Consider the following 60948-nt stretch of genomic DNA (forward strand, 5'->3'; position numbering starts at 1 on the left):
TTGCATGGACCACATCATTTGTATATGCTACAACACAAAAATGAAACTATCAGAAACCTTTGCAGTCAACTCACATACACACATGTGCATGCACACACAAAGACTTGATCCTCTGACCTTCTCCAGGAACCATGTCTCTCTCCAGCAGACAGAGCCGATACCCCCACTGGTCCTCTAACACTTGGCGGAGCAGCACCTCTGGTGCCCTCTGGGTGTTCCCCTCTTCCATGTTCAGCGGCTCCAGGCTGGACAGACATGCTGCCAGCATAAGGTATTGTTAATTTTCTTTACCAGTGCAGTGACATGAAAATAAAAAAAGGTAAAGTTATGACACTGAACACATTGACCTACATTTCACTTCGGTGTCTGGTCTTGATGTGGAGGAAAGGGTCAAACATCCCTCCACCTCTGCTGATGGAGGACTCCACACATATGACAGAAGCACATCAAACTCTTTCTCATCTGATTGGTTGTATTGGAGGGGAAAGACAATTTTGACACCAAAACATTTTAAATTTAAATCTGTATTCTTAAATGTGTTTGTTGTTCTATATGCCGCCATTGAACTAGTCATAAGGTTAATCAGTGATACTTGTAACCTTGTGTTTTTTAACTTCTACAGACTAGATTACATTTTATTGTCATTCACTATAGCATCCAAGATGCAAAGAGAACAAAATTACGAGCAAAGCTCTGTCAAAAACACATAACATAAATTGAATTAAATATATAACAAATAAATGATGAAAACAAATGAATTGCTGGACAGGTATGAAGTGTGGAGAATGTAAAACATGCACATCAATAAATAATGAATAATATTGCACATTTTCATGACAGCTGCCTGATTACGGATGAGAGAACAAAGCAGTCACCACAAATTAAAGGTAATATAATGTTTTCATTGTGTTTAATAATGTAATGCTTTGAAGGATGAAATTGAGAACAATTCTTAAGTAATTGTTTCCTTTCTAAGAAAAACCTCCCTGCTGTGGTAAAACTTTATCTTGAAATCTAAGCCACATCCTGTGAAGATGGCTGTAGTCAGGATGCCAGAATCTTTGTGCCTGCATGCAAGCTAACCTTGCCTTTGGGTGTCTGTATTGTGAGTTTCTGTGCCCATGTGTCTGTGTTTGCATTCTCACCTCCATTAAGTTTTCCACGTTGGAAACGGGTTCTGTAGATTAGTTGTAGTTCCAGCCATTTCGCATGCAAGACAATTCCCAGCCCAACCACCAGCAGGAAAGACGCAATAGGATAGCCAACCAGTGATGGCCAATTTACTGAAATCCAGTCCAAAATATACTCATTAGATTGTATTATGTCTTTAAAGCAGCAATAATTGAACTTTTGACCAGTCAGCAGCAACAGAAACAAGCTGTAAACACTAAACTGAAATATTATCGCCTTATGAACCACCAAACCCTGCGGGAAAAATCTTGCCTTTTAGCTGCTAAACGCCATGTTCACAATCTATTCGCTATCTTTGTCTGTCTGCTGTTAACAGCTGCTTACAGTAGCTGAAAACGCTGCCGATATGGGCAGTGAGAGTGAACACAAACAAAAATGTTGTCAATCAATCAATCAATCAATCAATCAATCAATCAATCAATCAATCAAAAAGAACAAGGCTGGTAATTTTCTTATTGTGAACACATCTAATTTTCACAGCCAAACCCACAATGAATTCATCCTACTTAAATTAGTCAGTAGTAGTTGTGTAGTCATATTGTAGTATTATTATCTGAGGGCGTCGGAAGCATTGAAAATGTGGTTGGCACAATCTTGATGAAAAAACGATTAAAACAGGTCAATGAGTCAAACTGGTGCACTGGGTGACGTTTTCCTTCACCTAGGAAAGACAGTCACTACAGCGAATTTGTTTGGAAACAGTTCCAAAGACTAATAAAAGCATCAGGTTTTTTAATGTTAGGAGAAGTTCTGTGTAAGGCAGAGGCCACTGTACATGTTCAAGAACATGGTTCTGTTTATAGTGGACATGACTGTGTGAACATGGCTGTAAAATACTTTTTAATATTGTTTTGAAAATGGCTATAGAAATAAGTTGCCTTAAAGGTTGGTCACATCATTTTTGGCCTTGTTGGATGAACTTTTTTCAGTTCGACCAACTGGTTCAATTAGACGGTCTCTGGGCTGAGGTGACTTGCCTGCAGCCACCCACCAGCAGTAAAGGCTTCGATTGTCTCACCTTATACCTGTGATCCTGTGGTGTGTTGGCAGATTTTACTGTAGTTATTAAATATTATACAATAATTCAATGTGGTATAATCATTTAAACTGGAATGTAATATTATGACAAAATACAGACTACAGTTTGAATAAATGCAGGTAACAATAAAAATAATGGTACCTTCAATTTTCTCCTTGAGCATGACAGTGGCACTTTTGTTTCCGAAAGTGTTCCTGGCAATACAGGTATATGTGTGGTTCAAGTTTAGTGAAGTCACCTCCGTTATGATGGCTTTCTGTATCATCGTGACTGTTCCATATTTATGTTTGTCTGTCTGTCTGAATCAGGGAAAAAAATGTCAACTCTATCCTAATGAAAACTTCATGCAAACCAATCATCACATTACCGTCTTGTAGTTTACAAAATCCAAACTGCATGATGAAAGACAGTTATTTTCTGGGAAAAACAAACATTGCACACGATTGCAGTGACTCACTCTGGGCTCTCCATGAGTAGCTCAGTCATATTCTTCATGTTGCCTTTGTAATTCATGTACCATTGCACCTTCGGCAAAAAGTCTTTCTCATAAGGAAAATCTACTTCACATCTCAGAGTGTGATTCTGACCTAGAAGGAGTAAAAAACACGGCCATTAAAATCTAACCCTTAATATCATACCAGTTTGAAAGATGCACACAACTCATTCAAACAAAGATGAGATAATCATATAGTGTTCAAAGCTGTTTCAGGTATGGTGGTATAAGCTATAGCAACATATTGAGCATTAGGATGGGTTCACATGTTTAAAGTCTGTCTTGTAACAATAGTCTGTTGTCTAAACGAATATTGAAATATGTTTTTCTTGCTGTAATCATTCCCCCTGTTCTTACTGGCCATTAAAAGACCCCTCCATAATGCACTTACTATGTAAGTGATGGGTGCCAAAATCTGCTAATGTGAGGCTTCAGCTGTCCAAATTAGTCAAAACAAGTAAATATCTTTCAGCGTTCCAGTCCTCTCAGTGCGAAAGTTCCTCTTCTTGTTACTATACCTCCACTGCAGCTCAACAGAGAAACACTGTCCGAGGAAACACAAAGAAGGAATTTGATGCTAAAACGACTGTAAATGTTGATATGATTAACTCAGACTGCTGAAGCCTTATAAGCTTCAGATAAACTTTCAAATGCATGTTTTGCCCAAAATGACTGTGTCGATTTTGGGCACAAGCACTTTAGAAGGGGATCTTTTAATAGCCAGTATAAACAAGAGGAATTATTAGCAAAACCTCTTTCAATGTTCATATAGATACCTGACTGTTGTTTTGAGGTATTTTTGAAAAATTGTGAACCTATCCTTTGGGAGCAGACAGGAACCCACCTCCAGACTGAAGGATATTTTCTTATAACAGTCCATCAGACTACTGAACTGTTAAACTGAACACTTGAAATATGCAACACACACTCATAACTTCTAATGACCATACTGCTAACTCTTCATTAACTGCTTACAGTCATTACACATCTCATCACTTAATTTTGCACTATTTATGTTGCTGCTTAAATATACTCTATACTCCATACTCAGAGCATATTTACTCTAAGGCCATCTATTTTTTTATTTATATACTGGCTCTTTTATGTACTGAAATTTCCATATGTGCAGTAGTTTTTCTTGTCTTTTGTTTGGCCATATATCTTTATTGTTTAAAATATTGTTACTGTGTGTAAATACTTTTGCCTGCCGTATTCTCCTGAGCCTCATCTCAATCATTTCATTGTACACACGTGTTATTCTGCACAAATTAATAATTTAAAAAACTTTGAATAGGCAAACAACTCTCCAATCACTTGTTAGTTATCAACAAGTGTCAATAAATAACCAGAATTCATGAACCCTGAGATGTCTGCTGTGTACAATATTTTCTGGTTGATTATGACCTTAATTTGACATTTGACCTTAATCTGACCGGTGATAAGCACAAGGAATTCACAAGTGGGTTTTTTTTCCACTCACATGGCTGACAATAATTGGCATCACAAACGGGATGGAAAGAGTTAAAAAGGTCGACTGCACCCTGGCTTGGGTGATACTCACAACTCTGCGGCCGCAAAAAAGGTAAAGAGATCTCTTTTTGATCTAATGTACAGTATGGTCTCGCCAAAGCCTGGTGTGTTGGGTAGACTTGTGGGATTGAACTAAATTGATCAAATCAAATTGTATTCATTTGCATGCATTAATTGTGTTTGAAAAATCAGTAAAGCTGCACAAGAAACACAGTAAAGAAGTACAGAATTACATGCAGAAGAGACTTGATAAAAATAAATAAATGAACAAAAGAGAAAGCTAAGCTGTAGTGTTGGTGTAAAGGGGTGTGTGCTGGGTTGCTGCCAGGAGAGCGAATTAAGGAAAAAATAAATAAAAAAGAGAAAATATTTTCACATTTTCAACCAATACGCAGGGATGCCCGGAGAGCAAGGACATATTTGCGTCTAATAGATAAAACTGATATGTGGTATTGCCAGGAGTGCGTACATAAGCCAGAAGAACAAGAAAGGGGCTACGAGTGTATAAAAGCATTTGAGGAGGAGACTTTGGGTAACATTTGGCTCTTGGACATACTAAGGCTTAGTGGGCCTGAATAATGGGCATCCCAGTAATGGAAAATCTTTTGCGTGCAAGTGGAGGCGCCATGGATGATTGATCCTTTAGCAGATGGAACTAAATTCAATCTATTTCAAGCCACCTTGAAGATGGCCTTGTGAAAGGAGCATCCTGTCAAAATGACCCCAAAGCTTTAAAAGGGAGCCTCTTTCTGACACAGAGGTGCAGCTGCATATATTAGCCGCAAACTGACAAGGTGGAAACAAGATACTGAGATGATTTCCATCAAAATTTGATAAAACTGCTCCAGAGATTAGCAGAGGGGGGCATAAGGCCTCTTGTGGTCTCCCAACAAGGGGGGAGAGCCATGAGTAAAGAGGGCCTTGAGGGGCTTTCCCAGCAAGTTAACAAGCAGAATATTGCTGAATGCTAATTGATGATGACTTGACTGGGGTTTCACCCTCATGTGCAATGATATAATAGAATAATTGTGGGATTATATGGTATTGTAAAGTAATTTTAGGTAGAGTGTTAAAAACAGGATGGTTCGTGCAAAGTCATTTTGGGTGAGGCACTAGGAAACAGGAAGCCAGCCTGACTTTTGGCAGGCTTCCTGAACCATCGAACCATCCTGTGAAAGATAGGCAAAAAAGATGTACCATAGATTTCTTGGGTTCCTTGCAATAAACCACTTAAATTCTACAAGTCCATGCATACGTGTGATTTTTAACCCTCAGGGACACGACAATATGGATCTCAAAAAGTCATTAAAAACCACTTAAATGTGTTATTAACTCTGACTGATGTAGGATCAGTGTACATTAACTCTGTGATTCCCAACCGGAGAAGGCGCCAAAGATCCACTGGGGGTCACGAAGCCCTCTTGATTTTTAAGGTGTGTAATCATTTTAATGTGTTAAATATATTGCAAGGATAAGGGCTTATGTAACGTGAACATCCTTCCTGCAGTAAGGAGGTTAGCTAGCAACGTAAACAGGGAGCTGCTGATGGAGAAACGGGAAGCGACAGGGAGAAGAGACTACAGGTGTGCGCAGTAGAGCAGCAGAGAGACACACAGCGGTGGAGAGTTGACACAACATGTAAACTCGTTATGTTGCTGTAAGTGCAATAAGAGCTTTGTGAGTAAAAAGCCAAGAAGAGTCATTTATTAATTTATCAGTGCTATCTGCGCAAAATATGACTCATAATGACAAAAATGATTGCGCTTAAGAGTGTGATTTTTGCAACAACGAAATTAATGATAGATCATAATAGCAAACAGAAAAATGAGAATGAGACTGGCCACTGATCTCAGAGCTGCTGTTGAAATTCAAGAGCCAGTAACTGAGAAAACTTCCACTGCCTTTGATGTTTAATTCTGTCACAAATATAACATCATATATACTCAACTAAAATGTATTTATAAACTACCTTTAAAATGGGGGTTTAAAAATAGGCAGTAAATCCAATATCACTCTGCTGTTGATAGCGGGGGTCATCAAAGTTTCCAATGGTAAAAATATGGGTCCCTCAAGAAAAAGGTTGGGAACCACTGCATTAACTTACCAAGCTCCACTATTTCCGTCATGTTGTCAACAGGATACACAATCCTTGGAACGTCTGTTGTTCTTTGTGCTGATAGGGCATGGGAAATACAGTCACAATTATGTTTCTATATTATGTATATGGTGTGTCTGAAAAAACATGTATAAATCAGTCCTGAACTCTGACTTGACTCTTGGCCATACCAACATGTAAGTAAAGCCATTTTAGATGATGAAAGGAATCAAAATACCCAACTTGGAGTGAAAAAGAATAGCTTTATGTCATTGGCCATTGCTAGATTAAGAGATGAACCTTGTTTAACCAGTAACCAGTGACCTGTTCAACTGTAATGAAGCAAAAAAAAGACGTATCTAACTCTTTGTCTATTTTTCCTCCAAGGAAACATAAGTCAGTTATTAATATAAATAAATAAATCATTCGAAATAGGAAGACACCAAGGCACTCATCTTGCAAAAAGTTAAAATGCCTTTATTTTAAGGGCAGGACATGTTAAAAACTGACTTCTACGTGTTTCGGCTAAGGAGGCTTCATCAGGAAGTGAGCCTTAAAATAAAGGCATTTTAACTTTTTCCAAGATGACTGCCTTGGTGTCTTCCTATTTTCAATGTTGTTTCAGCCCTTAGCCAAAGAGCACCATCTTTACAATTTATTCAATAGTTCCAGGTAGCACTCCTACTCTTCTGTTTTTTAAATAAATAAATCATTGTAAATATCTTCTTATCTTCTTCTTCTTCTTCCTCTTTTTCTTCTAATCGTTATTATTATCACTATCATTAGGAGTAGTAGTAGTATGTAGCAGTCGATAACATAATACATTTACCCATTTTTTAATGTAATAAGCCAATAATGTAATAACTTGCCAATAATGTAATAACTTTTTGCCAATCACCTAAAAAGTTATGTTATTGGCCTGGTAAAAAATAATCCTTTACAAATGTAATAACTGGAGCTGATAACGTAATAATATACTAATATTGCTTTATTTAACTTTTATTTATTGGATATATTGGGGGGGGTCTGTCTTTCTCTCTCTCTGGGAATTAAGACTATTTGTCTGTTTGATGGAACTTGATGGTTAGAATTATTCAAGAAAAAGCAACACAGTTCACAAGAGGGCCCCTCGTAATCTTCTAGATTTAAAGACAATCTTTTTAAAAGAATGGGCCAAAATCACACCCGAGCACTACAGTCTTGAGTCTTGAAGTTGTCATTACAAATAAAGGCTTCTCCACTAAATATTCAATACATTTCAGTTAGTGTGTTCAATGCTTTTTTCCCTGTTTCATTCCACTTTTTTTACACACGACTTTATTCGTGGACTTTAATGTTTTGATTTCTTTATATGTGTGGATTTTTTGAGTTAATACCAAAGTCTGGTGAAAACGTCATGTGAATAGCCTCATTGGTAATATATTTACTGAAAGAATATATACGATTGTATGTGCAAGAATTTCAACAAAATGAACTCTTTGCTAAAGAATATTATATCACTGATTACCTTTAAACATGTTGTGCTAGGAAGTAAGGAAGTTTAGACAATTGAAGAAAGTATAATATCAGTCACGAGTAGCTAATTTGTGAAATGTATTAACTTATTACATCATTGGCAAAAATTTATTACATTATTGGTTCAGGACTTTTATTATGTTATTGGCAAGTTATTACATTATCAGCTTATTACATTAAAAAATGGGCAAATTTATTACGTTATTGGCCATTATTATGTATCAGCTGCTACAGTAGTAGTAGTAGCAGCAGCAGTAGTAGTAGTAGTGGTAGTAATAGTAGTAGTAGTAGTAATAGTAGTAGTAATAGTAGTAGTAGTAGTAGTAGCAGCAGTAATAGTAGTAGTAATAGTAGTTGTAGTAGTACTGTAATAGTAGTAGTAGTAATAGTAGTTGTAGTAGTAATAGTAGTAGTAGTTGTAGCAGCAGTAATAGTAGTAGTAGTAATAGTAGTAGTAGTAATAGTAGTGGTAGTACTAGTAGTAGTAGTAGTAATAGTAGTAGTAGTAGCAGTAATAGTAGTAGTAGTAATAGTAGTAGTAGTAGTAGTAGTAGTAGTAGTAGTTGTAGCAGCAGTAATAGTAGTGGTAGTAATAGTAGTAGTAGTAGTAATAGTAGTGGTAGTAATAGTAGTAGTAGTAATAGTAGTAGTAGTAGTAATAGTAGTAGTAGTAGTAGTAGTAGTAGTTGTTGTAGTGGTACTGTAATGGTAGTAGTAGTAGTAGTAATAGTAGTAGTAGTAATAGTAGTTGTAGTAGTACTGTAATAGTAGTAGTAGTAGTAATAGTAGTAGCAGCAGCAGTAATAGTAGTAGTAGTAATAGTAGTTGTAGTAGTACTGTAATAGTAGTAGTAGTAATACTAGTAGTAGTAGTAGTAATAGTAGTAGTAGTAGTACTGTAATAGTAGTAGTAGTAATAGTAGTAGTAGTAGTAGTAATAGTAGTAGTAGTAATAATAGTAGTAGTAGTAATAGTAGTAGTAGTAATAGTAGTTGTAGTAGTACTGTAATAGTAGTAGTAGTAGTAATAGTAGTAGCAGCAGTAATAGTAGTAGTAGTAATAGTAGTTGTAGTAGTAATAGTAGTAGTAGTAGTTTACTACAAATTACACACATAGACAAAGTGGGACAGTAACAACATGTTTTTCTGACACTGCCAAAACAGGAAGTATTATGATTTTTTTTTTTACCCCAGTGAAAAGGGTGAAGAGGCCAGGGTGGTGAATTGAGAAATAATCTATTTTAATGGTAGGGTGACTTGTAGGTTTTTTCTATGGTTTTCCTGCCATTGGTAGACACTTTTCTGTATAAGTTACTATTGTGCAGAAATACAACATTTTCTTGTTTAAAAGTGGTGAGCAGTTATACCTTGGTGCTTGAGAAACAAGATGTGTGTGCAAGATCACTACAGAGGAAGTACTCTTGCAAAATTATTATCGGCATTTTGTTAGTGCTCTTGAAAAAAAGTATTTTCCAAGATTTAAGCAAGAGCAGTACAGTGTGTTCAGTACTCTTTAGGTTTATGAAACATCTAGCTTGAAGGTATGATCTGATGTGATCTTGATGATCATGCATTCTTGTATCAGAGTGAAAATAACTCCAAATAGATGACTAACCACCAACTGTTAAGGAAGCTCGGTGGTTTGGGGGGTCTGACGACAGATAGCTATGAACCAACGTGTGAAGACATGTGAGAGTTGTGAGATTAGCCTCTATACTAAATTTTCAATGATACAAAAATACATGATGTAGTATTCTTTGCAAAGGCTTATTCTTATTTTTTGGTACTTCATGCAGCCTTTTGAAGCTCTTACAATCTGTTTTTTGTGTAAAACCTGACACTGAAGTAGTTAGTTTCTGAATGATGATTTAATTTTATTGAATGACTTGGGTCCCGTTATCCTTTAAGTCAAACCATGGCAGAGAAAAATACACCTTTCTATTCTATCTTAGTTAAGCATGGTATTTGGTTATGAACTAAAGTATTGAAAAATTAACAATTTGACCTAATGGTGGGGCTAAATGAACACTTCACCTACGTAAGTTATTAAAATCATTCTGTGAGGAATGTCGCTATACAGAATGTCATATCACTCCATCTAATATTTGTAGAAACATTACACTTAAAACCACAAATCTAAACCTCTCGATCCCAAAAGAGGTAAAGTCAGAATCTACAAAGTACACGGTCGCCCATAAAGTTGGAATAAAATATTTTTTACTTCTTCTCATGAAATGATTGTGACAATGTGATTTATTCTTGATAGATAAAGTGTATATATTCTCAAAATTGTATTGATCAATCTCATTGCACCTGGTCAAAGGTGATTACTGATGTATATAAATAGAAAATAAAAAGAGGAATGTGTCTGAAAACAAAATTATAAAATTATTCCAACTTTATGTAATTAGGATTCCATCTTCTGGTTACCATGAATATTTGTAAAAAATATTGTGGAAAACTATTCAACAGCTGTTTATATTTCTTGAACAATGGGCCTCAGGCAAGAATGTTTTTGTATTTTTAGCTTAAATTTCTCTTACTTTTTTGTGAGGTGGACCTGTGGGAGTGTGCCACATCAGATTCAGCAAACGTTCATATGGCCAGGAAACAGTCATGATGAATTCCACCTGTTCTAAATTAACTTGCATCCCGAGAATGGTAAATTAACATAACTGACACCCTCAAAATACTATAAGGTCAGGTGTCCGGCAACTTGCGGAGAAACTCCATTCATGAATATGTCACCATAGACTAAGAAGAACTTCACAAGCTCTGAGAATGCGTGTTGCTCTCAGAAATAGATCAATAGAAATGCATATTATTTAGTAGTGGTGGTGGAATTAAAAGACTGGAGAAAGCCAAAGAATGCAGAAAAAATGTACTCGTGCTGTGAATGCTGTCATCAGCCAGGGAGCCAAACCATAGCCTCGATCACCTACATTTCAATTGAATGAATAAAAGTAACGAACAAATAGTCAGTTTGCATTGTGGAAAATTAACAGTAGACAAGTTGCTTTGTAGTTTCAGCCATTATTTATATTGTAAGCTGGCAATATATCTTAGTTTCAATTGTCAATTTAAATGACTGATAATATAATGCCTAAATGATCAAATACTACTTTACTGCTAAAGTAATTCTTATACAGAGTAATGCCACCATGATAATGGATTCTGAAGTGTGAGGAACTGCAGGATGGTTGTATATGACTAGTGTGACAGGATTGCATCACTCGTAAATTTAGTTCTTGGCGAAGAGAAAATCCTAAATTCGAGAAAATTGGCGAATGAAGCAAATTCTTGTAAATCTCTTATACACGTAATTAAGAACAAATCTGTGCATACTAGTGTTTCTTGCATGAGGCCCAATGTGTTGGGACAGACAAATTAACCGACTAATCATTAGACCAACGCTGCCATCCCTAAAATAAATGGTGCTGTGGCTTCTCTTTTTGCCAGTGGAATGACAAATTTTGTTCCATTATTTTTGTATATCAGGACTCTTTAGTCGTGTATTATTAATTTCTTAAACATTCCCAATATGTACACACACACACACACACACACACACACACACACACACACACACACACACACACACAGCACTTACGTATGCTTTGTACATGAACAGCCCTCCTGAAGGTCCACATGACTCCTTGCTCAGTTATCTGTCTATCACAGAAATAGACACCACTATCATGTTCATGGACTGTGAGGAGCGTTAATACACCATTCGTGTTATCGCAGGCTCTTCTCTCACACGGATCTTTGTTATTCTGTAAGAAAGCACACTTTGAATTTTGCTCTGGTTTGTGAAAAAGAAAATCTTGTTCATGTGTGTACCTCACCTTGTACCAGAGGACGTCTGTGCTGTAACAGCTGAGACCCGGGCAGGGAATCTTCCCACCTTTTGCCACCTCCAGGGTTAACTGACTTTCCTCCTCAGGCTCGGAGCATAGCAGACTGGTTTTCTCCACTACCTGTAGATGGAACTTGCTGTCACTGGACAGCAGAGAAGCAGAGACCTGAAAACTTAATAGAAGTCTACGCACATCAAAAAACTTTACAATTTGGCATTTTGCAAGTGAAGCCAAAACAGCTCCTTTCTGGAGCTTCTTCTTCATCTTGCTTGTCTGATGTTATTTGGAGCCAGAAACTGTGCTGTAAAATCTGGCGTTGGGATGATGGCCCGTGGGACATGCCCCATCAGCTCTTCCACTGTCTGGCAAATTACTACTTAAGAACAAATTTATTAGAAGAAATATCACTCGAATAAGCATCAGCATGATAAGGACTACCAAATATAACAGAAACCATCTTTGGGAAAAATATATTTGATGTGTATTTTGATTGTTTTAGTTTTGGCTCATGTCCCATCTGCTTACATGGAGGGATTTATGACCTGTACTGCAGCCAGCAACCAGGGGATGGTGAAGATATTTTGGCTTCACTTTAGGGGCGCTTTCATGACATCCATATTTATATACAGTCATGAGGAATACGTTATATCAGGCTTTGGATCAGACAATAGGAACAATTCATTGTTGGTTTGGCTCTGTATGTGAGATTTGTTAACAATAATAAAATACAGAAAGTCACCAGCCTTATCCTTAAATCAATATACCATATTATAAAGTAATACTGTTTTACCTCAGCAAATCTGCATTATTTTCTCCACTGGAACATTACAATCTAAAATTTACAAATTTAATCAGACGCAAGGTAAGTAATAACATGTATTATTATTTACCTTAAAAGGCATGTATAATTTCCAGAATGCTTTTCTGCAGTTGAGGGCTGCCTCCCACAGTCAAAGGACAGGCTTTCATTTCCCTCTCCTTCAATCTTGGAGCACACTACCTTGTGTGTGTTGCATGGTATCACAAAGCTTTCCCCCTTCACCACTCTGAAATGCGTTTGTGCAATATTCTGCTGAAGACCTACAGTAGAGACAGTTGATGAGTTTTCTCTTTTATTTTAAGACACCATTAATAGTGACATACATGTTTCCTTTCAAACACACACATTCAGTTTGTGTATAAATGAAATACCTGTTTTCTTTGGATGATTTCCCACACAGCATCCCTCCATGAAAGTGTTAATGATTAAAAAAAGTAGAATGTATCCAGTTTGCATCCTTCGCCTCAAAATTTGTCGGCATAGCTTGTCGATTTCAGTCATGAGGATAACGAAATTTGTCTTCTTCCCTTTAAAAAAAAATTATTTCCTGTGCATGTGTTACCCATGCAGAAACATGGCTGGGGTTCTTGGTATTTCCTCTGTATTTTTTGTGTGGTTACTCTTCAGATCCACCTTTTTCACACAAATGTATCATAGCGAACAGCAATACATGGTTTCCTGTTTTGTTGTGTACGAACATTATTTCACTGGAACCTGCCCAATTACTGTGTTCCGGTTAGTTGTTAGCCACTTCCTGTGTAAGAAGAGCATAGTTGTGTTGTGTAACATTTTACTATGTAAAAAAAGGGAATTGAAAAAGGCAACATTAAGCTTTAAAAAACAGTTTCAGTTACGTAAAGCATAAAAAGAACAACAACAAAACGGGGGCCATTATGAAAATGGACAACATGCAATAATCTGTATTTTGGTACTTCATATTGACTGTATTACAAAGCTGTTATGTTGTTGAAAAATGCAAAAATAAAATCTTATTAAAAAAAGCCTGCCGGCTACACTGACAGTAGAAGTCACTGAATATAGGCTAATAAAGATCAACACACATTTAGGTTGGGGACATTTGCAAGGCATGATTTGTAATATAATACAATTCAGATGAAAAGATGACAAACTCAGTTTTGAAGAGTAGAGACCACAAACCCACCTACTTTTAGCTCTGGTGTGTATAGACCATAACCTTCATGTGGTGGTTAAGAGCCCCATTTCTGGGACACACCTTTACTTTCACTGACCTGGTTTCAAGTAGCAGCGTACATTCTGGTCTACATCTCCCTTGTACTGTCTCCCCTCTGGTGTGTCTTTTTTCTACTTGCTAAAAATTATTCAAAATGCAGATATTCACTACACAAAGTTCTATACATTGCTATTCAGACTTTTAAATATTTAATCATCTGTCGCATGATTTGATTGGAAGGATCAGAAGTGTCAGCCTAGTAACCATGACAACTGCATTGGAAATGAAAAGCACCGGATTGTTTGCACAATTCATTCTGATGTTGATATGAATGTTTGTACCATATTTCATAATGCAGCAGACGTTTGACTCAACACTTCAAACGTCAACCTCATGGTGAACCACGGGAAAGGTCATGGGTCATTAGAAAAGAGGACAAAGAGGTTAAAAAGTCAAAGGATCGCCCAAATCGATTCATCCTCTCACTGTAAAATGTTACCAGGATTTTACAATATTTAACTGTAATATTTCACAATAAATTACTGTATTATTACTTTACAGACTTTAACTGTAATAATCACAATATAATACTGTAATTTAGTATTTACAGTAAATTACAGTGAAAAAACTGATACCATATTTCACAACATTTTGCTGTATTATTTCACAGTAAAATACTGTATTCAAACCGTCCTGTGTGATAACAAAACACTTTACTGTAAAACTTGAATTGCGCTTGAACCGCGCTGCATTGTGGGATCAAGAAGAGACACCAGGTGGATAAGGGTGGATACCGAAGAGCTCAAAGGTAAGGTTAACATCATTAGCCTAAAATATTAGACAGTTTGTCACAAATTAGTTGTGTGTGAGTTAGTAAATGAACGAACTTTTGGATCAAGGTAATGTCATTTTATGCTCAACTTTTTTGGCTGTTAAGTCATTTCAAAGCCGTTTTTCTCCGCGAAGCTTTGCCTCACAGATAAGTAACTTATATCTTTAGAAAACTCAAAGTATGTTTTTTCATTTAATGTTCTCCACATGTCATTTGGAGGGATAGTGTGTGAGTTATTCGACCGAGAATATGCGGTGTTTTCGCCGCGAATAGCGGCATTTATCGGACACTGCAATAAGTAGATACACGTTACACACACTCTCTCTCTCTCTGTCTGTGTAGACATTTAGACTGAGCAACTGAAATGAACTGCCACTTTGATGAGTCAAACAGGAGAGGAACTTATTTCCAGTGAAACCTGTAGATATGTTTGTAGTTCATGCTCATGTAATTCGTGTTTGATTTAGACTTTGACAGCGATGTCAGTGAAATAGTTGACAGACTGCACAGATATCTAAAATCATAATAATACAGTCAATAAACTTGAACTAGAATCAAAAAACTTCCTTATCAGGTATCATGACAAGTTTTCTCAACTGGGTGGCACACTAAGACCACAAATGAACCTGGCTCAGCCAACACACAGTCGTTGCCATGGTAGTTAACGACTGCAGAGCATTGGCAGACTGGAGATGTGGGATTGAATGGGAGAGGAACAGGGTGCACATGTGTATCCGCAGATCAAAAAGTGTAAAACATAGCCGGACCAAATTACACACATCTATAGATGAGACTTGTGGCTACATTTCGACGTTTGAATGAAGTCTATAGCTGAAAGTATGCAGGAATAATATATATATTTTGAAAAAGCCTGAAAAATCGTCCAAAATCATACATTTAAAAGGCAAACTGTGCACTAGGTGTCGTTTCTAGGTGGCGCTAGAGAGTTCGACGTTGTTTGTTTTTCCATTTTATTGAACTTATGGCCAGACCTGATGTGCATTCCACATTTGGTGAGTTTTGGAGCAGGTTTAGGGGGTCAAATTAAGGCGCAAAGAGGCGGTTGAAGAAACATAATAATAAATGGCACACTAACCTGGCTGAGCCAGCTGCATATACACACACACACAGTCGTTGCCATGGTAGTTAACGACTCGAGCACATGAGGAGAGAGCATGGGCAGACAGCAGGCAGAGTGCAGATTGAATGGGAGAGGAACAGTGTGCGCATGTGGGTCCACAGATCAAAAAGTATAAAACTTAGCCAGACCAAATTACACACATCTATAGATGAGACTTGTGGCTACATTTTGACGTTTGAATGGAGTCTGTAATTGAAAGTATGCAGGAATAATATATATTGCAGGCAATATATATTTTGAAAAGCCTGAAAAATCGTCGAAGATCCCACATGTAACGGCAAACTGTGCACTTCCTGTTGGATTTAGGTCAGGGGTGTCAGCGCGTGATTTGTAGGTCTTGATACAGGGGCGTTCAGACCAAAAGCGTCTGACGCGAATTGAGCAGCAAGTCCACATAGACAATGAATGTAAATGATATCAGGCGGCGCGAATGAAGCGTCTGGAGCGAAGCAAATGAAGCGTCTGGAGCGTCTAAAAGCGGCGCGAATAAAGTTGGAAAAATTGAACTTTTCAGGCGGCATCGCGCCGCGACATCCAATCAGCGGCGAGTATCTCCCGACGTCACATTCGTGACGGCGGGCACATCTATTGCACACAAACATGGAGGAGAAATTGATCGTGGCGGTTTGTGGGCACCCGGTCCTTTATGACACAACAGCGGTATTTTACCGGGACCGGTACAAGAAGGAGGAGGCATGGGCCAAAGTGGGAGCAGAGGTGGGACTCACTGGTAAGTTCTGAGACTATACGTGGCTTGTTTTACCACGTTACTGACTGTGTTTCTCAATGAATGAAACATTAGCATTGGTTAGCACTAGCACAGCAGACTGTCCCGCTTGGCAGGATACCAGTTTCAGTTTATGTGTGGTTAGATGCTAATTATACAAAGTGTATGTCTCTGTGTGTGCGTGTGTGCGCGTGTTTGCAGTGGAGGTGTGCAGAAAGAAGTGGAAGGGGCTGAGGGACACGTACCTCAAGAAAAAGAGGGAAGGTGAAAGGAAGAGCGGGTCGGCAGGAGGAGAGCTGAAAAAGTGGCGTTTCTCTGCGGTCCTGTCCTTCCTCGAACCCTTCACCACGCCAAGAGAAACCAGTGGCAACATGGGTGGAGGGTCGAGGAAGACGGGGCCGCAGAGAACACACTGAGTTTAGATGGTGAGGGAGAAGCAGGGCCGTCAGGAGAAGGAGTTTATGACGGTTGGTTAAGTGAAGACAGACACATATGCAGTATCAATGTCACAGTACATGTAAAAACTGTTTCAATTTCAGTAGGCAATAGACCCATTTCTTTATGTATTGTTTCTGTTACATTTTTTCCCATTACATTTCAAATTATATGTACCCCTATTGTAGAATAATCATTTCTCTTTTATAGATCAATCCTTGAGTGAGAGCGAGGGCACAGCTCCTGCTGCTGCTTCTCCTGCTGCTGCTTCTCCTGCTGCTGCTGCTCCTGCCAGTGGTATGTACTGTACAAAAGTTGAAATCCAAATAGAAAATTAACCTATATAAACTAAATCACTGAATGAATGTTGTGATTTTGATTTCATACAGGTGCACGGACAAGGAAGAGGAAGAGAGGGACGGAGATGGATTTCGGGGAGAAAGACACCTGCCCCCCTGCCGCCGCCACCACCACCACCACCACCATCACCACCACCTGCCTGGAGAGAAGAGGAACGTTTCTTAAGCAGTCTGGCTCCTTCCCTCCATAGGCTGCCACCCCAGCAAAGGGAACATATCAAATTTCAAATTCATAAATTAATTTATGAAGCAACCCCATTTAATTTAAATTTGGATGCGTCCAGGGAATGGCCTCATGAGGTTTCTCCTGAGTGGAAAGGCCTCATCAGCAACAAAACGGTGAGGCTGAGGTCCCCCGTAGCCCCCAACATCAATTACCCTGAAACAGTAATTGGCATCGACAACTGCCAAGAGAACAATTGAGAAAGTTCCCTTGTAATTGAAGAACTGTGATCCAGAGTTGTGGGGGGCCTTCAACACCACATGCTTCCCATCCAGAGCACCACAGCAGAGAGGGAAATTCCACCTCTCCTGAAACTGCTCTGCAATGGACCTCCACTTCTCTGTGGTGGGCACGGCCATAAACTCCTCGACCAGGCAGTCCCAAATAGCAGTGACCACATCAGGAACAATTGCAGACACCGTAGAAATGCCCACACGAAAGCTGTTCGCGATGCTCCTATAGGAGTCTCCTGTAGCTAGGAACCTGCAACATAGGATAGATGAAGGGTCAGGCTTAAGCTTTCTTGAAAACCTTAAAAAAAACCCAGCCTATAGCATTTCAATAAAATAAAAAAACCAAACATTTATCTATTCTGCATTTAAACTTAAATTAGAAAATTGCAAGTGTTGTGGTAAAAATATGTCCATGTATGTTATGTTAAAAATTCTCTGCAATCACATTATGAAATAAGAACCATATTCAAATCTTAAAAAGGAAAGTGTTGATATCTGGCAAGAAAGGTGAATAATATTTTTTCTCTCCCCTTTCTGAAAACCATTGACTTACAGACTGAATACTTTTATTTGACTGAAGAAAAAAAAAAGTTTATAGCTTGATATGCATAATGTATGTTTCAGTATCTGTACAGTCAGTTAAATTAGCAGTATGAGGTTACCTATGCTATATATTTTTTTACATATTCATTTTGCAGTAGGTTAATTAGTAGACGAATTATGAAACCGCAACTCACCTCAGACAGATGGACAGGCGCTCCGCAGCTGGGATGGAGCGCCTGTAGTTGGTGTCCAGGCGGGAGATCCTGGCACCGACCCGAGATAACAGGTCATCGAACTGGGCTTCAGTCAGCCTGAGGTACCGCTGGAAACGGTTGTCATCCAGGCGGAGCTCCTGGAGGAGACGGTGAAATTCACCCAGCTCAGTGCATCTCCGGAGGATGTCGTGAACCCAGACACGACGGCGGGTGGTTTTCCGGCGCTTCTCGATCTTGTACAGCAGGTGCAGTGCAGCAATGGTGGTTATTTCAGCCATGGTTGACGTGAAAAGAGAGCGGGTTGAGAAATGAGCGGGCAAACGTTTGCCCATGCGCCATTTTTTTTTTTTTCGAGCGACAAGCGCGAATGAAGCGATGATCCAAAAAAGTGACATTTTTGATCAAGCGGCGCGATAGAAGCGTTTCAAGCGATTTTTTCGCGTCAGACGCTTTTGGTCTGAACGCTGCTTAAGACAAACAATTGAGTTTTGGTTCGATCTTTCTAAGACATTCCTATCAGGCGTAGTGGCCGTTTTACTGTATCTAGGTGGTGCTAGAGCCGTTTTACTGTTTCTAGGTGGCGCTAGAGAGCCCATTTTGGCACTTTTGGGGTTAATTTTTCCATTTTATCAAATTCATGGCCAGGCCTGATGTGCGTGTTGAATTTGGTCTGTCCTGGAGCATGTTTAGGTGGTCAAATTTAGGGTCAAAGTGGCATGAGACTCTCCTCCCATTCATTGTCTATGGGAGCGTTTTGGCGAGGGTTTTTGGGCACTTGACCTTTGAGGGCTTCTAAAATCCAAACCGGACGAGTAATGAAAAAGTTGTTCAGATCGTTTGTGCAGAAGGGTGTGCTCAGTCAGCTATTTAAGTTTGAAGCCGCCACGATGAATGCCCTCGGACAAGATAGCGTTTGTAGCAGGCCAAGAATCGTCGAAAATTCCACATGTAACAGCAAATTGTGCACTTCCTGTTGGATTTAGGTCAGGGGTGTCAGCGCGTGATTTGTAGGTATTGATAAGACAAACAATTGAGTTTTGGTTTGATCTTTCTACGATATTCCTATCAGGCGTAGTAGCTGTTTTAGTGTTTCTAGGTGGCGCTAGAGAGTTCGACGTTGTTTGTTTTTCCATTTTATCAAATTTTTCACCAGACCTGATGTGCGTTCCAAATTTGGTGAGTTTTGGAGCAGGTTTAGGGGGTCAAATTAAGGCGTAAAGAGGCGGTAGAATAATAATAAAAAACGATACAAATTCAATAGGGTCCTTGCCTCCAGGCAAGGGCAGGACTCGTTTGAAGCCGCCACGATGAACGCCCTCGGACAAGATAGCGTTTGTAGCAGGCCAAGAATCGTCGAAAATTCCACATGTAACAGCAAATTGTGCACTTCCTGTTGGATTTAGGTCAGGGGTGTCACCGCGTGATTTGTAGGTATTGATAAGACAAACAATTGAGTTTTGGTTTGATCTTTCTACGATATTCCTATCAGGCGTAGTAGCTGTTTTAGTGTTTCTAGGTGGCGTTAGAGAGTTCGACGTTGTTTGTTTTTCCATTTTATCAAATTTTTCGCCAGACCTGATGTGCGTTCCAAATTTGGTGAGTTTTGGAGCAGGTTTAGGGGGTCAAATTAAGGCGCAAAGAGGCGGTAGAATAATAATAAAAAACGATACAAATTCAATAGGGTCCTTGCCTCCAGGCAAGGGCAGGACTCGTTTGAAGCCGCCACGATGAACGCCCTCGGACAAGATAGCGTTTGTAGCAGGCCAAGAATCGTCGAAAATTCCACATGTAACAGCAAATTGTGCACTTCCTGTTGGATTTAGGTCAGGGGTGTCAGCGCGTGATTTGTAGGTATTGATAAGACAAACAATTGAGTTTTGGTTTGATCTTTCTACGATATTCCTATCAGGCGTAGTAGCTGTTTTAGTGTTTCTAGGTGGCGCTAGAGAGTTCGATGTTGTTTGTTTTTCCATTTTATCAAATTTTTCGCCAGACCTGATGTGCGTTCCAAATTTGGTGTGTTTTGGAGCAGGTTTAGGGGGTCAAATTAAGGCGCAAAGAGGCGGTAGAATAATAATAAAAAACGATACAAATTCAATAGGGTCCTTGCCTCCAGGCAAGGGCAGGACTCGTTTGAAGCCGCCACGATGAACGCCCTCGGACAAGATAGCGTTTGTAGCAGGCCAAGAATCGTCGAAAATTCCACATGTAACAGCAAATTGTGCACTTCCTGTTGGATTTAGGTCAGGGGTGTCAGCGCGTGATTTGTAGGTATTGATAAGACAAACAATTGAGTTTTGGTTTGATCTTTCTACGATATTCCTATCAGGCGTAGTAGCTGTTTTAGTGTTTCTAGGTGGCGCTAGAGAGTTCGACGTTGTTTGTTTTTCCATTTTATCAAATTTTTCTCCAGACCTGATGTGCGTTCCAAATTTGGTGAGTTTTGGAGCAGGTTTAGGGGGTCAAATTAAGGCGCAAAGAGGCGGTAGAATAATAATAAAAAACGATACAAATTCAATAGGGTCCTTGCCTCCAGGCAAGGGCAGGACTCCTCTGGAGTAAAATGGAACGCATTTTACAGTCAGTGAAGGAAATGATGAGGACATTCAAAAGCCAATTTGGGTAAGGAATGTTTATCACACAAAAGGACAGTGGTCTGACGGGACATGTATAACACTATAATGCAAGAAAATATAAAACAACTTGAATGAACATCAACACCTCTTGTATGCAGAAAATAATGTACAGTTGGACAATTCTGTGTCAGGCAACAGTGTAACATACATAGATAATTTTACATTTTTGCATTATATTGATTCACTTAACATTAAATATCTTTACAGCAGTGTCAGCCTTCATACTAAAGCAGAGAAAACAAATGTTAAATATTAATTAAGTTAAATATTAATTTTCTTTAATACATACAGAATAAAAGCTGTTGGTGACCATCTTTGAATGTGACACTTAAGTCTATTTTTCATATTTTTCATTTGCAGTATGTCACATACTGAAACACAAATAAGATATGTTAACTCTGACATAGCTAAACACTTCACATATCACATTAACATATCATATTAACATCATGGATTGTCTGAGGTAAAAGCCACAGTTTTGGTGGATGGTGTGTGGCAGGGAGGTAATAACGTAGCTGCTTCCAGAAAGAGGAGGATGGTGGCTTGGAGTTTATGCCATTCCAGGTGACACAGTGCCCGGCCTCTCCAAGATGTTGTAAGATCTCCGGTAATGATCCTGATCTTGACACTTTTTTTGTCTCTGTTTTGATGAAAACCAAGTGTGTCTGCCGCTCCACAAGAGCTTCATGGATGGCACTCAACAAGCCAGACCCTGAATCGAGATCTGCAGAAGTGGGGACCAAAACCACCATCCGGCTTTCCTTTATGCAGTCCAACACTGCCTCTGCTACAGCTACAACAGACCAGTGTTCAGACTATGCATTATTTCATTGAGATTTGTAGGTAGATTTTCTTCAAAGTACATCATAAAAATAATTACTATACCTTTCCCTGGTAAGACATCACGATCGTAGAGACAGAGGCTGTAACCAAACTTCTCTTCCAAAACATTCTCCAGCCATTTTCTGTCATGTGCATCTAGTCCTGCATCTGTGTCGCTCGTATAACACATCAGAAAGGCATCATAGCTTTTTCCATCTAAGAAAACGCCAACAAACAACAGTTAAGGATACTAGTATGGCCAGCTGCTCCAAAACAAGAACAGACATATCTCTTAAACATGAGTTATTAGTTAAAATTCTCCTACCTGAGGTGCTGCTATGGCAGCCAAGAGTGTCTCGCAGGAAAAGAGTGATGTCAATTTTAAACTTAACATAGCTTACTACTGTTATAACCATCACCACCAAAATGCCCACAATGCTGACAGATAAGGGAACATAGGAACGGTGTTCTGTAAGATAATAATGCAGAGAATAAAAATATTAAATCATTCAAACATGATTAGATTTGCATGTCACTTGGATATATGTGGATGTAAGTTTGATTCAAACCATTGACCCAAAACATATATATTAACTGACAATGAAAACAATTGTTAGATGCAGCCCTACATTAAAAGTAAATGCATTCATTTTGCACACCTTTTTGAACCAAATTTATGCTGACTAATGCTGGGTTTTGGGAAGCAGATTCCAATTTGCAGGTGTAACGTTTTGATAGATCCTCCTCTGACACCTTTGTGAAGACTAGAGAAGCTGTCATCTCTTCACTATCATTGTCCCTGTGAAGAAAAGAAAAGGAGATAAAATAATGAGAAAGAAAAGCTGTTTTATGTATGTGTTGATTGTTTGTGGCCATTTATCACATTTGCATTCTCAAACCTCGTCATAAGAGCTGTGCAAAGTGTTTACCGTGTAGAGTTGTAGAATACTGATAAGTTGTTGTTCGTTTCCGCGAATGAGTTCCCAACCATCCAGGACACAACATCAAAGTCTGAATAAAGATCAGCTGTGCAGTTAATCACCTTCGTTGAGCCTAGAAAAAACAGTTTACAAGGTTTAAAAGTAGTAGTTTATAAAGGTAAAGTGTTTGTGTCTGTATGACAAGAATGAAGCTCACCCAAATCTACTTCAAATATTTCATTTTCGTGAGGTGACTTGATCACTGCACGTTTGTCTGTTTCTGTGCAAACAAAAAGAAAACATTTGATTTTTTTTTCTTAATATGAATTTCTTCAAATATAAGAATATCTAAATATAAGTGTTTATCTTACTTCTTGGTTGGACATCTAGCACCACTGTAAAGCTCATGTTGTATATTTGGTCAAGATACAGGTAGGACCTGGTACACGTGTAGACACCACGGTCTTTCTTTTCCGTGCTCGATAAGTAGTAAACTGTTCCTTCATTAAGGAACCTGTCTTCTGGCAATGACTTGCCGTCCTACAAGGAAATAAAGTTGGTAAAACTTTAAGCATGAAATGAATAAAAACAATTGTAAAGTGTAAAAAAAAAAATTCATAAAAACTACAATAATTTTTTACAGAAATGTAAAACTTCATAGAGATTTGTAAATCCAGTGGGCTAAAAAAATGTTGTATCACCCGACAAGTTTCCTATTACACAATAAGATCTTACACAATAAAATCTACAGTGTTTAAATACCTTGTGCCATGTAATGCTGTTCCTGGTAATATTTGGGGTATTTTTAGAAGGGGAATTGGCATCTGGACAATGCAACTTGCAGGATTCCTGTGTGTAACATGTCTCACTGTACTGGATCATCTCTTCATACTCTCTGGACAGCGTTATGTATACTGTCAGCATGAACCAGCTCTGGCTACTGACACTCCTGTTGTGTCATTAAAAAAAATGAGAGTTTTAGTTTACATTTGAATCACAACCACTGGCTATGCACATTTTCCTCTAAGCCAGTGTCAAAGTTTTACAGCCAGATAGTTTTGGTATCATTTGACAAGATCTGTAAATGATCTCCACAATACCACAGACTTAAGTGGTACTGTGTTTGATGATGCACTGAATTATTTGCATTAACTTCATTTGTATAGAGCCATCAATAATCTCACAGCAACAAACTGACGGACAGTTGGGTGATTCAGGCTACTGCTGTTTTTACACATTCATTTTTCATCAAACAAAAAGCTGTTAATTTCTATTATACTGGGGATAGTAGATGTCTACTGGCACTGCAGACACCTGAAAGCACCAAAAGTGCAATAAGAGCATATCTGGATGACTGACAAACAGGATTAAAAATACATTAAAAATACGTACATAAAATGAAGCTTAGCGAAAGTTCAGACAAGAAGACCATCTTTTCGCATGCTCATGCTGGGACATCAATTAAGACATCAGCTGTTCACATCACCTTTGTACATCTAACCATAGCACAGTGACACACGTTCTTTGTCAGCCTATCATATTGCGGCTGTCTTTTTAAATGTTTGCTCCCTCTCTGCTTTAGTGCTTACTTGATGCTGTTTTGAACGACCCACCACCTCCACATCACCATTATCACGTCAACCCAACCGGTCAGGCAGATGGCGGCCCAACTAGAGCCTGGTTCTGCCTGACGTTTCGTCCTGTTAAAGGGAAGTTTTTCTTGCTGCTGTTGCCAAGTGCTGCTCATGGGGGAATGTTGGGTCTCTTTAAATTAAAGAGTACAGTCTAGACATGCTCTATGTGAAAAGTGCCTTGAGATGACTTCTGTTGTGATTTGGCGCTATATTAAGATTGATTGATTGTTTGTCATCAGCCACCACCACCAGTGTCTGGAGTCCATTGGGGGATCTATCTTGCTGCTGCTCAAGACTGACGTCTTTCGATTCAAAATCTCCCTGCAGAGTCCAAGTGCCAAAGACTTTTGACAATACTAATCATCATTAAAGCCGCAAGCGGCGATGGCGGGCCCTCGCTCACCCATGCCACCGCGGGGCCTGAGGCATGGCGGGGCTGTGGCGTGAAGCAGAAAGTGAGAAAAAACCTTGAAGGAGGCCAAAAATGCAATGTTTCGTTCATCCAGTAGGGGGCAGTCACAGGTAGTTACACATATGGTCTGGTGTGGTCTGGTGTGTTCAGGGCGGCCACTCATCAGTCATGTGAAGTTTGGAGTGAATTGGACAAAGCATGAAGGAGTTATGAGAGGTTGATGGTTCATCCACCAGGGGGCAGTAGAGTGTAACAAAACACAAGCAGTTGCGTTCAGGGTGGGACAGTGATTACACGTGAAGTTTTGTGGAAATCGCACAATGATGATGTAAAATATGGCACTTCCTGTTTCCACTAGGGGGCGACACGAGTGAGATCGCCTATGAGCAAATGGAGACGTTGAGGTCGGCACCCTGGACCTGTGTACCAATTTTCATGATGATACGAGTTCAATAAAGCCATCAAAAAGCCAAACGTATTTTCATGGCGAGGAATTGATTGTCGCCGCGTCGCCACACGGACGCCATTACTCGTAGCTTCACAGTGTTCATAATGTAGCTTCACCAACTGGTTCTGCATGTTTTAGAAGTGGAATGAAGTTGATGGGGTCAACTATGTATTTTTCATGAATTTAAGTTCACTTCCTGTTACCACCGGGGGGCGCTATGAGTTACGTGGGAAGTTAATATATCGGGTAGTTCAGGGCGGAGCCATCATCATGTCCAGCAAGTTTGAAGCTGATTGGATGAAGTATGTGGGCGTGAGAGCCACTCGTATGTACGTGGCGAGCACGCCAAAGTTAGTTGAGCCCTGGCAGACACCCCCTTTGACCTACGGATGCGCAGAGCACAACTTAAGCTCAGCTAGGTCTGGAGATGTTGCGTACCTAATTTGAACTTGATCGGGCGAACGCTGTGGGAGGAGTTAATTTTAGGCGGGAAAAATCAAAACCAAAATGGCCGACTTCCTGTTGGGTTGAGGTCAAGAGGCTTTTTTGCATATGTGGGTATAATACATATGTGTACCGAATTTTGTGAGCATAGGACAAAGTTAGCAAAATTCCCTATGGGCATTTTTGGACTTTGTAGGGGGCGCTATTCCGCCATTCTGCGTCGACCATGTGCGACCACCCAAAATTATCGAATTTCGGATGAGGCCGGACGTCCGTGCAAAAGTATAAGCATTTTCGCATTTGGGAAAGGGGCGAAAATTGGGGCACGAAATGTCGGAAGAATAATAATAATAATAATTAAAGCCGCAAGCGGCGATGGCGGGCCCTCGCTCACCCATGCCACCGCGGGGCCTGAGGCATGGCGGGGCTGTGGCGTGAAGCAGAAAGTGAGAAAAAACCTGGAAGGAGGCCAAAAATGCAATGTTTCGTTCATCCAGTAGGGGGCAGTCACAGATAGTTACACATATGGTCTGGTGTGGTCTGGTGTGTTCAGGGCGGCCACTCATCAGTCATGTGAAGTTTGGAGTGAATTGGACAAAGCATGAAGGAGTTATGAGAGGTTGATGGTTCATCCACCAGGGGGCAGTAGAGTGTAACAAAACACAAGCGGTTGCGTTCAGGGTGGGACAGTGATTACACATGTGAAGTTTTGTGGAAATCGCACAATGATGATGTAAAATATGGCACTTCCTGTTTCCACTAGGGGGCGACACGAGTGAGATCGCCTATGAGCGAATGGAGACGTTGAGGTCGGCACCCTGGACCTGTGTACCAATTTTCATGATGATACGAGTTCAATAAAGCCATCAAAAAGCCAAACGTATTTTCATGGCGAGGAATTGATGGTCACCGCGTCGCCACACGGACGCCATTACTCGTAGCTTCACAGTCTTCATAATGTAGCTTCACCAACTGGTTCTGAATGAAGTTGATGGGGCAAAGTATGTAATTTTAATGAATCTTAGTTAACTTCCTGTTACCACCGGGGGGCGCTATGAGTTACGTGGGAAGTTAATATATCGGGACGTTCAGGGCGGAGCCATCATCATGTCCAGCAAGTTTGAAGCTGATTGGATGAAGTATGTGGGCGTGAGAGCCACTCGTATGTACATGGCAAGCACGCCAAAGTTAGTTGATCCCTGGCAGACACGCCTTTTGACTTACGGATGCGCAGAGCACAACTTAAGCTCAGCTAGGTCTGGAGATGTTGCGTACCTAATTTGAACTTGATCGGGCGAACGCTGTGGGAGGAGTTAATTTTAGGCGGGAAAAATCAAAACCAAAATGGCCGACTTCCTGTTGGGTTGAATCATGAGGTCAAGAGGCTTTTTTGCATATGTGGGTATAATACATATGTGTACCGAATTTTGTGAGCATAGGACAAAGTTAGCAAAATTCCCTATGGGCATTTTTGGACTTTGTAGGGGGCGCTATTCCGCCATTCTGCGTCGACCATGTGCGACCACCCAAAATTATCGAATTTCGGATGAGACCGGACGTCCGTGCAAAAGTATAAGCATTTTCGCATTTGGGAAAGGGGCGAAATTGGGGCACGAAATGTCGGAATAATAATAATAATAATAATAATAATAATAAACATTACAATTTCAATAGGGCTTTCGCCAGGCGACTTGCAGTCGCCGCTCAGACCCTAATAAACATTACAATTTCAATAGGGCTTTCGCCAGGCGACTTGCAGTCGCCGCTCGGGCCCTAATAATAATAAACATTACAATTTCAATAGGGCTTTCGCCAGGCGACTTGCAGTCGCCGCTCGGGCCCTAATAAACATTACAATTTCAATAGGGCTTTCGCCAGGCGACTTGCAGTCGCCGCTCGGGCCCTAATAATAATAATAATAATAATAATAATAATAATAAACATTACAATTTCAATATAGCATTTTTCCCCGGGGGTCTTCCATACCACATGATTACTTGTTTACTTTGGGGTCACTTGCACTTTGGGGTCACTTGCACGTTGGGGCATGAACGAATTTCAATAGGGCTTTCGCCAGGCGACTTGCAGTCGCCGCTCGGGCCCTAAATATCACCTTTATAATAAATAACTCTTTTTACTTCATTCTCTGGTCTCTCCTGATTGAAATGGTATATTAATACCAATATTATAATATATTAGAATATAAACAAAAGCCCCCTTACCCCAGAGAGCATGAGTAATTCCCCTGATGGTTTACAGATGCTTTGAGAATAACAAGGTTGGTCCCAAGAACCAGCATATCCATCTTCCTCTGCTCAGTTGATGACATGTTGGTCAGATCCATCTCCTGGGTGGTATAACTGGTCCAGGTCGGATTGGCACCACCATGATTATATCCTCCGTAGTGAGGGCACAGCAGCACCACCATCTCATTTGCCTTGACATAGATGTCCTCGACTGTCTTGGCATACACACCTGTGAATGAGTGTTCATTTTAGTTCATTTTAGTGCATAATGTTGCTGTTTAATGTTGTAATCCTAATGTCTATTAATGGATAACCTACGTCCATCAACCTATCGAATAATTCCTTAAATTATTGATGCAGAAGAAACTTAAAGGTAGAGTCAGTCCTTCTGGAGAAAGATTATTGACATTTGAATGAAACAAAGCGATTCACCCTTTCAGGAGCTCTGCCCCTCAAATTCATATACACACTCTGCCAATGCAAAAATCAAAAGAGAAATATGGCAAAATCCCAATGATGCATAAGCTGCAGAGTCATTTCTGTTCCTCTCGCACTTCATCATGAGCGGAAAATGTTTTTTTCTAGTGTGAGCACAACAGCCTCACTTCTCACTTTATCTGCGTTCAGCATCTCTGTCCACAGAGACAGCCGTCTGTCAGTTGCAGCTCCTGGATGTAATACAATGTTTCTTTTGCTTATTCACCAATTCAATTCAATTTAATTTAATTTAATTTAATTCAATTCAATTGAATTCAATTGAATAAAATGTGTAAAAGTAATCTACACATTATGATAACAATGATAACAAGAAATGCATTTCCTGCAGAAAATGTGTTGGAATGCTGAAAGCTGAAAGCACGCACTATCAGTGAGTTTAGGACCTGCAGATATTTGGCCTCAATCCAAGAAACAACTATCTAATGAGCAAACTGTGTCAGTGTCTCTAGCAGCTCCCTCTCAGCAGTCTGCCTGTACAGTTTGCAGTGTGTGTGTGTGTGTGTGTTTGGAGGGGGGCTACTTGATGCATTAAAGGAAATGGAAAGAGTCTGTCAAAACATTTCATATTTTAACATATTGTAGTATTTGCATAATGTGCTATATTTGTGAGAGTTACCTTTTTACACTGTAGCACAGACACAGCAGTCCTTGGTCTTATTATAACAAAACCACTATGGAAATTGGCTAGTAACTTTCATTGTTTTTGTCCTGTTCTAGGTTGTCTTTATTTTACGCATAATGCCATATTAAATGCAAAATGTTTTATTGTTTGCATGTACATATTTTTTTATTTGGAAGTCCGTCATGTTTTATGACAAAATCAAATCAACGTTGAATTCTTATCCTTCCACATTGCACATACAGTAACAACATCATCTTACCTGTCACTGATGCAAGGAGGAAACGCAGGAGGACCAGATGTACCTTCATCTTCATGATAACCGGCTGCACCGCAAAGTGACACTCAGTACAGAGCTCTGACAAAGTGCTTGTCAGAGCAAAGAGTTGATGAGAAGTGAAACCCAAGGCTGAGTGTCACGTTGTCAGTGGCACGTACACGCCCCCTTAATTTCCCCCCAAGGAAATATCTGTAACTCCCCTTTGTTAGCAAACATTCTTCTTCTTTTTCTGTTTCCTCTTCAATGATAGAATCTTCTCCTTTTAAATATTCAGATGATAAAGCACCCATAAAGCAATTTAAAAAAACCTAATTTTAAAAGTCCTGCATGAAACATCTACGTCAGTAAAAGATCATCAGTATTAGCTGCAAAATGTAGTTAAAGTATTGTAGTAAAAGTAGTGGTTTGGTCCCTCTGACTGATATATTATTATATATGACATCATTAGATGATGTTAGAGCAGCATTTTACTGCTGGAGGTGGAGCTAGTTTCAACTACTTTATATACAGTTAGATAGTTTAGTCCAGAGGTTCCCATCCTATAGGGGTTGGGCCCCTCCAAAGGTTCACCTGATACATTTGAGGGGTCATGAGATGATTAAGGGGAGAGGAAAAAAGAAAGTTCTGATACACAAATCTGTTTTCAGCTTTTGGACATTTGCCAGCATTTTTGCTTTTTTGTGACAATTTGGATAATTTTACCTTATTGGGTATTGAACAGTTATTTGAAGGAAGCCATGAGGATTTTAGAGTTGAAATCTCTATTTGGTGAAACGACTTATAGACATCTGAAATGTAACAAGGTGCTCCATCTATAGACTGCTTTTTGTAAGAGCTTGCGAACTCTCTTTGTGTACATTTTTAATATGAAAAGTAACTAGTAACTGAAACTGTCAAATAAATGTAGCAAAGTAAAAAGTAGAATGCTTCCCTCTGAAATATAGTTGAGTAGAAGTAACAAATTACTTACAAACTTAGCTACTTTTAATAATAATAATAATAATAATAATAATAATAATAATAATACATGTTATTCATGATGCACTTCAGACTAGGCCAATGGCTGGAGTTGAGTGCAACAATGATAAATAGGGAAATTAAAAAAACAAAAAAAACAACAAACCTGCAGCATAGGTGCCTGGCCGGATTTGAACCAGGGACACTACCATTATGTGGCATGCGCACCCAGGTATTTATAGGACTGAACAAACTAAATTTCAGTACCCTGGATGTGCACTGGATTGACTGGAGATCGTTTAACCCTGTGAACTTCAACCAGCAGCTCTTTGGTCTTCTTTACATTGAGTTGGAGGCAATTTCACTCTATAAAGTCATTGATGAGACTCCTTTACTCACATCCAGCATGATACAGCCCACAATCACAGTGTCATTTGAGAACTTTTGGGTGTGACAGTTAGGGGGCTCACAGCAGACAGATATAAACTGAGGTATCCTGACCTTCACTCCTTAAATTGGCTCAAACTCCAGAAACACTGGATCCTGCATTTCCCACAATGCAACTGATCTTTTCATTGGACCGTTCCTATAGGCTATGTTAAACACCATAATTTTAAACTCATACAACTGTTGAGTCACAGACTTTCTGTTATAGATTAATAGTCTTCCAATCCTGAGCTGAGATGAACACTGGTGACTTCATCAGGGGTTATTTTCAGAGACTAAAGTAAGCTTTTCCAAAAACCCAATGACATGTATAACCTTTATGTGTAAAAAAAACGATGGAATTTTCCTTTATTTTCTCATACTCCCACTCCATAACTGCAGTATTAGGCCTACTGATTTATTATGGAGGAAAGTGTCACATATGCCATGTTCTTATTTCATTAATATGCGTTTATAGCAGTACATACTGTAGATGACATGACATAAATGTGACAGGGTCAAAAATGTGCATGTTATATTGTTTTTTATATTATATTGTGTTGTGTGTGTGTGTGGTGTGTGTGTGTGTGTGTGTGTGTGTTCATTTGACTTTTCATGCATTTTTACAATAAATGGTCTGCTGTGGTTTTAGTCATTCCTTTTATTTATTTATTTCTTAATTGCTTGTTGCTTTTAGTTTGTGGCGAGCTGTGTTTTTTAAACAGTTGAAATGAACTGTGCTGACCCTGGGAGTGCAACACCCACACCCTGCTATTGACCTAATTACCTCATGAGCGACAGGTTGTCACATTGCTTATTACAGTCGCAGCAGAGGGCGCTATGACATGATGTTGATCATCAGATAGTTAGCCTAACATCCTGACCATTTTGCACTGGTCATCTTGTTTCACACTCACAAAACATTGAAGTGAGGAGATATCTTTATTCATTTTTAATGTTAATTTTTCATGTTTTTGTTTTGTTGTATAGGTTATTAGCCATCTAAAAAAATCAAACATTTATTAAAAAGCCAAATGTAATAGCTTTGAGCTTTAAATGTTTGTCAAGAAGTTGGTTAGGGATGGTTGCCTCATTTCTCTGGGTGACAACCAACAGGTCCGGTCTATAGCTAATTCAAACAATCACCTGGTTCAAATTCATGGTTTAAACACATGGGGCATTGATTGAGTACTATTATAGAGGTGGTGTTCATTAAAAAAAATTAATTTGGTGTTTCTGTCTTAAAAAAACGTTTAAAAGTTTTTTTAAATCTTTTTTTTTACTGAATCCCCATTGATATCTATAGGGACAACCAACACAGTGATGGGATTGGTTGTCACAATGTGTCAGAGTGTCACAGTGTTAATTACTACTTTTTGTAAGTAAAGGGGATACCCATTTCAAGCCTAGACCTTAAGCTTCCATTTAATGTAGGAATGATTATTGAAAGATGTTCTACTGATCAGCAATTCTCACAAGAGTAAAAAGTGTGACAACCAACCCGTCTCCCCTACCTTTTGTCATATTGGGAAAGCGGGCACAGCAAGGCAGACCAGAGATACGTTGCTGGAGTTAGTGTAGTGGGGAGCACACTACTCGCCTTGTCTCTCTGTTTCTCCACAGAGAGACAAGGCCCCACATATGGCCTCGGATCGGCGTGGGAGGTGTGCAAGTAAGACACTGAGACACTGAGACACTGAGAGACACAGAGAGAGGAAGCGTGGACAAGGGAGGATCGTTTGAAATGGACTTGAACTTGTAGTGGGGTTTTAACACTCCTGCGAATCAGCCTTTTTTTTCTTTTTTTTTGCAGGCCTGCTTAGCATTTTATTTAAATTAATTTTTAAAGATTAAATCCTTTGTTTTGTTTTAATTTTAAATTGAGTTTTACAGTCCTGTTTTGGTTTTTAGCTCTGCTAACCTGATAAGAACCTGTAAGTCTTTTCAGAGTCCTAGGCTCTGCCAATAGGTGGCTTTTTTAAATGTCTAAATTTGATCATTTTAAGTATGACCCATTTTTTGTTGCTGGGCCTGGCCACAGAAAGCTTTTTAAATATGTCGATAGGTTGGCCTACTTGCAGCTATTCTACCCACATATACCTTTTCCTGCCTGTTTCTCACCGCAGCAGAGCGAAACATGTCACCATGGTGCGATGTTAAAAGCTTGAATCAAGTGAGCAGGGAGACTCATGCTCAGTTCTCACTACATCCTCATTTCATCCAATAGTTTGACAGAAGTCAGTCAGACTGAAGTTGTTAGTTGTGACTGAATCTGTGAGTATGGTGTCCACGAGAAGTGGTGGAAGAAGTATTCAGATTCTTAAGTGAAAGTACCAATAAAGCAATGTAAAAAATAATCACTTACAAGTTAAAATCTTGCATGAAAAAAACCTACTTTACCTTTCTCCTGTTTGTGTTGTTCTTGCCCTCCCTTAATTCATGGTCATATTGGACCAGTCTGTTTTAACAACTCTTGAGGAGTTGATTTCTGGTGAAATATTGGATCATTTGAACATTTGTGTTCAACAAAATGAAACCATAGAAGCAGTGGCGTGCACAGACATTTTGGGGGGCAGGTGCTCAGTGAAAAATAAGGGCACTTTGTGCGGCATGTGGAACTGCTGGCTGCCTTATTATAGCAGTGTTAGATTTTTTTTTTTTAAACAAAAAAACATTACAGCACATGTTGAATGTAATTGCATATTTTTTTATGTCAATATGTTAATACAATTAATTGACCTTTCAATGGACTATAATAGCCTATTTTTTAAGTTTTAATAATAGCCTATTAAGGTAAATACAAGATTACTGCAAGTCTTGTAACATAGAAATAACTTATGGTTGGTACAAAATCATATAATTAGCTAATATAGCTTCATGCCTGATTTAGTACCACCAAACCACTTTGTGTAGTTAAAATAAAATGTGGACAGCTTTTAAGATATTTCAATAGAATTAGAGGAACAGTTCAACTTTAAAATCTGAGCTTTAAAAGGCCCTAAACAGTTAACATGACTCTGGTCTTGACTTTGACCTTTCATCTTCATCTTCACCTTCCTCCTTGCTGCTGGTAGATGCTTTTATCCAGGAGAGCTGCTTCCCTGGGCTGCCTGCTGTAGCTCCCTTTCTTACCCTCTACTTTCTAGGAAATATGCTGCAATTAGTAAATAAAAAGAGACCAATGGTGTATGATGTATGAATAAGACTGCTTGGTGACATTACAACAAGGCAGAAGGCTACTTTTTCTGCAGGCAATTGGGAATTGCCTGTTTGTCATTTAGCAAATAAATTAGGCTACTGCAAGTGTTAATGATGTAGCCTAATGTAAACCTACACAATACTAAATATTCAGCTTAAGTATACTGATAGATTCACATGCTGTACCAATGGCAAACTCTACCGACATTAGTTGTGTGGTGGTCATCACGTCATATTTATTATTGATTTGGGCTAGCGTCACTATAGCTTGGCAACTGAGGCTTAGGGGGCAAACAATACACTCGACTCGATTCATTTATGTGTTACCTGGCTGGTGGAACAGGGGAGGAAATGTGTGTGGCCTCCATTTGTGTCCGCTCTGCGCGTTCACGTCGACAAAGGAAGAGAGGTGTGTGCGGATGAGGAAGGGGCATTATTATCACACGCTTTTAATCGTCGAGCATTTATAGATGATCATGTCAACATGGGCCACATACAGTACACTGTTAAAAAAAAAAAAAAAAAACCCCAAACTTTCAAAAGGGCCCTTGCTTAATCCAGAGGACAAAGGGCAGGTGCTATAGCACCACCTAGTGTCTATCTGTGCATGCCACTGCATAGAAGGCAAAATCAGTATTTGGTGGAGCTGTTAACAACCCATAGACATCTTAAATGTGACCCCGACTACACACTGCTTGGAAACCACGTTTAATCTTTAACAATGTGTGTTTTTAAATTCTTACATTATCCATTCAATCAAATCTTCATTAAACACCAACAAAAAAGAACCAGAAAAGTATAAATACCTCCAAAATTACTTGAGTAAATGTACTTTCCACCACTGCGGTGGAGAAGATATGGATCATTATCTCCTATTTCCGATAAAATGTTATGACACATTTATTGCAAAATGTTGTGATCTCTCTCTCACATATAAACATGAACTGTTTAGTTTCTTCATGAGGAAACTCTGAACTCTGAGATACATTGCCAGATTATGGAAAGTAAACAATTAGTGTCAAACCCTCTATGAAGCTGCACTAATCAATGTCGGACACCAGAGGGCAGAAAAACATCAAAGTAAATTAATAGACTCATCACTCAGCAAGAAATAATCCACAGAAAATGTGGAGAAACATTTTTTTTTCTTTCTCTTGAGCCAACTGTTTCTTGAGAAAAAATATCTTGTTATAGCTGAAATACATTCAGTTTTCTTCGCCAGCCATGTGTGTGTATATATATATATATATGTATGTATATACTGAAATTTTCACAAAAAATGACAGCTAATATCATAATATACAGTGCAGGAACAGGCAGAAAACCTGAATGGGTTTATTTCCTATATATTTGACCACTATAATAGTTCAGTAGTTAGTTGTACATAAAACTAAAACTTTATTGAATATAAACCTATTGTAACTGTAGCTTAAACTGGTATTCAAAAACAATACAATAAATACATGTAGAGGCATTTCACATGTTACTCTTTCTCTAGGTGACACAGTATCCATCCTCACCAAGACGTCTCAAGGCATCTGGTAATTAACCAGATCTGGACTCCCACGTGAGATGTTGCGATAGCAACCAAAAGTGTTTTGCAGGAAAAGAATAATGTCATTTTTGAATTTCACATGAATGACTACTACAACACTTGTCACAACAATCGCCACAGCAATCACCACAACAATGCTGGATGCCAGTGAGAAGGAGGAAGGACGAGCTGTAATGATGTAAAGGAAAAATCAGTCTAAGAATTGTAATTAAAGCAACAGTAACAATAACACATCTGGAAACAATAGTAAAATCAAAACTCCAAATTGATTGATTAGTCCATTGACCAAAATATATATATTAACTGACAATGAAAACAATTGTTAGATGCAGCCCTACATTAAAAGCAAATGCATTCATTTTGCACACCTTTTTGAACCAAACTAATGTTGACTAATGCTGGGTTTTGGGAAGCAGATTGCAATTTGCAGGTGTAACGTTTTGATAGATCCTCCTCTGACACCTTTGTGAAGACTAGAGAAGCTGTCATCTCTTCACTATCATTGTCCCTGTGAAGAAAAGAAAAGGAGATAAAATAATGAGAAAGAAAAGCTGTTTTATGTATGTGTTGATTGTCTGTGGCCATTTAATACATTTGCATTCTCAAACCTCGTCATAAAAGCTGTGCAAAGTGTTTACCGTGTAGAGTTGTAGAATACTGATAAGCTGTTGTTCGTTTCCGCGAATGAGTCCCCAACCATCCAGAACACAACATCAAAGTCTGAATAAAGATCAGCTGTGCAGTTAATCACATTCGTTGAGCCTAGAAAAAACAGTTTACAAGGTTTAAAAGTAGTAGTTTATAAGGTAAAGTGTTTGTGTTTGGTAAAGTGTTTGTGTCTGTATGACAAGAATGAAGCTCACCCAAATCTACTTCAAATATTTCATTTTCGTGAGGTGACTTGATCACTGCACGTTTTTCTTTTTCTGTGCAAACAAAAAGAAAACGTTAGATTTTTTTTTCTTAATATGAATTTCTTCAAAGATAAGCATATCTAAATATAAGTGTTTATCTTACTTCTTGGTTGGACATCTAGCACCACTGTAAAGCTCATGTTGTATATTTGGTCAAGATACAGGTAGGACCTGGTACACGTGTAGACACCACGGTCTTTCTTTTCCGTGCTCGATAAGTAGTAAACTGTTCCTTCATTAAGGAACCTGTCTTCTGGCAATGACTTGCCGTCCTACAAGGAAATAAAGTTGGTAAAACTTTAAGCATGAAATGAATAAAAACAATTGTAAAGTGTAAAAGTGTAAAAAAAAAAACACTCAAATTCATAAAAACTACAATCATTTTTTACAGAAATGTAAAACTTCATAGAGATTTGTAAATCCAGTGGGCTACAAAATGTATCACCCGACCACACCTCTGCAGTTTCCTATTACACAATAAGATCTTACACAATAAAATCTACAGTGTTTAAATACCTTGTGCCATGTAATGCTGTTCCTGGTAATATTTGGGGTATTTTTAGAAGGGGAATTGGCATCTGGACAATGCAACTTGCAGGATTCCTGTGTGTAACATGTCTCACTGTACTGGATCATCTCTTCATACTCTCTGGACAGCGTTATGTATACTGTCAGCATGAACCAGCTCTGGCTACTGCCACTCCTGTCATGTCATTAAAAAAAAGTTAATATGACAAACATCTGCCATCATCACAATACATCAGACCTCAATGGCATTTGATTTCCAGCTAACAAGGTTTGGTGCTCCACAGAACCAAATTACCAAAACTATCAAGATGGAAAAATAAAGTTTAACATAAGAGCAATTTGTAACCAGGCAAGCAGCATAATGTGAGACCCCATTTTGGTCCAGACCCCAGACTAAATGGATGGATTGCTGTGAATTAGACGTCATGGTTTTTAAAGAGGTAAAATGCTAATATTGACACCGACAACAAATTTATAAAAATCGTCATTTCACGGGTTGAAAATGGCTAAACCTGTCATCTGCTTTTTAAAATCAGGCCCAGAAAGAGAGGGCCAATGCTGACATAGAGTCAACCATTCTCTATATCATGAAATGTATATAAATGGTAAAACAATAACACCCGCCTCTCCCAGCCTCCTGCTCATTTTCAAATATAAGTTGATAGAGACAGACAGTTTTAGCTTCAGGAACTGCAGCTCACCGCAGTGCTGACCTGCTGAGGAAATGATGCTCTGTGGTCTGTCTAGTAACAGTAGACAAAACTGAGAGTATAGACTCAGAGTATATACCTTATTATTTTCTAATGTGTAGTAACTGTATAAAACCTAGAAACGTTATGTTCATTTAGATATAATTGCTATAACAGAATTAATTCATTTCTTTGTTTACATGCTATACAGTCTACTCTTATATACAGTGTGTCAAACTCAAACATTCTCAATGAAAATGTGTTTATAAGGAGAAAAACTTCTCCCTGGTTATAGAGGAATACTATTTATCGGTTTGAAAATATTTAGAGTTTACCCCAGAGAGCATGAGTAATTCCCCTGATGGTTTACAGATGCTTTGAGAATAACAAGGTTACTCCCAAGAACCAGCATATCCATCTTCCTCTGCTCAGCTGATGACATGTTGGTCAGATCCATCTCCTGGGTGGTATAACTGGTCCAGGTCAGATTGGCACCACCATGATTATATCCTCTGTAGTCAGGGCACAGCAGCACCACCATCTCATTTGCCTTGACATAGATCTCCTCGACTGTCTGGGCATACACAACTGTGAATGAGTGAAACACATTTTTAGTAAATTGTAGTGTTTAAGACAACAACATGAACATGTCTGTGGACAGAAGCGGTTAAAAAATATTAAAAGTATCTTCAGCTGGTTAATTTTATCCTCCCAATATCAATTAATAGACAATGTATAGCTGTCAACTGTTTCAAGAATTGCCTAAATTATGGATGTGCAAAATGTTTTTTAAACTTATATGTTGACTGGCTATAATATCTAGATTTAACCAGTCAACAACACTTACAGTGGTAGCAGGATGAATATGATAGTGCAACATTTGATGAAATAATTCCATGATCTTGAGGGATATGACTACTGCATCACACTGTGACCACTTCCCAATTTTATTTGTGCTATTTCCACTTTTTCCACAAGAACAGAATGTTTTGTCCATGTTATTTTGAACGTGTCATAATCATATCAGATATTTCACAATGTATTGATACTAGAGATTCATATTCTATAATAACACTGGTAACTTCAACATGTTATACTATCTTAGCATTGTCATATTTTATTGATGCTCTTTTTGCCTTGAGCAACACAAATCTTAACAGTCACAAGACTTGACTTACATTTACTCAAGCAATGGATTTTGGGACAATTTACTAATATTTCTATTTTACACAAATTTATACTTATACATGACAACAATTTTAGAGGTCAATATTGTACTGTTTACTCTGCTATATTCATTTGACAGCTATAATAACACATTTCTATGAAGATTGAGATTTTACAAGCAAAACATATGGTCAGTTTATAAAATAAGTTAGATTATTACACATTTAACTATGCAACAATTTATTAAGTTGTTACAATTAGTTCCACCAAAACATTACAATATTGGAATAATTAGAAATAATATATCTAGTGTATAGTTAATAACAATGAATGGTGCCATTTTGGCATTAATATATTTATTTTGATACTTTATGTTCAAGTTTCATAATAATACATTTAAATTTGAAAGCAGGACTTTTTTACTTGTGGTTTACTTAAGTTAAAGAACTCAATACTCCAACACTGGACTTGAATAAAATCAATGTCAATCTGTCCCTAATGCTTTAATGTCTGTTGTTTTTATTATTATCTTTCAGCACAGAAGTATTGATTGATTGGTTCATGATTTATTGGTTGATGGAGCTAGTTTTAATTACTTTTATGTAAAGTTTGGTAGTTTAGTGCAGTTGTTCCCAAACAAGGGTCACATGATAAATCTGGAGTCATGAGATGATTAATTGAGTAAGAAAGAGGAAAAACATAGCTTTGTTTCACCAATCTGTATCATTTCTTTTTTGGATAAAATATTTAGTAATTTTACTTCAAACAATTTCACCAATCTTTGGTGGAACTGTTAATAACTAAATATCTGGTAAGGAGCCCCAAATCATCTTTTTGGTATTTTGTAGGATTTCAAAAATGGTGGAAAAGCTTTTCATGTACAGTATAAAGATTATTTCAGAAGTAAAATCTATAGCTGTGTAAATGTGCGTGTGCGTGTGTGTGTCTGTGTGTGTGTATACCTCTGAAATGTATTAGAGTTCATGTTAAAATGGAAATATTCAGTTACATGTACAAGTTCAGTGCTGGCATAAATCAACTTTTCACCACTGCCTAGTAATTGCTAGTGTAGTAGTAATAATTTAATAGAAACTTAATAATTATCCCCACTTTTTTCCTGAATATTTAACACTTCATAGAATTAAATATGTAGAGAAAGATTAGCATATAATTCAACCTGCCTGATTGCCATTTACTATTACATAACTGAACTTCTCTTACCAGTTGCCAGGAGGAAATAGAGATGGATCGGATTTACTCTCACAGTCATCTTGACAAGCTCAAACATGCAGACGCCTCAATGTAGTCTCACGGCTGTAGCCTTCTGGTAACTATAATGAAAGTGAAATCGGGTAAGAAACCCATTAAATAAAAGCTGAGAGAAACTAGATCGCCCTATCACATTGCTACTGCGGTAAAGTTGGTTCGTTATTGGATATTGGCTTGACATTCAGTTTTATCTGTGCTTTTAATCGGAGACAACGGCAGATTAAAGAGTGTAGATTCCAAGTTTTACCAGAAAACAGCGTCTCCACACTGTCAACCTACCGTGACTCATTCCATGTTAGGGACCGTCTGCAAATTACACGTTTCAGTCATAGACTGTATATAAAATGTAACATCCGTGACGTCACCCATTGGTTTGTGGACTGCGGCTTGGAAGCGAATAGTTTCAGATCTGGGCAGCGCCATCTTGAACATTTCCGGTGCATGCCGGGTAAAACAAAAACACGGATTCTACTTATATGGGCATCAGGAGGAGCAACCTGTGAACCAATCAACCCGTCAATCACGACGTAGCCACGCCCTAATGCATACCCTGCTTTATCGTCACATATAAAATCAGGGAGGCCAAAATGTCACAAATGAACATCATACTGCATTGAAGAAGGCTTTAAACTAGCGATTGAGACCATAAACACATTTTGAAAATGTTTACTGAGGTTAGAAATCAAGTGAGAAGTTGGTGAATTCTCCATTGACTTGTATAGAGACGGAAGTCCTTTTGACACCAAAACGGTCACCCCCTGGTGGCCTTTTGATAGAATGCAGTTTTAAGTTACTTCCGCGTTCGCCTCATTTCAGAGGACCAGAACTCCCCGCCTGGTTTCAGTATAATAATAATAATAATACATTTTATTTAAGGTGCCTTTCAGGGCACTCAAGGTCACCTTATAATACACATATAAACAACGACTAAAAGAGCAAAAAGGACACAACAATATAAATGCAATAAAATCAAAATCAAAAGTAAAATAAAAAATAAAATAAAATCAGAAATCTGCAGTGGTGAATGACAAATTATAGTGAGTAGGCAAATTTGAAAAGGTGGGTTTTTAGACGGGATTTGAAGATGGATAATGAGTTAATGTTCCTGGTGTCAGGGGATGTAATGTCCAGAGGCAGGGGGCAGAGCGGCTGAAGGCTCTCGACCCCATGGTGGACAGACGGGCAGAGGGCAGAGGGCAGAGGGCGCTGATCTGAGTGTCCGGGAGGGAGTGTTGATGTGGAGGAGGTCAGAGTGGTGGGGGGGCTAGGTTGAGGATGGCCTTGAAAGTGTGGAGCAGGATTTTACGCATACTTTGTCCATATAAAATGTTTTTTTCAGAAATACCTCACCTGTAGTAGTTAGGGCATTGCAAATATGATCTTCTACAGCAAACAGAATGCGGAAAAGTCATTTTATACTGAAACATGTAATTGGCAGACGGTCCCAAACGAAGTAACCGCTGTTACACTTCCGAAGCTCTGTGGTAGAAGGTGTTTTTTAGTCTTGTTGTGCGGGCGCTCAGTGTTCTGTAGCGCCTTTCCGAGGGCAGGGGGGCTGGAGGATGTCCTCTAGTCTGGGGAGCTGAGTGCCGATGATCCTCTCTGCAGCCTTGATGATGCGCTGGAGAGCTTTCCTGTTCTCTGCGGTGCAATCAGAGTACCATACCATACTGTGATGCAGTATGCGAGGATTGACTCAATGGCTGACCTGTAATGTGAGGATGAGCATGTGATGAATATCAAACACGGGCTATGTGTCTCAGCTTGCAGAATAAATGTGGAAGCAAATTTCTGATTTATCTTCATGGCTTTCAAATGACATTTGAAAACGAAAGACTCAATTTATGAGTCTTCTTATTGGAGCTAGTGCAATATTTCACTTAGGTGCAATACTACCTCAACAAGTGCAATAATTCACTGCTTCACCATTTATTTTTATTTATTATCTTTATTCATGACAGTCGTGCCTCAGTTGTGTTTTTATTTATGACATCAGTTGTGCCTGTTTTTTCTTAATGTTTTGTTTATTCTTGTCTTTGTCTGTGTTTTTATACTAATGCACCTTCAGTTGTGGCACTCCCAATTTCGTTGGTACGAAGGTACCAGTGCGCTCTGGCTGTCACGTATCTACCGCTATGTTGCAGCCAAGCAGCGATAAGACTTCAGAGGAACTCAGAAACTCAGAAACCAAACAAACCCAAATCCTGACAGGAATTTCCTCCGACCGGTTTCTCAGAGATGACCGATATACTGAAACTGGCGTCAGAAGCGGGAAAGACACCTACCCTGTCCCAACTCTCAGAAAGCGGTGAGATATAAAACTTGCCTTTTTTTAGCCAGTGTCATTGTGGTGGACTGTTTATTCAACTGGTGTTAGTCACCAGTGTCGCCTCAGTGCAGCTCATTATGCATTCACGATAAATGCATTAAACAAAACTACGTGTGTTTTTTCAGATATTGGCAGTATTTGGGCTGATGTGTGCGCCTACATTGAACGTCAGATGACCTTAAAGAAGGTATCTATCTATTTATCTATCTGTCTATCTATACAAGAATGTGGATGGTCGTTTATAAGGCTACCTCACCTGTCTTTAAAAAATCCACATGTGGTTGGTCTCCTCAGATCAATACAGAGCCTGGCAAATCAGCTTTTAGCACTTTTAGCAGATTTTTTTTTTGTTAAATTAGAGGTTGTAGCCTACAGTGTTCCTGCTTTGGTTGATTCGTAGACATGGTTGCTCACTATTGTTATTTCTACCATGTATTGATATTAATGATGTTATTCTTGGTAGACTTTATATGTATTAGCTATTTGACATTTTTTGGTCACGTTTTACTGTTTTTGTCATTGTTTTATGTTTCATTTGATATGTTTGTATTATTTGACAGTTTACTCTTATTATATATTGTATGTCTTTTTAGCCCATATGAATGTGAACTCAGGGCATTACTGTAAAATACCTTGATTTATTGATCCACAGGGGGTCCATCTGTCAGGACTGGGGACCTTCACCTTCTCTCAGCAGAAGTTGGACATTGGGAACAAGTTCACAATGATCCAGCGGCCAATTTTCCTCCTTGCTGGCAAACTTGCCCAGTCTCTGGGCTTAAAGCAGGCCAAACCACTGGCTGCAGGTGAGGATAAACATTGCCATCATAAATAAAGCAATATGGATATATGTGATATAATATAGATACAGCTAATATACATATCACTTTGAACCTCTTAAGAAATGTGATATTAGTGTTCTGAAAAAGAAAGTGAACATTTATTGTTATAACAATATATATCTTTTGCAGTTATGAATGTCATATGCACATCATTTTGTACAAGATGTTTTTGACCATTTGAGCTTATTGTTTCTAACACAAAAACATACTATAGTTTGGGTAAATAACCAACAATAATACAAAAAGACTATCACTGGGTCAAAATAGTTAACCAATTGGTTCATAAATTTGTTGTTGCCATATTTACCCAAAATGTTCAGACTAGTGATTTTTGTGTGTATGTAGGTATAGCAACTTACAGCAGGGTGGATCAGAGGGGATTTGGTTCCATGATTGTTTTGTCATGGCCTTAAACAATAGAACAATAAGATGAAGACCATTTGTTGCATGTGTGTCTATGTATGTGTCCCTGACAGCAACAGACCTACCTGTAGTGCAACTGAACTTCACAGCTGTGTCACAAGAGACTCATTTCAGTCGAGACGTAGCGGAGGGCTGTGTTAGAGAAACTCTTCTGCTCCTTGTCAGAGCTTTGGCCTCTGAGCAAATCGTATTTCTCCCCCTCCAGGGAATTGGAGTTTTGTCCTTTAAGCAAAACAAGGTGCCTCACCTGAACACATTTCTTACACTGTGATTCACATTGTGGACTATGATATGATATTATACTGCTTTTCGATCAAATCAAATCTCATCTAATGTACTTTAAAGGTACGGATGAAGTTCAACAGAGATTTTATTAATGCCATGGATGGAAGTGGTAGACTACATTTAGCCTTCAATAATGTGAGTACAGATGAACATATATGTTTGTGTGTTTGCTTGTTTGCAGTATACACTGTATGGGTAATTATTCAAGCATATCATTGGTACTTTTGCCCTTCCAGATACCGGGGAGCAGTGCCTCTTTAATGTCTGGTGGACTGTCCAGGCTACAAAGGACACACAATGCCAAGGTCCACATCACCCTGCCAACTGTCTGCTCTCCTCAGCCAGATACCAAAGCTGGTGACAAAGAAGGCTGGTGCCTGTCACCAGCTCCAGACCAGAGGAATGCACAAGGTGAAAGAGCTTTTTGCACAAGGCTGACAATTAAGGTTGGGGTTTAAAAGCATTTTAATGAATAATTAAGTATTGAATCAAATCCAAACACTTTCACAGTTGAATCTCTCTATTTTGTCTTATTCATTAACTTGTTGTGAGGGAGAAAGACTTTTGTTCCTCATTTTACTTTAGCAGTTTAAAGTAAGAGTTTGATGTTTTGCAGATTATGTTTCTTTGCTTTCTTGATGAGGTTAAAACACTCAAATCAATATGTTACATATGAAGCTGACAGCTGACTAGTTAAGCTCAGCATGAAGACTGGAAGGAGGGGGGACAGCTAACCTGGCTCTGTCCAAAAGTAACAATATTCACCTGCTAGCACCACTTGAGCTCACTAATTAACATGTTATATCACATTTGATTAATCTAAGCAAAACACAAACTGTAAAAAGGATTACTTGAGATTTAGGGACTATTTCTTGACTGGAAGCAGTGACTTGCTGGAGTCTATATATATTGTTGCCTGGAAAACTTACAGTGACCACAAGACTGCAGGAGTTTTTTGTACGGATAGGATTTTGTTGACATTGGACAGAGTCAGGCTGGCTTTTCAGCCTCACAGAGCTTTCTAATCTAACGCCCAGCACAACAGTGAATAAGTGCTTTCCCCAGAATGTTATACTCTTCCTTCCTGCACTGTTGCACTTACTTGAACAACATGTTGCACCGGAAATGAAATCTGGTTCTATTTTCACTATGATGTGCCAGAGGTTGTGTACTTTACGTGTACTGTACTTGAAGAACACGTTGCACTGGCAGACTGAGGGGAATCACCTGTTTTCACATGAAATCTGAAATGATTTTCACTTTCACTTCTGGTGTACTAGAGGCAAATGTTTCAAAAATGACCAAGCTCTTTGCTAAAAATACAAGATTAGATGTGCAATTTGTTAGAGATTAACAAGACCAGGCATTTTGCCAATTTGAAAGCCAGTTTTCTCAAATCAAAACAGAGTTACTGTAATAGGGTGCAATAGGCTGAGATGCAACAAAGAATATATATATATATATATATATATATATATATCTATATACATATGTGAAGCTCCCCTATTAAGAGAAAGATATGTTTAGGAACAGTGAACCCACTCGGGGTGTTGTGTGTCTCTACAGAAGTTCCCCAACAGCGGGAATCTAAATCCCATCAGAGACTGCAGCCTGCTAACATGAAAGCTTTCAGCCTGTATGAAGAACTGAAACCAAAACCACCTATGGAGGCCACAGACAAGTAACACACACAAACACACCCACGCACACACAGACAGTCAGTCACACACACTCTATGGCCTGGGTCAGCTTGCCGTGCAAAGAGCTGTTGTTGCAGTCAGTGAGAACTGAGAGCTCACAGGTGGTCCTACATTGTTATTGCCCTGTGGCAGCTTCCAGCTCCATTAATGATGCACAACTATCTCTTGGACAGATTCCTCTTCTTTCATCAGCTCCCTGCACTGTCAACATCCACACACACACACACACACACACACACACACACACACACACACACACACACACCCACACCCACACCCACACACACACACACACACACACACACACACACACACACACACACACACACACACCTGTAATCTGGGTTCATTGTTAATAGAATCATGAAACAAGTTATTGAATCCAACATGTGAAAGAGAGTGATTGGATGACAGAAGATACTCACTGTAGTTTTATCAAATTTGGTCCACCTAGCCTGTTATAATATGCTCAGAAACAGTCCATGCCTTCTTTACACCCTCTGTGAACCCATATCCACAGTGTAAGGTCTCATGTTGAACTGTTCACATGAGACACAAGCATGGGTTACAGGCAGTGTTTCACTATTATTTGACTCTATGTTTTATTTTGAATTATAGTTGCTCAGTTTAAAGTCCCAAGGAAAAGGGAAAATTAAACCAAATTGGACAGATAAACCATTTAACATAACACACCCATCCACTCCCACACACATACAATGGAGTCATCGTTTGCAGTTTTACAGGGAGTTATATGTCAGACTGTATTTGACTGTATGCTATGACTGAGATTTTTTTTTCTCTTTAGGTATGCTAGCTGTTTCAAACTCTGCTAACATTTAACATACATCAACAAACCCCCATACATACCGTGGAGTCATCATTTATTGTTTACAGTAGCAAATAATCTGTTTCCCCTCTCAGGCCCACCACCATCTCCCCACCAAAGGTCACTCTCAAACTTGAGGAACCACATGTGAATGTTAGCTGCTCTGATCATGCCCGTGCTGGGCAGGTAAGTGTGCAGGTGTGAAAGTGGTGGTAGTTCTTCTAAAAAATTCCAGGTGAACGTTCACCACTGGGATTTAAATTAGATGTTATTTATATGGAATTAGGCTTTGCTCATGTTATCCTTAGAGTATGGATTTGCACTGGGTGTACATCTAATCTTACACAGAATAAGTGTTTTTTTACATTTTTGCCTGTAATGTCAGCTTTCTGTGTCCTTGTCACTATAGGAGCTGTGCTACCTGTGTATGCAGCGGGCCAAAAGAAATGTGACAGTGTACCTGAGGAAGCAGCAGCAGACTGAGGAAAAAGCTCAGGAGAAAGTCTTACTGTGTGAAGAACAACAGAGAGACACGCAGTTCATGGAGAGAGAGCAGGTTTGTGAGTGTGTGTGTGTATGGGTGCGCGTGAGTGTGTTTGCGGGGGGGCGAGGGGGGTGGCGGCTGATGATAAGCAGGTGTAATAACCATGGTCACCAACTTAGTTAAGTATGATAGCATGCTAACATTTGCAGAGCTGCAACAATAAGTCCATTAATGGATTAGTAAAAAAAAAAAAAAAATCAGTACATTGATTTGTTAATTGTTAATGTAATTTTTTAAAGCAAAAATACACAAATATTTGATGGTTCAAAGTTCTTAATTGTGATAATTCCCTGGTTTTCTAGTATAGTAAACTGAATATATATACGAATTTTGGACTTTTTATTGAAGATAACGAGACATTTAATGACTCCACCTTGTGCACTAGGATATTGTGATGGACATTTTTCACTGTTTTCTGATGTTTCACAGATCAGACGAACAATAAATTAAATGTGAAAATCAACAACTGTTACAGACCTAAACAAAAAACAAAACACAAAGTACAGCTGAGGAATGTCGTGTTAGTTTTACAGGTATTTGGTAATAGCACTGGACAAATTCAAATTTTGACCAAATGATGGCGCTAGATGAAAAGTTTAGGGGTTACATCAGAGTTATTACAATTCATCCTGAGAGGGACAGATTTCATGGAAGCATTTCACTTAAAACCAGAAATGTCAACATCATGGTGGAGAAGATGCCCCAATGAATAAACTACAACATATAAATATATATAAAAATACACTTTCATTTCCCACTATTTAGATTCCTTTTAAATTCTGTCTGCTGTGTGTCACTTGAGGTGATTCATGACTGGTCTGGGGATTTTTTAGTGGCTCATATTCTACCTAAAAAATAGGGTCAGAAAAGAGAAGCAGAAACAAATTGAGGTTGTAGAAAGTGTCAGTTCCTCACACACAAGTATGATGCAACTGAAATACATTATAAAATCTTAAGTGCCTTGTGTGTTATTATTCCCAATATTATTTCATAGTTCAATAAAAAGGCTTCTAAAACAGATCACAGTGTTCTTAAGTATTGATTATTAAGGAACCAAAGATACTGCCCTCTGAAAAAAGTTAATTTATCACCCTAGTAATGATAAAATGTCATGCTTTCATTGTCTTTTCTTTTTCCAATCAGTGTTATGATGAAATGGATGTATTTGTGTGTGTTCTTTGGCAGGCGAAGCTGCATGAGCACCGTGAGCATTCAAAGCAGGTCGCTGCATTCAACCAGCAAATTTCAGAGAAAAAAGAGAACACTTACTGTCCTCTGTATCCTGTGAGTAGAACCTGGACATTAAAGATGTTAAATCACACTTAACAGCTCTTGGCATCTCTTTAGCGTAGCAGTGGCTCGTCATATTCAGTTTCTCCTCCGGGCTGCTTGTGTTTAGACATCATTTATCTTCCCGGCTCGGCCCCTCACTCCTGCAAGAAAGATGAAACAGAATCGTTACAGGAATGAGCTTCAGAGCCAGGTAGAGAGGCAGCGGCAGCACAAGGCTCGAGACCAGCAGAACCGACTCCTCATGGAGCATCTAGACCAGGTCCAGCTGGTCCAAGAGTGAGTCTGTTTCAGCGCTACTGCTCAGGCAAATATTCAATTAGTTTTAATAACTAATGCGTCATCAATTTTTTTGTGTGTGTTTCAGATTAGCTTTGCAGAAGGCTCAGCAGCTCCAGCAGAAACAGGAGAAAACAAAGCATTACAAGAAGGCTCTAGACACTCAGGCAAGAAAATTCAGCTTTAGTAGTCTTTGTACAGTCACACAGGTACAAATAAAGCAACACAAGCAATCACCACCAGTGATACAAATGGATACAGAAGCGAGTAAAATCACATTTAGTCTCAACAGTGGTTAATTTCAATTTATTGTATTTCTTATGAGAATTTATTTTTTCAGAAAGAATATTCCTCAGGTTATAAATGTTTTTGAATTTCTTCATCTTTCTAACAATTGCTGTGCTAGCTAAGTAGAATATACATAAATGAAGATCTTTTACTGGGATAATTATATCCCTCTGTTATGCTGCCAATCTCTGCAGTATCCCATCCTCTGTGTGTTATTGTGTAGTTGCGGCAGAGGAAAAACATAGTTCAAAGGAAGGCAATTGAGTAAAGTTAACGCCTATCCTGCAGGTCATGTGTACACAGGCTATGCTGACAAGCCATTCAAAGACAGTTTTCACTTGTTTTATCTCAAGCCAGCTGGATTTCCTGTATGGTTTATATGCTTCGCACATAGACTGCATAAAAATAATGGACATAGCTACACTGTGATGTCTCCGATTGGTTTGTCGACTCACATTTTGAAGCTTCGAGTTTGGGGGCCAGAAGTGATGAAAAGTGACCATATTTAGATGAGAGGGTTGAACGCTAGCTGGTAGCTTGGTTAGCATTGTGCATTTACAGTCTAAGGTTGACTTTGATATTGCTATGGCTCATGCTATTTTTCGCTAGTGACAACAGGCTTTAGACTATTAGATCAAAATGTACTTACTGGATAAACTGAACATCCAATTCTTTAGAGGTTCTTTTAGTACAACCAAATGCTGCAGAAGACAACATCATTGGCCTGCATCTGACCCATTTGATGTATTATACCCAGGTCTATGGTGACCTTAAACATAAATTGAGTCTGTTTGATAGATTGTTGATGTTGCCCTCATGATATTTATAGGTGGAGGATAAGAAGGGCACGGACCTTCCAGAGTGCCAGCCTGACAGCTTCGGGTTTAGCCGCTGTGAAACACCAGCTGCCAATGCTGAGAGCCGAGAAAGAGCACAAAAGGTCATCTCTGTCTCTTAATGCTGCCATCAACTGACCCTGAAACTCAGTGGTGGAAATAACAACAGTCATATTTATTACATTAGATTGTAATTCTCTTTGTTTTGCAGTAATGGAAGAGACTATAATACACGTAAAAGTAAGCAAAGAGTAGGCGTCAAAATCTTTGCTTGAGTAAAAGTATTTTTTAAATAACAGTTGAAAAAATATTCTCAGGCCTCTTACTGTATGAGTTGTGTTTAAATTGGTGCACAACATATTAAACTCGATTTGATATTTTCTCTATAAACCAGCAGCTCTTTCAGGCGAATTTCGGTGTAGCCACTCAGAAGAAGAAGGAAGAACTACACAACCGCCAAGCTCAGCTTGATAAAGAGAAAGACATTTTCACACACAACCGAACAGAGTGAGTAGAGAAGCTGTGGGTCAGAGAAGCGGAAAATGAAAGAAATAAAGAACAATGACGAAGTGGAAAGTAGTCCAAGATATGTTTGTGTTCCTTCTAGATAAACTGTGCTAGTCTGTCTCTCTGGTATTTTTTCTGTCCAGGTTAATATTGGACCGCATTAATCACTTTGAGAAGAAGCGGGACATCAGTAAGTCACTCGAGAACGAGTGGAGTTTGAGTGTGAAACTCAAACACCAACGAGAGGAAGAGGAAAAGCGCTTTCTGAGGTGTGTGATGTAGGATCATCACTTACATTCACAACTTTGTGACAAGTTGGTTTATCATTCACACGCTGTCTTAAAAGTTTGGCGTTTAGTTTGAAAGTTACTGTATCCTTCAAACAACTGACTTATGTTCCTCATTTCTGATTTGATTAAAGGCCAAAACTTAAAACTTTCAAAGGTTATAACACATTGTACACATTATTTAGATTTTGAGTAAATGTTCTCCTGATTTTTGGTGTTCAAAGACTTTCCAATAGTGCTTTGATACAGTTCTAGATATTGTCCTTTGAAGGTGAAGTTGATCTGTTCATTCACTCATTCTTCTATGTGTCTCTCTGTGGTCAGGTCTGCTGGCCAGCTCCTGGTAGATAAGCTAGCACAATACAGACGCTGCTGCCAGTGTAAGAGGAGGACCTCCAATTGTGGAGAGACCAACATCTGGAAAGACTCTCATTACCTCTCTGGCTCACAGTTTATGATCTGATGACCACTTGAACATCGATACCTCAAGGCTTTAACAGGCCTCTTGAAACTCATCATGTGACAGTCAATAATGATGAAGTTTAAGTTAAGCTATGTGAAGCATAAATGGATGATATGGTATGCAAGTAGGCGCTGTGTTACTGTGAGACTTCCTCTTGCTCCTTTCATAAATTGGTTTCTTTGCAGTTTGTGTTAGTTGTATTTTGATTTATTTTCTGCACATTACGGTTTCTTTGTCACATGATTATGTGTTACAAAAGTCAAACAAAGTCACTAAATTGTGATATTTCAGTTTCACAGCTATTTTACACACACACACATGATCAATGACAGAGTAGAGCTCACATTGATGATGGCACTAGAGGGTTTTATGAGTCACTTACACACAGGGCCGACTTTATTGGCTGTTTGTCAAATCAGCTGACTGGTGTGAAAATGAGGAGGAGCTGCGTCATTGAACAGGCACGACCATTAGCATTAGATGTTTGTTAATGCAAAATACAACTTAGGATGTTAATGTAAGCTAATGTCATGTTCAATTCATTCACATCTTATAAATCACCTTGAGCATTCTGGCAGCCACCTACGAATACCCTAGCAATCATACCAAACGCCAAAGCAACAGTGTAAAAGAAATTCATATTTTTAAATAATATTGTTGAGTGTCTATTGATTTACAGTTAATGGCCATCAATCTGCAATTATGTTCTGTAATTTCCCCAAACAGTCAATTGTTGTTTTAAAAATAACGCTATACACTAACACTTGCTTTCCAATTGCATGACTGAATTTTTACAAGGTTTTGTCAGTAAAAACCCACCAAGAATGTAACATTGAAAAGGTTTTCTGTTGTAAATACAGGGTAATGTAAGTGATTATACAATATTAATGGTACATAAGTAAAAATGACTTAAATACAATTTGATAAAAAATACTAAATATTGAATATTACAAGTAAATATTTTAATATCACAAAACTGACAAGTGTTTCTTTTACAAAATAACTTAAAATGTTGGTGATTCTACAAAATGAATGAAGATTGTGTTTAGCCGAAAAAACCCTGGAATTAAATGTTATTGTTAATTTCCATATTTACAAAAGTGGCAACAGCTGTATTTTACAAGAGTGTGTATAGCAGCAATCTGACAGTCTAGCAATTTACCAAACATTTAAGAACTTACTAAACTACGTACTTACTACACTAAAAATTCAAGAAATAAGAGCAGCAGACATGCAGCAATCAGCTATCGATACAGCTATCGATGTCTGCTATTTAGCAACATCCCATCACACTCCCTATATGTTAAATAGATTGTAAACCCTTTTAGAGAAATGCATCATTTCTTATTTTGGATTACAGGATATAAAACTGACTTTACTTGACAGCCCTGTCATGGTTCATGAGTTTGGACCTCTGTGTTTTGTTCTTTTGGTTTTATTGTATTACTCTTATGTTGGCTTGGGCTTTGGATCATTTAGTTTTCCTCATTTAGGTTCTTTAACTTATCTTTGAAAGACTGTCTCACATTCTTGATGAGCTTATGGTGTTGTATGCTGAGACGGTTTAATTTATGCTGGGTTGTCATTGAGGGGTGTTTTGTTTTCTCGGTTTTGGTTTGCAATTGTGTTTTCCTTGTGTGTTCATGTGCTCCTCCTCACACCTGCCTTGCATCTCCCTCGTAAGCCCTGCCCTGTTGTGCCACCTGTTCCTTATTATCTGATTAGTTTGGTACGTATTTAAGTCCAGTTTTCATGTCAGTGTCTGTTGAGTTGTCTGTGTCTTGTAAGCCCAGCCAGCTTTTGGTCTTTGCCTGCACATCCCAGAATAAATACTTTTTTCTTCGGCCCTGCTTTTGCTTTTGGTCTCTACATTTGGGTCTACCTGCTCTGCTACTGTGAAAAGCCTAAGCAAAGCAAATTCATAACATTTAGCCTTTCACCTAATCTCTCACTGCTAACTGTTACAGTAATTCATTTGCATTTATTTCCCCCTGAATCATGTTTTCTCCTCAGAGTGGAGTGCACACGATAAGCCTTTGTGCTTATTTGCTTTACCTGCACATCTGTTGCTACTGTAACAGTCTTTCCATGTGTTTTAACATACTAACTTATATTTTGTACAGTGCAAACAACAAACAAGGTTTTACAGCTCTGTGACACTCAGTTAAAAAGCTGCCTTCCCTTTACTGAGTGCTATAGGTCATGTTGCCATATTAAGTTTGTTTACTGTTGGAATTTTTCTTTTTTTCCCCCCATCAGTGCAGCACAATGCCAAAGGGAGTGAAGAAACTGTGGTGTCTTATCTTGTCCTTGGACATGAAATACTTGGAAGAGTCACTGTCCCACAGCTGACCCTGATAAGTGATTAGGGAATACAACAACACTGTATGCAACATACCAAGAAGTACATGACTTATGGAGAAAAGAAAAGCAAAACGGTCCTGACAGGGCCCCAGGCGGTTCTGTGAGGATGAAGGGAGGGGGGAAAAAACAACAAAAAAACATAAATCATCACGAATCATTTATGGGTTGAATCATAAGTCACTGCATGGTGAAAATTAAGCGGGGCAAAGAGAAAAGTAAGCAAAATAAAACATGATATGGATGAAAGAAAATTTGTGACATTTATATGGGAGGATGGGTTCATGAAATGTGGGAGTTTATATAGAAGATAAATGTGTTGCAAGATCATGACAATATTCTTCTGGCTGTAGTCCCAGATCTCCGTGAAGCCAAACCTCCCTCCCTCAAGGTCTTTGTACAAAAACAGATGCACAATTAACTGCCCAACACACTGATGGCTGATTAATTTGTGAACTGACTGATAGATTGTGTGTGTGTGTGTGTGTGTGTGTGTGTGTGAGTGTGTATGTGTATGTACTATCTGGTGGTAGACAAACTTATCTGTCACATATTTCAGCAAAGAGAAATGTGCTCCAGAAGAAAAACCCACCCTCACACACACACATATAGAAAAACACTGACACAGAGTTTTGAAAAAAAATGTTGAAAAAAACCAAACAATCCCCAACGTCATTACTGCTTTCTAAAACTGAGTGACTCACTAGTCTCTGTGGTCCTCTGCCTTAAGTGTCCAGCCCTCTGCTGGAAAGTCCTTTGGTGTGGTCCACTTACAGTTTTACAAGCCCTTGTTGACTAATAACTGAGGGAGTATATGAACAATGATGGACTCTCGGGTAGCACGTCCAGTCTCTGTTGAGTAAGTGAAAGCAGAAAAACCTATTAAAAGCCTTATTTATGATAGCAACCTGCAATCATTCAGTCACATCTCTGAGTAGTTTTAATCGTCTTCTTTACTCATGGTAGCAACATGGCTCTGTTTGTCTGTGGGTTGATGGGTCAAACACTGTGGTTCAGACTGAAATATGCCAGGAAATGAATCCTCCTGACTTTGGGGATGCCCTGACATTTCGTCTAATGCCACCAGCAGGTCAAAGTTTTTTACTTATCCTGTAAAGTATCTCAAAATGTAGTCGATAAATTGCACTCAACAGCATCGGGGAGATACCAGGAGAGCCGCCGTTACATGAGGAGAGGTGGACAGGGCTGTAGAGGGGCATCAACCCAGCAGTAGGACCGGTATCTGCTCCTTAGTGTGAAGAACAACAGGATGAGAACTGCTATGTGACCTCCAGTAGTGCATGTTTGACCAAACTGTCAGAAACAGATTCAGTAAGGGGTGCATGATGGCCCAACATCCTCTGGTAGAACGAGAGATGTCGGTGAGAGCAGGTTTACACTGAGCACATGTGACAGGCATGAAAGAGTCTGGAGACACCATGGTAAAACGTTATGCTGCCTGTAACATCATCCAGCATGACCAGGCTGTGGGTCAGTGATGGTCTGGGGAGGGATATCTTTGGAGGGTCACATACACCTCCATAAAGCAGAAGTTACCCTGATTCCTGTTAGTTACTGGGATGAAATCCTCTGTGGGTCCTGGGTTCCTCCTGATGCAGAACAATGGCCCGGCGTCATGCAGCCAGAGTGTAAAGGCAGTTCCTGGATGACCTAAATCCAATTGAGCACCTATGTGACGTTATGTATCAGTGCATCTGACGCTGCCAAGTACCTCCACAGACTGTCTAGAAGCTCACTGATGCCCTGATGCAACTCATCGAGAGTATTCTGCCCTCCCTAGGTGTAACTGACTGACTAGTTTGGCAGATAGCGAACAATCTTACAAGTGAACACAAACCCAATGTAAAGTTGAGGCTGTTTATTTACACGTGGGTAAGCTGTAAAACTGAAAATACAGAAAAAATTAAGCTGAACTATCACATAGTTCAAATATACTCACAGCATGACATATTATGAAACAGAAATTAAAAACACATTACAGCAAACTGTTATCGACAAAATATAGTCTGCACACACTACATGCAGCTAGTAAAATCAACATATGGAGGATTAGCTCAGTACTATTTAGTCTTTTAGAAATTAACAAGCTTTAATTATCAGACACGCATTGGCATACACTACCAAAATAACATAAAACTTCAAGAAAAAAAAATGAATGTGTTGACAAGCATATATTTTCCGAGGCTTTGCCAAAAGAAATGGAGATTTAGCTTGCTCTCTTATCTGCTGTCTGGCAAACACTGAAAAAACTATGGCAAGCTCAAAGGACTAAACTTAACCTAAAAAATCATACACAAAAGAACCATTAGGTGGCGACAATCTCCACAAGCTGCAGGCAGCATAGGGAGCATGCCCAGACCTTTTCTTATATACAGTCTATGGCCCAGACATTGCCCAGGCACGCTGGGGCCATACACACTACAGTCACATTATGAGTTGCCTTGATGAAATTCACGCAAGTTGGATCAGTCTGTGGTTTCAATTATTTACTTTGATTTTCAGTGTGATTTTGAATCCAGCCCTCAATGGGTTTATGATATTGGTTTCCATTGACCGTTGTAATTTCTCAACAAATAATACAATGTACATCAGTAAAGATTTTCATCAAGATCCAATGCGTGATTTAAGTGTTCCCTTCATTTTTTTTGTTGAGCAGTTATCTCACTGCTCAGCTTAAAGATCAACTGGTTAGACTGCTCAGTTGTGGGTCAACTTCTTGAGTATAGCAAAGGACTGTTATCTCGGTCAGGTAACTAATGTCTGACCCCTCGCTATTTTTTGCCATCAGTCACAGGCTTAACTCAACAGGCTGCGTAAGTCTTTTGTTCTTCAGTTTGTCAAACTGTTAAATCAGAGTTTGGGTTCTGGGTAGACCTCATTGCTCCTGTCTGGACTAAGCTCTGAATGTTGAAGGGAGTGGCGGATGCAGTATGTACAGTATATACCATATGCTGTAGTATTTGTTTTGTTGCTTGGTTAAATGTTGTGTTTTCATTATTAGTATGACACAATGTACGTCTAGGGACACAAGACAAATTTCAGAAGAATATTCTAATAATAAAAAATCTAATTAAAATTCAAGTCTCTCCGTAAATTGAGAACAAGTCCCAAGATACCTGAACTCTTTGTTGAAAAGTAACTAAATCTCTTTATGCTCTTTTACTAAGCATATTTGTAGCACAGGTTACTTGTTCCCTGGGTGGTTTCTTGGACTAGAATGTTGAACTAAATCCTGAGAATTTAGGACTTGGAATCAAGGTTAGGTGAGTGAACTACAACATTTGTTGTGTATGGACTGACCTTTGCCTTTCACTGGGCTTACTGAGATGATGTCGTCTCAACTGAGTCACTGGAGCACATCATGGTGTTATTATAGGGGTGGAGGGCATTGGCTAATGGGGCATCTATGCTCCCATGTGAGACAGCAGGAGACCAATGACAACATAATGCTGTTTGTCATGCACATGATGACCACCATGTGGGTTATGTGAGGCTGAGAAAATTTGCTCTGCAACAACACAAAAGTGTCCTCATAGATTTTGTTCAAATGTGAACTTATTTCCTCTGTAAATATGTATAAACATATTTCACATAACCTATTTACTCTGGAAAATATGTGAAATGTGTGAAATTAAACAAACTTGTGAAAGATGGTGAACACCCTCATTTTTCCGTCTGTTTCTTCCTTTGTGCCTCCGGCCTTTCTTGTGTGTGTGTGTGTGTGTGTGTGTGTGTGTGTGTGTGTGTGTGTGTGTGTGTGTGTGTGTGTGTGTGTGTGTGTGTGTGTGTGTGTGTGTGTGTGTGTGTGTGTGTGTGTGTGTTCCCAGACTCCCAGGCTAGTAGATCTAATGGATATCCATCCTTGTTTTATTGGCATGCAAGATTGTGGTTGGCTTTTTGACAGTATGTGTCCGAGCTTTATTTCAGATCCAAATGTTCCCATCCAGTCCACACGCCATCAGAATACAATCCTCATGAACCAAACACATCGTGAGAGCAGGCAAGCTGTGTAACTGCATGACAATCAACACATGATCAGTTGTTTACACTCTAAGAGAAACTAATGGGGAACAATACTGTGTATGTCTATATTATGTATGGAATATGGTTAGAATTGAAATAAAATTAGATGTACAAAAAGGTTCTTGTATATTCATGCAGTTCAGACACTGTTATCCTGAATACTGTGTCATTCTCTTGGCCAAGTGATAAAATTTGCACACTTTAAAGCTGCTCTAATATTTTTGTTGTAATTGTTTTTTGTATTAAAAATTTGTGGATCAAATTAGTGCACATGATGTGAAAAATGATCACTGACAGTGACAAACCAACAGATAATGATCACCCAACTCTGTTGGTCTTCTCAGCTCTACCTTTTAGCATCTTTCAGCTCATTGTTTTGGTTTTACGATCCTGCAACTTTTCTGTTTGGATGCACTGCTCACATGCAGCAGCAGGCAACAAATAATTAACCGTCTGTCATCCTTTATGCAAACAGCAGACACATTTATTAACTGATTGGTAAATATGGAGCATACAGTTACCCAGTTAAAGGGCTAAAAGGAAAGTAACATTTGTCAAGTCACCATGACTCCAAATTAATGCCAATGTTGCTCCATATTTGCGTACAACTGGCATGTTTCACATGTTCACTGTACCAACATTATAAGGCTGTAATGAGTCAAACGTAAAGCTTTAGCCTCAATCTTTTTGCACATTATCATGTACGTAGCGAAGTGCATTAAGTGCATATTCATGACACCTTTTACAGGGTTCCAATTTTATAAAACGTTAGCCAGAAAATCAGGAGAGTTTAACCAACTTATTGAGGTAGCATTAGCTTAATAAACTAGCTCAAATCAGTTTTCAATCTGGTGATTGCTAAAAATGAGAATCCTGCTTTTGTCTACCATTGTATGAAATTAGGAACGCATAGTTTAGTAAGTTTTAGTAAGAATTAGTCTACGAAGAATGCTCTGTGGTTGTTTATCATGTGAATAAGATTTGCTATTTAATTTTTGCCACTGAAAAAAACCTAAATGATTCTAAAATAACAAACTCACAGAGGTTTGGAAATTTTTTTTATTTATCTTCAAAAGAAGGATCTGTCATTGATTAGAGTGATTGTTTGAGACCAGAAAACTGTTTCCTGTGATGAAACTGGTCCGAGTTCAGGCCAGAGCCCAGAAAAAGCCACACCTGCTCCCTCAGCCCCTTAACATTATGTCTTACATATAATCACGTGCGTGTCTGACCTACACACACACACATTGACGTGCACACTCACAGCCTGTTCACTTACAGTATACACACATCTCATGTCACAGACTCTGCAAAAATGTAATTTCCTGACAAAAATATACTTATGTTCCATCGAAGCCCCCTCCTATCCTTTTCCTCTTCCCATCATAAAGCACATCCTCACGGCTTCACACATGAATAACCTCAACACAAATACACACACTCATGAAGAAAAATGATTTGTATAATTGCCCAAGGGCAGTACATACTTGTGATTTGGACATCCTGTTGTTACACACTTGGACAACATTTCATACAGTCTTATGCACTCCCCCTCTCCTCATTTTTCGTCTTGCCAATTCTAATCTCCATCTCTTCCTCGTTTATCCATCTTGCATTTTCTCTGAGCAGCTATAAGATGCTTCTCACTCTTATCCTTCTCTTGACTTTTACTTTTGACATTGATTCAATTTCTACTAAATAAAACTATGTCCTTCTTCAACACTTCTTGACATATTCATCCCATTTTCTTTTTTGTCCAGGCCTTTGTGTTTTCTCATCTCCAGTGTTTTATTATTATTATGGGGTTCCTCTCCACCTTAATACTACACATATGTTTTCAGTTATATGCACAGAGAGACAGATGCTGCAAAGATAAAAATCTTGGCACCAACACAGGGAGATCAGCATGGATATGGCAAAGCATGCCCGTGTACGTGTGTGTTGGTTTGTGGTATATTGGTATTAAATTGTTCAGAACAGCACACGGCGTTATTGGAAACTGTGTGAACTGCAATTCACACCTCACGTAATGACTTCCATATTAAAGGAGGTCTGAGCTACATGTGTAAGCAAAATCCCTAATAGATAGATTTTGCATTTCAGTCTTTGCTGAATTAAAATTAGTCACAGTTCTGTTGTACATATAAAAATGTGCATGCTTGTCTGTTTTTGCCAGGAATTCAGCCTTCTTTCATGCCTCTTTATGGGCAAACTATGCCAGCAGGGTAAAGTACAGTCAGTGGACACGGGAAGAAGGCAAGAGGGAGAGAGAATGATGGAGCAAAAGGGCAAAAGAGAGGAGGAGAGAGAGAAAAAATATGACGTGCCAATGAAGGATGGTATGTATGCTTAAGCACAGTGCATGTCATCTTTCTCAAAAGCGAGAGAGAGAGAGAGAGAGAGAGAGAGAGAGAGAGAGAGAGAGAGAGAGAGAGAGAGAGAGAGAGAGAGAGAGAGAGAGAGAGAGAGAGAGAGAGAGAGAGAGAGAGAGAGAGAGAGAGAGAGAGAGAGAGAGAGAGAGAGAGAGAGAGAGAGAGAGAGAGAGAGAGAGAGAGAGAGAGAGAGAGAGAGAATGTGCAAGGAAGAGTCAAGCTGTGGACATTGTGATATGCATCCTAACCATTAGGCCACCAAGGTTTCCCATATTTCACATTTATTTGTGCTTTGTGTCCTGGCACAAGTTAATTTCTGCACTTTATGATGCCACAAGGGAAATCTGATTCTAAGGCTAACGTGTAAACTCACAACAGACTATTTAAAAAATGTGTGTGTTGAACCACTGACATAACATGCCTTTATGGAATATGGTCAAATAGTCACAATAAGGTTCACTAGCAAACACAGAGGACACACAGACACACACACACACACACACACACACACACACACACACACACACACACACACACACACACACACACACACACACACACACACACACACACACACACACACACACACATAAATACCAGATTATATGCAGGCCAGTCCCTGTGTCATCACCTGTTAATCAACCACAGTTCATTCTCACTGTTCCCTCTGCACTTTTTCTGTGTCCTTTACTGTAATACTGAGACAAAGGGTGTTTTTTCATACTGTAGGATGAGGGAGCAGGTCCCAGTGAGATGCTGTTTTAGGCTGAGCCTGACAGCATAAAGTGGAAATAGTTTTTCATGCAGCAGTTTGGCCGGCAGATAACGCAGGGCGGATTCAATGTGATCCAGCTGTAAGCAGATCATGGTAAAGGTATTGCTGCAGCATGACTGATTACACTGATGCTCTGCCTGACTACAAATACCAAGTTCAGTGTGTGTGTGTGTGTGTGTGTGTGTGTGTGTGTGTGTGTGTGTGTGTGTGTGTGTGTGTGTGTGTGTGTGTGTGTGCATCTGTTTGAATGTGATTCTGTCCAGTTTCTCTAATCCAGCCTCTTATTGCCTGCTGCTAATGAGTGGAGTCTTGATAGATGTGAACAGCTGGGAATGGAGGGAAAGTAAAGAGAGATGGAGATAATGTTGATAACCTGCCAAAACCAAGAAACAAG

General features: G+C 39.0%; 4 protein-coding genes across 5 annotated transcripts in view; 1 reads left to right on the forward strand and 3 right to left on the reverse strand.

Annotated features, from left to right (window-relative positions):
• Positions 1-13168, reverse strand: part of LOC133979146 (interleukin-18 receptor accessory protein-like) — a 14128-nt gene extending 960 nt beyond the window's left edge. Inside the window, exons 1-11 of one of the 2 annotated variants that reach the window (XM_062417607.1) lie at positions 12913-13168; positions 12612-12801; positions 11710-11863; positions 11472-11637; positions 6358-6426; positions 2688-2817; positions 2372-2529; positions 1146-1283; positions 352-462; positions 118-258; positions 1-27 (exon numbers count right to left, since the gene is read on the reverse strand). The exon at positions 1-27 is cut by the window's left edge and continues 89 nt beyond it. In XM_062417607.1, coding sequence (XP_062273591.1) covers positions 1-27; positions 118-258; positions 352-462; positions 1146-1283; positions 2372-2529; positions 2688-2817; positions 6358-6426; positions 11472-11637; positions 11710-11863; positions 12612-12801; positions 12913-13042 — 1414 coding nt within the window. In that variant the 5' untranslated portion in view covers positions 13043-13168. The remainder of the gene's footprint in view (positions 28-117; positions 259-351; positions 463-1145; positions 1284-2371; positions 2530-2687; positions 2818-6357; positions 6427-11471; positions 11638-11709; positions 11864-12611; positions 12802-12912) is intronic. The other variant, XM_062417615.1, reaches the window with a different exon arrangement.
• Positions 13169-17491: 4323 nt separating this feature from the next.
• Positions 17492-18916, reverse strand: LOC133992708 (uncharacterized). The gene is made up of 2 exons (XM_062431450.1): positions 18421-18916; positions 17492-17933 (listed from the first exon to the last, which is right to left on the reverse strand). Exons 1-2 carry the CDS (start codon positions 18834-18836, stop codon positions 17492-17494), a joined length of 858 nt encoding a protein of 285 aa, XP_062287434.1. The 5' UTR covers positions 18837-18916.
• A 2185-nt stretch (positions 18917-21101) lies between these two features.
• Positions 21102-40140, reverse strand: LOC133992789 (interleukin-1 receptor-like 1). The gene is made up of 18 exons (XM_062431571.1): positions 40056-40140; positions 38003-38255; positions 36967-37153; positions 36554-36722; positions 36400-36462; positions 36175-36298; positions 35905-36044; positions 35549-35704; positions 29383-29529; positions 27980-28232; positions 23582-23768; positions 23191-23359; positions 23037-23099; positions 22829-22952; positions 22559-22698; positions 22225-22368; positions 21963-22115; positions 21102-21870 (listed from the first exon to the last, which is right to left on the reverse strand). The coding sequence occupies exons 1-18, from the start codon at positions 40120-40122 to the stop codon at positions 21506-21508; spliced, it is 2904 nt and encodes a 967-aa protein (XP_062287555.1). The 5' UTR covers positions 40123-40140; the 3' UTR covers positions 21102-21505.
• Positions 40141-42341: 2201 nt separating this feature from the next.
• LOC133980075 (coiled-coil domain-containing protein 81-like) lies at positions 42342-51172 on the forward strand. The gene is made up of 16 exons (XM_062418649.1): positions 42342-42411; positions 42558-42619; positions 43085-43238; positions 43751-43935; positions 44043-44117; positions 44219-44393; positions 45549-45663; positions 46604-46694; positions 46918-47064; positions 48238-48336; positions 48452-48621; positions 48710-48788; positions 49739-49849; positions 50143-50252; positions 50396-50521; positions 50864-51172. The coding sequence occupies exons 1-16, from the start codon at positions 42342-42344 to the stop codon at positions 51000-51002; spliced, it is 1908 nt and encodes a 635-aa protein (XP_062274633.1). The 3' UTR covers positions 51003-51172.
• The last annotated feature ends 9776 nt before the right edge of the window (positions 51173-60948 follow it).

This window comes from Scomber scombrus, chromosome 1 (genome assembly GCF_963691925.1).
Source record: "Scomber scombrus chromosome 1, fScoSco1.1, whole genome shotgun sequence".
Lineage (NCBI taxonomy): Eukaryota > Metazoa > Chordata > Actinopteri > Scombriformes > Scombridae > Scomber > Scomber scombrus.

Excerpts from the sequence above, each read along its gene's own strand:
- LOC133992708 (XM_062431450.1), bottom strand. The coding sequence starts at position 18,836 with ATGTCACTTTTTTGGATCATCGCTTCATTCGCGCTTGTCGCTCGAAAA. Across the intron at positions 17,934-18,420 it reads CGCCTGTCCATCTGTCTGAG|GTTCCTAGCTACAGGAGACT; the intron begins GTGAGTTGCGGT and ends CCTATGTTGCAG.
- LOC133980075 (XM_062418649.1), top strand. The coding sequence starts at position 42,342 with ATGACCGATATACTGAAACTGGCGTCAGAAGCGGGAAAGACACCTACC. Across the intron at positions 43,239-43,750 it reads GGCCAAACCACTGGCTGCAG|CAACAGACCTACCTGTAGTG; the intron begins GTGAGGATAAAC and ends TGTCCCTGACAG. Across the intron at positions 46,695-46,917 it reads ATCATGCCCGTGCTGGGCAG|GAGCTGTGCTACCTGTGTAT; the intron begins GTAAGTGTGCAG and ends TTGTCACTATAG.
- LOC133992789 (XM_062431571.1), bottom strand. The coding sequence starts at position 40,122 with ATGTTTGAGCTTGTCAAGATGACTGTGAGAGTAAATCCGATCCATCTC. Across the intron at positions 38,256-40,055 it reads CTATTTCCTCCTGGCAACTG|TTGTGTATGCCCAGACAGTC; the intron begins GTAAGAGAAGTT and ends ACTCATTCACAG. Across the intron at positions 23,360-23,581 it reads ACAGCATTACATGGCACAAG|GACGGCAAGTCATTGCCAGA; the intron begins GTATTTAAACAC and ends ATTTCCTTGTAG.